Below are 58,419 nucleotides of genomic sequence, written 5' to 3' on the forward strand. Positions count from 1 at the left end.
TCTAATTATACATGTTTATTTTCAAATATATCCAGTTTAGTTAATTTTTTATTAAGAATTTTTTCTTTCTTTCTTTCCTTTTATGTAATAAAAATAAATAATTTTCCTTCATTTATATCACAATTATAATTGACAAACAAAATTCTCATTGGATTATAATTGTTTTTATTATTGTTCATATTATATTTGTTTTGTTTAAGGAAATTAATTCAAGTGAAAAAATTTAATCATATAAATCTGCCTTAATTTGATAATGGTAAAAAGGAATATATACCAAATTAATATCATTGAGTTTTATAGTTATTTCTTGTTATTGGGCTATCTAACATGGACACTTTATTTTCAAGTAAATTATTAAGTTTGTTTTGTTAGAAAAAAGTTATATAGTTCAATTTTAAGTATTGATTTTTTTAAATACTAAATTTAAATTTATTCTAATATTTAATTATTGATATTTTAGTGATTTAATTAATTTGAATCTTATTGTTAATACACGGTTTAATAAATTCAATTTGTGGTTAAGAAGTTTAATTAAAAAACATATACTTTAAATATTAGTTAATAAGTTAATACATAATTAAAAAAATATCTTAATTCTTATTAATATAATATTAATTTGAGATAAAAATAAAGAGAAAATATATATTATTTGATAAATGTAATTAATTTTAAATTTTATTTTACTTTAAAATATAAATTAATATTTATATATTATCTTTTAATTTATTTCAAATAATTATACAATTATTATAATTATAAAGTATCATCTGAACATAACCATATAAAACATGACAAACTTTTATTATATATATATATATATATTAATATATATATATATATAATTATATATAAATCCTTTTATTTTAGTACAAATATTATTTCTAAAGAATATATCAATATTTTATTTAATAGATAATTTATATTTTAATTAATATTAATATTTTGTTTTAAATAGAAAAAAAATTAAAATTATTATATGTCTATATATATAATTATAAATATAAATATAAAATAAGTATTTTAATAATGACCTTTTTTATAATATATAAGATTTAAATTATTTGAAAATTTTATATAGGAAAATAATAATCATATATATGAGAAAAAATTAAATTAGTATATTCATCTACAAAATTATAATTAATAATATTAGTCAAACATAAGACAATGGTTGAAATTTGTCAACTTTAAATTTTAAAAAATTACATAAATGATAAATATTTAAGTGGAAAATTTTGTATAGAAAAATTATATCATATATAATAGAAAATTTAAATTTAATATATTCATTCTCACAATTATAAATTAATATTCATGAGACTAAATTTTAAATTATTTTTTTTATATAAATTTTGAATGTTTTTATTTTATTTAAATTAACTTGGTTTATTAACCATACATATTTAAATTGTTTTTTATTAACACATAATGACATATTTTAATTATTTTTGTTATGTTATTAAAAATATTATTATTTGAATTCATGTTCTCTATTTTTTTATTCAAATTATGATCCTTTATTAACAATCATAATGTCATATTTTTATTATTTTGTTAAAATATTATTATTTAATTTATTATTAAACTCAATTCTAAGTTATAATATTTAATCATTTTTAATTTATACTATATTAAATTATACAACTAAGGTTAAAATTTGTTAAATTTAAATATGAGAGTAACAAAATATTAGCTGTAACATTGATTTATTAACAATTATAGTGACATATTTTAATTGTTTTTTATTAACAATGACAATGATATATTTTTAATTATTTTTGTTATCTTATTAAAAAAATATATTTATTTTATTATTTTAATTAAATTTTAAGTTATAATAAGTAATTATTCTTAAAATATTAACTTGTTTAATATGATTTTAGAAAATAATTTAATTAGTTTTAACCATATACTCATATATAGCTATATTAACCAAAATAAGTTGGTTTATAAAAGTTGACAATTTCATCAAATAACATTTTACAATATTGTATAATTTAAAAACATCTTATAACAATTTCACATTTTATTATAAGAATAAACTAAATCAAACAAACCTACAAGGTTAGGTGTATGGAAATGCAGACAATTAGAGACCTGTCACAATGATCTGTTTTAGGCCATTATTTGAATGTAATCATAATCTCATCATTATTTTATCAAAATGATTCAAATTATTAATTAAACATATATACTATTTATTTTTTAATTTAAATATTAAATAATACTGATTTTTTTATGTAAGATTATTCAAATAACCTTTTCTCTCGTTATTATTCATTTATCATTCAAATATTAACTAAAATATTTATTTTTATTTATTTTTTTTATAAAATTTTAATAATTAACTTAATAATCTAAAACCAAGTTTTCAATAAATAAATTTGATTTTATAAATAACCCTAAATCAAACAAGTTATAATGACAATTTAAATATTTAATATAAATATTTAGTTACTTAATTATTTTCATCACAAATTTGTGTCTTTAAATAAAATTAGATACAAACTCTCAAGATACAAGAAATTATATAATTGTTGTTATCAAAATAAATAATTATTAAACTTAACATTTGATAATTAAAAGTTTTGAAATACATACAAAAAAAACTATTTCCTTATAATTTCAAAATTTTAATTTAATTATAATAAACTATAAGTTAATTTATTGGACAACACTAATTTACACAAATAATTTCTCAGGTATTAATAAACAACACATTATTATATTATTTTAAATAATTATATAATTAATTTGAATATTAAATTAAAATAATATTTGGTACTCTACTTTATTTTTAATCATTTACAATTAATACAAATTATTATAATTAAATTGTTTAAACCAATTATTAAAAAATATTAATAATATATACTATTCAAAAAATAAATTATGTAAAATTTATAGTTTTGAAACCAGGTCCGGCCCGCATGTCGGACTGACAAACCCGGTAAACCGGTCAATCAAATCAGATTGAGTTGATGAAAAAATAGAAACTGTAATCAACCCAGTTAAACTCACGAAAATCCGGCAGCCCGGGTTAACCTAGCATGTTTATTCTATTTAAAAACAATCGTTTCTTTTCTTTCAATGAGTATTTGTTTGCTGCGATGCATAAAGCAAGAGAAGAGTTGGTAAGAAGATTCTAAAGGAAGAAAAAAAAGTGGTTGATCCCTACTTACATATAATTGATCGAAGATGAGATAAACAACTTTATAAAAGTCTTCATGTCGCTGTTTTTTGGTTTAATCCTATTCAATACAATCCTAATGAGATGGTGAAATATAGGGAAGCACAATTAGGTGTTTTGGATGTGATTTAGAGGTATTCGTATGGTAATCCTGATCTAATGAACAAGTTAACTAAATAGCAGAAGTTGTTTCATTTTGCAGAAGGAGATTTTGGTAGGACATCTTCTATAAGAGATCATGATGTGATGCTAAGTATATTTTTTTCATGTTCTTTTGTAGATTACATAGCAATATGTTTAGCTATAATTTATTATATATTTTATTTAAATATGGTAGCAGTGCACATAATTTACAAAAGTTAACTATACGTGTTAAGTCAAACAAATAGTTCTTCTGGTTGGGAAAGGAATTGGAGCATATTTGAACATATTCATTCAAAAAAGAGGAACATGCTAGAGCATCAAAGACCGAATGATTTAGTTTATGTGCATTACAACTTGAGATTACAATAAAGGCACATTGTGCATGTTTCTTATATCAAATTAATGAAGATATACATGCCATCAGGATACGACTCAAGAATCAACTATTATCTATCTTCCATTTACCTTTGTCTGACCACAATTGACTCTTTTAATGATTATATTTGATATATTTTTTATATATTGTTGGTAGAAATGCAAGTGTTCGAAATTACGATCCAATTGATTTTGAGGAATTTAGTTCAACTCAAGATTGAATTTTGGAAGATGAGCCTCCAATTTTAACCATAAATGAATTGGAGACATTCAAAAAAGAGCTAGCAGAATGTAACATTGAAGTCTCTTAACATAATGGTGATTAATTTTTTTTTATTGTATTACTTATTAGTTTATTAATATAAGTTCCTAAAATTTCATTTTGTAAAATTTTTTTTTTAGATGCAAATTTTGAGATTATAAATATGGATGAACTAGATATTGGAGAAGAAGATGAAGAGAACAATATTGTTGTCCATGTTGAAGACAATGAAGTGATTGATGATGTTGGTGATGATTTTGGTGAATGATGTGAGTCTTTTACGAATAATTAATAGTTGATATTTATTTTAATTGTGTTAATCTATTATTTAAAAGTTTGTGTTTATTTTAATTGTGTTGTCTTTAATATAGACAATAAACAGATTATAATTGCAAAGTAAAATTTTGAATTTTAATCTCTACTTTAACTATTTTATTGTATAAACAATTTGATGAATTTTTATTAATTTTATATTATTTTATTGTTATATGAAACCCACTAATTGAACCTGTTGATTCACCGATTGAACCAATAACCCTAGTGACCTAGTCTCTTCACCGGATTAATGACCGAACGGGTTTCAAAACTATGATTATAAGCGACAATGAAAATTATTCTTACACACTGGTTGGTAAGCAATGTTTAACCAAATTCTAAATAGTGAGAAACTTATAAAAATCATTGTCTATAACTATTAAAATTTTGAAGCGTAATACCCCATAGATAGTTCAAACTCTATAGCAACAATAATCTATTTTAGCACGAAAGAGTTTGGTATTGCCAAGCTTGAAGGGACAGAATGCTAACGAATCTGAGCTACAACACCTTTTTATTCCGAATCCCCTTTTCAGATGTGGGGTCAATGGGAGGACCTTGTGGACTATAGAAATGCCCGATTGACTATTGGTAAAGCGATTATACATTATTCATCCAAACTCAAACTTAATTTAACAGTTCTTTCTAAAAGACGTGAATGTGAATGTAAGTAAAAAATGAAAATAATAAAAGACTCTCTAAAAGAATCAATTCAAATAACTCATTATTTCATCATATATCACCAGAATAATAGGCAGGTGATCAACAAACAACTTACGAAAATATTTTTCAATATATAATAATTCGAAACGAAAAATTCAATCCGATTAAACATAATTTCATATCGAATCAAATACAAGACCTAACTCTATTTAAATTTGAATGATTGAAAAAGAAACTAATAATAACATTTTTTTTATTTTAACTTAATGTTTACATAATAAATAAATTTTAGTTAAAGTTTATAGACCTTGGTTATACACCGGTGGCGGTGACCGGATTCTGGAGAAGCAAGAGAGGGGAATTTTATTCCTCCGGCGGTCTCTTTCCCGTCCTCCTCCAAACAGGTTCTCTATTTCGTTGTACCTTGTTTATACGACCTAGATTTGATTTGGATCACGAAAACGATTGATTATGAAATCTTCAGAAAGGTCTATCTTAATTTTTTCCCACATATAATTTTCAATAGGTTGACTTTGGGCATGAACCGATCGAAGCTTCAAGGAAATTACAATGAATAGATGCTGAGAGTGATCGGAAAACCATAGACTTGACTTTTTTTCTTCATTATGTGCATTTATTTATGAAAGTAATGAATGAGTCATTAGATTTATTGTTTTTTGTTTGTTGCCCATTTCCCTACAACTGCCCTATCTAAGTTCTATCCATGCTGACAAGTATTATTCCTCCTACTAGAAGTGTAGGGCAAGAAACTACTAATTGAATTTGAATGGAACCTGGAAATCCCAATTTCTTAGTCAGATATTGAGATTAGGTTGAATAGTTTTTTGCATTGACTTTGTAGAGGTTTTTTCCATTTAAAAACATCTGGCATTTGCTTACTATTATGGGATGAACAGACAGATTCATACAAATCATCTAACCATAGATTACACAATCATGTCATTTTCATTAAGTAATATATAATCATAAGATACTCTCTACTTTGTGAATATTATAATCAATTGAAGGCTAGAGACTTGCTTAAAAAGCCAAGGTCCATTTCTGGTGAAAGTCAAGCTCCACAAAGAAATGAGATCCTCAAACAACTTTAGTGTTGTCCTGTTGGTTCTTTATTTGTGTTTTTCAGGATCTGAATCTCAAAGAGATGTTAATAATAGCACTATTTCATTTAACGTGGGCGTGGTTCTTGATACGACCACATTTGTAGGTAATATTGGACTAACCTATTTAGAAATGGCTCACTCTGACTTCTATTCAGCTCATAGTAGTTACAGAACCAGGTTGGTTTTGCATGTGAGGGATTCAAATGATCAAATTATTGATGCTGCTGCTGCTGGTAATATCTCATTCCCAATCTCTTAACTGTTTCTCACTTCCTTGTTTAGGTTATGATGAATAAGCATTGTTTCCATTTTAAGACACCATTACTTTTTGGTTTTGCTTTTGATGCTAATTTAGTTCATCTCTGGCCAATTGACTGATGATTGGTGACCTTTTGCAATCTAATTGTTCCTTGCCTTTTGTAATTAATATGGAGTTGCAATTAATGTTTATATTTTTGTATCTTGATCTGTTTCCAGATATAATGGAAATATCTGAAAATGAATTTTAAGTGCTTGATATAAAAGTTGATTTGATCAAATATAGAACTAATGTCAGAAGGTTTCCCGCCCCCTTCTTTTTCTATGAATTGCAATGAAAAGGTCGCATTCGCGACAACTTTATTTATACAAACTTTAACTTTTCAATACATATATTTCACACAACCTTTCTTTTACCTTTAGTTCTCATTCCTTTTTATTATGAAAACCAGCGGTGGATTTGTTAAAGAATGTCAAGGCAGATGCAATAATTGGTCCTCAGAAATCTTCACAAGCGAACATTGTCATGGATCTAGGAGACAGAGCACACGTTCCCATCATTTCCTTCTCTGCAACAAGCCCTTCTCTTCTTCGCCGTACTCCATATTTCATTCAAACAGCTCAAAGTGATGATACCCAAGTCGGGGCTATTGCTGCCATTGTTAAATACTTCCAGTGGAGGGGAGTAGTCATAATACACGAAGACACAGAGTATGGAACCGGAGTTGTTCCACACTTGTCAAACGCATTACAAGATTTTGACGTACGAATAATGTATAGAAGTATAATCCCTCTTTCAGCTACAGATGATTTTATACTCAAAGAATTGTACAAGATGATGACTCAACAGACAAGGGTATTTGTGGTACACATGTCGTCAAATATTGGCGCTCGTCTCTTTCTAAAAGCTAAGGAGATAGGGATGATGAATGAGGGATATGCATGGATCATTACTAATGATATGACAGATTTGCTTTACAGTTTGGATTCTCATGTTATCGAAGCCATGCAAGGAGTCTTGGGCGTGAAGCCTCTTATTCCCATGTCAGAGTTAAACACGAGCATGTTTGGGCTATGGGCCTACGACACTCTATGGGCACTTGCCATGTCAGCAGAACGAATCGGAGAACCTAAACAACCTGCAGAGATTTCTAATTCTGGTAACCAAACGGGACCAGAGCTTCTGACTCTTCCAGTTTCTCAAACGGGGCCAGAGCTCCTGAAATCAATATTGGAGGCGAGTTTTCAAGGAGTTGGCGGGAATTTCAAACTCGATAAGGGGCAGTTGCAGCCATCAGCATATAAGATATTGAATGTACTAGGAAACAAGGAGAAGGAGGTGGGCATGTGGGCACCGGGTACAAAAGATGTGAATGATGTCAGTTTGCACGATATCGTTTGGCCTGGAATGTCTACTGTCATCCCCAAAGGATGGGAATTTCCAGTGAGTGGTAAAAGGCTGAAAATTGCTGTTCCTTTTAAAGATGGTTTTACAGAATTTGTGAATGTGGTAGTGGACCCGATAACAAACCGGAAAATAGTAAGTGGCTACTCTATTGATATTTTCGATTCTGTAATGAGCGCTTTACCTTATGCTGTTCCATATGATTATTATCCTTACGAAAGCATGACTGGGGTAAAAGCCGGGTCTAGTTACTACAACGATTTGGTAAATCAAGTGTATCTCCAGGTTAGTTTGAAACTTGTTAAATCTCTGATCTATTGTTATTATTATTATTACCTTCTGTTTATACAAAGAAATTGACAATTCTCTCCCTATAGAACTTTGACGCTGCCGTTGGGGACATCACAATCACAGCAAACCGATCAAAATATGTGGATTTCACATTTCCTTACGCAGAAGGTGGTATTTCAATGATAGTTCCGATTACATATGAGGACATGAATAATAAATGGATATTCTTGAAGCCTTTAACGAAGGAATTATGGTTGACAAGTATAGCTTTCGCCATTGGAACTGGATTTGTTGTTTGGTTACTTGAACATAGAATCAACGCTGCTTTCAGAGGCCCCCCTTCACATCATGTTGGCATGATCCTTTACTTCCCATGTACAAGCCTAGTATTTGCAAATAGTTAAGTGTGTATTTTTTATTTATATATCTTTTAAATTTTCTTTGTGAAAAGGTTCTAATTTCATGTATGTTATCTGCAGGAGAAAGAATAGTAAGTAACTTAGCTAGGCTGGTTGTGGCAATTTGGTTGTTTGTTGTCCTTATATGGAGCTCAAGCTATACTGCAAGTTTATCATCTCGGCTAACACTGCAAAACCTTAAACCGATAGTGTCGGATGTGGAAGAGCTTAAAAGAAATGGGGATTATGTTGGATATGAGTATGGGTCGTTCATTGCTAACGTGCTTAAGGATATGAAAATTTCGGAGTCTAAGCTCAAAGACTACAAATCTCGGGGTGAATGTCATGAAGCTCTATCGATGGGAACCAACAATGGAGGTATATCTGCCTTCTTTGACGTCGTCCCTTACAACAAGTATTTTCTTTCCAAGTATTGTGACAAGTTCACGACTATTGGCCCTGTATATCACACCGACGGGTTTGGCTTTGTAAGTATTTTTTCATATGCTATTGACAAGTATTTGATTAATTTACAGGGTTGAAATTGTCTTTCATATGCTAGGTAAATCACGAACTTTATTACAGGTTTTTCCAAAGGGGAGTCCTCTTGTTGCCGATGTCTCTCGATCACTTATCAACATTATAGAAGGAAATCAACTTCTCGATCTTCAAAATAAATGGTTCGGAAGTTCGACTTGTGTTGGTTCTAGCAATGGTACACCCTCATCGGGTAGCCTAACACTCAACAGTTTCAAAGGGCTTTTCATCATAACTGGAACTATCACAGGACTATGTCTTGTGGTTTATCTAGGGAATTACATATTTCAGAACAGGAGTTTTTTGGTCGAGAGAATATCCGACAGAGGCTCTACATTATGGTCGAAATTCCGAGCTTTGGGTAAGCATTTCGATGGGAGGGACTTGAAATCATATCCGTTCCGAACTGATAGAGTTGCTCCATCCTTGATTGAGATTACTAGTGACGATCAGTTTTCACATGTTAGTTTTAATTCACCAAGAAACTCAAACTTAAATGAAGTTATCATTTCTTTATCACACGATGATGCCATAGATGCTAGAGAAGCAGTAGACCCCAACTCGCAAGATATGGTTGTGCTCGACCTGTCAACTTAACAACATTTTGTTATTTAGTTAGTTTTGTATAGTTTTATATTGTTATTCAGTTAGTTAGTTTTGTATAATTTTATAGTTTTCACCAAAGTAGCTCACTTAAAAAAATCTACGTTTTCATGTTCAATTTTCACTAAAAACCCCTAGTTTTTCTTGAGAATAAACTGATTTTAAAAATAAAAATTATGATGTATATCTGTATAGGTTGTTCATATTTCTATGATTTATAAGAACATTTAGTAGTTTAATTTAATTAGGAGTGTTATTTTAAGTGCTATTTTTTTACAACTTAAATAAAAATGAGACTCATAACTTTGGGATTGTTAGCTTCTCAAATCTAAATAAATAAATAATAATATCTTAAAAAATTGTATATACACATATTCTTTAACCCGTAATTGTCATGTTTCCTTCTTTGTGAATAAACGCATTGAATCCACTTGTGTTGGAGTCATCAACTTTGTTTAGGCAAACGAGAGAGTTAGTGATAACCGCATTGTACGTTGATCGAATATATATGGCTGGTCTTCCAGATGTTGAAAAACTAATTATTGAGATGAAAAATTAAGAGAAATTTGATATGGGTGTCGTGCAGACTGAAGAAGGATTAAATGACTTGAGTCAGATTTTTGTGAGGTTGAGATAGAGTATCTGTCTTAATAACTTTCGTGATACGGTGTCACATCGGATATCAAAAAAGGGGAGTTTGAGCAAGTGGTGGAGTATCAAAATATGATGGCATCAACCCCATTATATTTCGGATTTGCCGTCCGAATAAGAAACGATTGATCAGGTAAAAAAGAGATGTTGATCACTTGTGGAAGACATAATCCAAGCAACCTCAATTAAAATCTTTTATCCTGAAATTAAAAATAATAAATAGTTTTTATTCACGATGTGTCCAATAAAAAACCGGTAGATTCTGAGTCAAATTATAATGTCAATGAGAATTATCTGAATAGAATTTTCGACACATAATATGACGTTTAGTGAAAACAACTCTCTCTTGAGGGAGGTCATTGAATTAGAGATTAAAGTGTGGTCCAATATGCGTGAGATTTCACCCTTTCCGTATACTTTCCACACAAACCCTTCTTCATCGAACAACTATCAATGTTGTCGGCTGAAGAAACTAAATGATCTATAACAGAGTTATATGCAAGAAGAAATGCATGTCTCGAAACCGAGAAAAAGTTATTCTGATTAGATTTTATCAATAACTAGCATTTAGCCCGTGCATTTGCACGAGTAATATTAATATAAAACCGTGAAAAAAAATTACGGATAACATTTTTTATTTTTTTTTAACCGTTTTAAGTTTATGGGTGGGTCAACCCACAATTCGACCCAAGTATCCATTTACTCAACACCTATATAGATTAGTTAGTTAAAAAGTTGAACTTATATTAATATTAAAACGTCCCGCGTTTATCAAATTTGGTGTTGAATTTAAAATATAAAGTCTTTGTAGCCTAGTTGGTTAAAGAGTTGTACTTGTTTTGTTAGGTTGCAAGTTCGAAACATACCTCTAGCATTTTTAATTTTATTTTTAACCGTTTTAAATTTAAAAACGGGTCAACCCACAATCCGACCCAAGTATCCAAATTAACCACAGCTCTCGACCCGCCAATCCGGACACTTTAAAAATTAAGCATCATTATATATATATAGATTAGTTAGTTAAAAAGTTGAACTTATATTAATATTAAAACGTCCCGCGTTTATCAAATTTGGTGTTGAATTTAAAATATAAAGTCTTTGTAGCCTAGTTGGTTAAAGAGTTGTACTTGTTTTGTTAGGTTGCAAGTTCGAAACATACCTCTAGCATTTTTAATTTTATTTTTAACCGTTTTAAATTTAAAAACGGGTCAACCCACAATCCGACCCAAGTATCCAAATTAACCACAGCTCTCGACCCGCCAATCCGGACACTTTAAAAATTAAGCATCATTATATATATATAGATTGGAAAGATTATTGCTAGGAACGTTTGTGAAATCGATGGTGTGAAGAGAGACTATCATCAAGTCAATATTGAGAACTCTTGGTAGTGAGATTAAAATTCGAAAGGTGTAACCCCAACAAGGTAGCTCAGTGGTAAAAGTCGATTTAAGAGACCAAAATATCACGAGTTCGATTTTATTTGAAAGCGTAAATAGATGTCGTATGCGTCATAAGTATGTGGAATCGAAAACTCACTTATTTTTGCATTGTTAAGGGTGACTAGTATATGAAGTCTGTTGTGGAGTATTATTGAGATTTAGGTGATGTCTATGGATGACAATTATAATATGTCCCGTGGTTACCAATTCGAATTGCCCCGTTATGGGCGATTTTTCCTCAATTTGACCGATAGTTGACTGCGGATGAAGTGGGGATGATATTTGTCGTTGTGTTTAAACGATTTTTATCATCCCAATTATTTATGGTGAACTATCTAGTTTGAGAGAAATCGTTGAATCTTCAATGATCTTAATCGCCTGATTCGTATCATTCATAATATCATTATCATAACATTTTTTTATATTCATTCTGAAAAGTCGGAGGAGTAGGTCGGAGAATTATTCGTTCTTTTTAAGGATCTATGAGCTTAATAATATGTTGAGTAACGTGTCTGTATTTTTTTATTTTTTTAAAGATATGTTTTGTCGTTATGCTTAAAATATTTTTATTGTCCCAATTATTTTATTATAGACTATCTAATTGGAAAGAAATCGTCGATTCTTCAATTATCGTAATCATCCAATTCGTATCAAACATAATGTTATTATTATTACATTTTCTGATATTCATTCTGAAATGTCGGTGAAGTAGGTTGGAGAATTATTCGTTCTTTTTAAAGATCTATGAGCTTAATAATCTGTTGGGTAATGTGTTTGTATTTTTATTTATATTTTTTTTCAAATGTTATGCTTAAACTATTTTTATTATCCCGATTATTTTATGGTGAACTATCTAGTTAGACAGAAATCATTGAATTTTCAATAATCGTAGTTGTCCGATGCGTATCATTAATAATGTTATTATTATTACATTTTCTGATATTTATTCTAAAAAATCGATAGAGTAGGCCGGAGAATTATTCGTTATTTTAAAGCATCTATTAGCTTAATAATCTTGTTGGTAATGTGTTTGTATTTGTGTTTAAACAAATTTTATATAATACTTAAAAACTTTTTAAAAAAATGCATATACAATAATAAAATAAAAAAATTCAATACTGCTTTTTTACATTTCTTACTCTTAATGATAAAATAATTTAACACACATTTGAAGGATAAACTTTATCCATTAAAAACATTATATAATAAAATAATATCAATTGATTAGAATTAATTATATTTTTTGTTTTGCATATACAATCCACATACAACTAAACATAACACTCTGCAATACTAAAAGATTAACCATAATTAATTGGTTCCATTATAATAACTTTAGTTTAGTGGGGGATAAGTCATGCTATAAATCTATACAAATTACACTAAAACCAACCCTCTTTAGAAGAGAATGAGATTAAGCTGCTTAACTATCTTATAAAACTATACAAGAGAACTAATTACATAAGAAAGTGTTGTTAGGTAGACAGGTCAATCACAACCATATCTTGCGAGTTTGGGTTGACATCATCTATGGAATCATCGTGCGATAGAGAAACAATAACATTGCTTAAATTGGAGTTTCTGCGCGAACTACCTGAATTATAACTATGATTTGAAGACTGATCATGGCTAGTAATCTCAATCAAAGATGAAGTGACTCTATTGGTAGGAAAGTCCTTCCCATCGAAATTCACATGCAATGATCGGATTTTCGACCATAATGTAGAGCCTCTATCCGATATTCTCTCGACCAAAATGATCCTGTTCTGAATTATGTATTTGGCTAGATAGATCACAAGGCATAGTCCAGATATAGTTCCGGTTATGATGAAAAGCCCTTCGAAACTTTTAAGCGACAAGTTACTAGACGAGGGCGTACCGTTGCTTGAACCAACACACGTGGCACTTCCAAACCATTTTCTTTGCAGGTCAAGAATTTTATCGCCTTCTATAACCTTGATGAGTGCACGAGAGACATCAGCAACAAGAGGACTCCCCTTGGGGAAAACCTGTAAAGTTGACATCAACATTTTGGCAAGTAAGAACAATCTCATTTTGTATATTGGCTTATCAAAACACGAGATTCTAAGAGAATGTTAAAATCTTGTTTCATTGAAAAAGTATATTATTAGGACCCCTAATGTTTTTTTACCCATAATACCTAATGGTTATCCAAATAGCCCAAAATTATGAAAATATCCTTTGTTTTTAATAGCTTAAAGTATTATAAAAAGTAAAGTAATGTTATTTTAGTATTTTAATTAATTTTAGAACAAGATCATCTCCATATCATGTCCGCTCAATTCAATCAAAGCGATTTCAATGAGAATCGAGACGCTTTCCACTTGAATTACTTTGAGTGAGTTTCATTTAACTATTTTACTATCAAATAAAACAGAGAAGACTTACAAAAGCATTCCCATCTGTGTGATATATGGGGCCGATAGTCGCGAACTTGTCACAATACTTGGAAACAAAATATTTGTTGTACGGGATGACGCCAAAGAAGGCAGATATACCTCCATTGTTGGTTCCCATAGATAGAGCTTCATGACATTCACCCCGAGATTTGTAGACTTTGAGCTTAGAATCCGAAAAATTCATATCCTTAAGCACGTTAGCAACAAAAGATCCATACTCATATCCAACAAAATCCCCATTTCTTTTAAGCTCTTCCACATCCGACACTATAGGCTTAAGATTTTGCAGTGTTAGCCGAGACGATAAGCTTGCAGAATAGATTGAGCTCCATAAAAGGACAACAATAAACCATACTGCCACTACCAGCCTAGCTAAGTTGCTTACTATTTTTTCACCTGCAGACAAGTTTACATAAAATCAGGAGCTTATTGTAAAACAATTATAAAAAAAAAAAAATACTTCACACTTAACTGTTTGCAAATACTAAGCTTGTACATGGGAAGTAAAGGATCATGCCAGCATGATGTGAAGGGGGGCCTCTGAAAGCAGTGTTGATTCTATGTTCAAGTAACCAAACAACAAACCCAGTTCCAATGGCTAAAGCTATGCTTGTCAACCATAATTCCTTCTTTAAAGGCTTAAAAAATATCCATTTATTATTCATGTCCTCATATGTAATCGGAACTATCATTGAAATACCTCCTTCTGCGTAAGGCAATGTGAAATCCACATATTTTGATCGGTTTGCTGTGATCGTTATGTCCCCAACAGCAGCGTCAAAGTTCTATAGGGAGAGCATTGTCAATTTTTTTTGTATAAACAGAAGGTAATAATAATAATAATAATAATAACAATAACAATAGATCAGAGATTTAACAAGTTTCAAACTAACCTGGAGATACACTTGATAAACCAAATCGTTGTAGTAACTAGACCCGGCATTTACCCCAGTCATGTTTTCGAAAGGATAATAATCATATGGAACAGCATAAGGTAAAGCTCTCATTGCAGAATCGAAAATATCAATGGAGTAGCCACTTACTATTTTCCGGTTTGTTTTCGGGTCCACTACCACCTTCACGAATTCTGTAAAACCATTTTTAAAAGGAACTGCAATTTTCAGCCTTTTACCACTCACTGGAAATTCCCATCCTTTGGGCACGACAGTAGACTTTCCAGGCCATACGATATCGTGAAAACTGACATCATTTGTATCTATTGAACCCGGTACCCATATGCCCACCTCCTTCTCCTTGTTTCCTATTACATTCAATATCTTATACGCTGATGGCTGCAACTGCCCCTTATCGAGTTTAAAATTCCCACCATTTTCTACGAAACTCGTCTCCAACATTGCTTTCAGAAGCTCGGGCCCCGTTTGAGAAACTGGAAGAACCAGAAGCTCTGGTCCGGTTTGGTTGCCAGAATTAGAAATCTCTGCAGGTTGCTTAGGTGCTCCGATTCGTTCTGCTGACATGGCGAGTGCCCATAGAGTGTTGTAGGCCCATATCCCAAACATGCTCATGTTTAACTCTGACATGGGAATAAGAGGCTTCACGCCCAAGACTCCTTGCATGGCTTCAATAACATGAGAATCCAAACTGTAAAGCGAATCCGTCATATCATTAGTAACTATCCATGCATATCCCTCATTCATCATCCCTATCTCCTTAGCTTTTAGAAAGAGACGAGCGCCAATATTTGACAACATGTGTACCACAAATACCCTTGTCTGTTGAGTCATCATCTTGTACAATTCTTTGAGTATAAAGTCATCTGTAGCTGAAAGAGGGATTATACTTCTATACATTATTCGTACGTCAAAATCTTGTAATGCGTTTGACAAGTGTGGAACGACTCCTGTTCCATACTCCGTGTCTTCGTGTATTATGACAACTCCCCTCCACTGGAAGTATTTAACAACGGCAGCAATAGCCCCGACTTGGGCATCATCACTTTGAGCTGTTTGAATGAAATATGGAGTACGACGAAGAAGAGAAGGGCTTGTTGCAGAGAAGGAAATGATGGGGACGTGTGCTCTGTCTCCTAGATCCATGACAATGTTCGCTTGTGAAGATTTCTGAGGACCAATTATTGCATCTGTCTTGACATTCTTTAACAAATCGACCGCTGTTTTACATAAAACTAAATGTAAAAGAAAGGTTGTGTGAAATATATGTATTGAAAAGTTACACTTTGTATAAATATAGTTGAACCTTTCAATACAATTCGTAGAAAAAGAAGAGGGCGGGAAACCTCCAATGATGGAGGCAATGATCAAAAAGACAATGAAATACATAAACTACTTAGACAAGGTCATAATGACGAACTTCATAGACCATGAATGACTTAACTTGGTAATACAATTAAGTGCTTATTTGAATTAAGTTCATTTGTTGATTGTTATCTAAAAATTCGGTAAGTTGTGGATGGTGTAACTCAGTAATACCGTAGCATACAAAAGACAATTGTACCCCTATAAATTAATTAAATTACGTTACTATCAGAGTAGAATAGTCTTGAAGTATTTTATGACATTAGTTCCATATTTGATAAAAAAAAAAAAATCAACTTATATATCAAGTACTTAAAATTCATTTTCAGACATTTTCATTATATCTGGAAAAGGAACAAGATACAAAAATATTAACATTAATTGCAACTCTACTAATTACAGAAGGCAAGGAACAATTATATTGCAAAAGGTCATCACTCATCAGTCAATTGGACAAAGATGAACTAGATTAGCATAAAAAGTAATGGTATTTTAAAATGGAAACAATGTTTATTCACCATAACCAAAACAAGGAAGTGAGAAACAGTTAAGAGAACCTGAATGAGATATTACCAGCTGCAGCAGCGTCAATAATTTGATCATTTGAATCCCTCACATGAAGAACCAACCTGGTTCTGTAACTAGTATGAGTTGAATAGAAATCAGAGTGAGCCATTTCTAAATAGGTTAATCCAATATTACCTACAAATGTGGTCGTATCAAGAATCACGCCCACGTTAAATAAAACAGTGCTATTATTAACATCTCTTTGAGATTCAGATCCTGAAAAACTCAAATAAAGAACCAAGAGGTAAACACTGAAGTTGTTTGAGGACCTCATTTCTTTGTGGAGCTTGATTTTCACCATACATGGGACCTTTGCTATTTAAGGAAGTCTCTAGCCTTGAATTAATTATAATATTTACCAAGAAAAGAGTATCTTATGACTATTTATTATGTTATGTGAGAAATCATATATTTCATAATGAAAATGACATGAATGTGTAATCTGTGTGAATCTGTCTGCTCATTGCAAAATAGTAAGCCAATGTCACTATCTGTTAAATGGAATAAACCTCTACCAGTCCATGAATGAATGCACAAATCCAAAAAAACTTGTCATTTTTTAATAATATTCTTATGAATCAAGTCTATGGAAAAAACTGTTGCATCACTTTGATAAAGAAATGCACAGAATGAAGAAAAAAAAGTCCAGTCTATGGTTTTCTGATCACTCTCAGCCACCAAATCATTGTAATTTCCTTGAAGCTTCGATGATCGATTCATGCCCAAATTCAACCTATTGAATAAAGACAAATTCATAATAATCAATCGTTTTCGTGATCCAAATTCAACCTTTCCGAAGATTTCATAATCAATTGTTTTCGTGATCCAAATCAAAATCTAGGGCAATAACGAACCTGTTCGGAGGAGGAATCGACGGCCTGAATCCAGACTCCGGTCAGTCGGTCACTGCTATCTAAAGAAAGCAAAATTTGGATGAATTCACTGTCCCACATCGCACTACACTGTGTATCTTTTTAGTAGATAAGTCACCACCTTCAAACCCAACTCAAGAAAGCAAAATATGAGGAGTGGCGGTTCATGATGATGTCTTCCAAAGTCAAAATGACATATTAAACATCAAGGAGACGATGCAGCTCATGTGGCGACAAAGGCCATAGAGAATATGTTAAACAATATGTTCTTTAAAATTAGTTAGATGCTAGAGAAGCAGTAGACCTGAACTAGCAAGGTATGGTTGTGCTCAACCTGTCAACTTAACAACATTTGGTTATGCAGTTAGTTAGTTTTGTAAAGTTTTATATTGTTATTCAGTTAGTTTAGTTTTGTATAGTTTTATAGTTTTCACCAAAATAACTCAGTGAAAAAAATCTTGTATGTTTTCACTTTAAAACATTTTTCAGATTTAATTCTACTAAAATCTACTAGTTTTTATTAGGAATAAACTGATTTTAAAAATAAAAATTATGATGTATAGTTGTATAAGTTGTTCATATTCTATGATTTATAAGAAGTAGTTTAATTTAATTATGAGATTCACGTTTTAAATGAAAATAAACTTATAACTTTGGAATTGTTAGCTTCTCAAATCTAAAAAAATAATATCTTAAAAAATTACATATACACATATTTGTTATCCATAATCCATTTGTGTTGACATAGTAATTTGCCTAAATTGATCAAAAATATATTTAAGTACAATTAACCACCACAAAATAATATAGACTAAAATATTACATAAATATAAATGTTTTAAAAAAAATTCATGCCTTAAATCCTATAATATTTTAAAAAAAAATTATTTATATGAATTCTTTTACAAATAAATCAATAAAATGTTTTTTTTTATGTAAATTGAATAAAACTAATGGAATAATTTTTAGAATTTTAATTAATAAATTAAATAATTTAATAGTTTAGAATAATGATCAAAATAATTTTATTTTATTTTTAATACACAAAAAGATCCCGTGAAATTTTATTTTATTTTCACTTGTTGTAAGAAGTCTAACCAATTTTTTCATAGTTAACTTTATCTAAATAACTAAGTAAATTTAATTCAAATTAATATATATATTTTTAATTAAGATCAATTTTCTTATAAACGAATTGCTCAAAAAACTATTTTGTGAGTAGACAAGACTTATGATTCATATATTTGAAAACATAATTTTCCAATTTTGTTTTAGATTTTTCTATACATTTAACGGGATGACTATTGCAGAGTTAATAGTGTTTTGAATATTCAATCATACCCCCTCCAATAATTTATATACATATTAAATTAATTTTAATTTAATAGAGAAAAGATTAAGTTGGTATATCAATAAAAAAATTCAGATATTTTTCAATTTGAATTGAATAAGTACGGCAATAATTCTAACCCTAATGATTCAAGCATCCAGAAAATCTAAAGAAACAGACCTAAAACTTTAAGAACAATATGAAGAAATTCAATACAACAATCATGTTATTGCCCTAATTATTTCGAATCAATCAACAATCAGTCCATATAACATTCAATGCAAATATACATTTGCACACATGAAAGAACAAAAACAACTCTTGTCCAAATTCATCAATGCACCAAATTACATAGTCTCTCCTATATCACATGAACATGACAGAATTTTATGTTGTTGACTAAAAGATCGATACAGAGAAAAGGAGAAATTGCAACAAACGCCAACAACTAATGAGGGACAAGAAAAAGAAAAAGGGACCTATAAATACAAGATGGAGAAGGTGATTCAGATTCAATATACATCGATCATATGGGGAAGAAGATGGGGGAAATCGAATTAACCACTCCCATGAGATCTGATAGACGAAACTGATTGTGCAGATATGGAGGCAGTTGGGCTATTGGGATCTCTTTCGCCATTGATACCTTTTGGTTTACCACTTAATCTCTCGGCTGCTTCTATGCAGATCTCATTAAACCATTCATCTTCTGGGAGTACACTGTTACACGCCATTAACAATCATCAGCAATAGAGATAAAGGCCCAAATGGTTATGGTCGAGAGTGTGAACAAAAAAACAAATCTCTTCAAAAACTTGTTTAGAAAGGGTTTAATAATTTAAGGGCGGAATTCCAAATTGACATACTTTAACGCTATGTTTGGATTGGTATAAATTGGAATTGAAAATATGATAATAAACAGATTTGGACCTTCAAATTCTAATTCCAATTACAAATCCTTCATAACAAAACATAGCTTAAGGGTTTATTTTCCAATTACAAATCCTTCATAAAAAAACATAGCTTAAGGGTTTTATGGGTTTAATAGATATAGAACAATTTTAGTCCCGACAATTAGAGCTTGTATGATCTTGGGTTATTTCAAAAAATCTCTTTATCACGTCACCTATCCTTTCAACTAAAATATAAAAAGGTTTTGATTTCATAACCTAGCCATGATTGATAAAACTGCAAAAAAAAATACTGAATTTTAAGTTCTGAATATCTGGAGATAAAATAAAAACTGAATTAACAAAATAGAAACATCTAAACTAAACTTTAAGTACTCAATATTTAAATTCGTTTGATAAAGTATTTTCTTTTTAAACTTAATTTATAATTTATTCTAAATGGTGTTCGAAATAATCTTGTAACATGAAGAATCTAGTGCACATAATCATGACCTGCACTTCAACTTAAGGCATTCTAAGTGAGAATCGAACCCGTGACATTTGGCCATCGACTCTTGTCACTTGAGCTACGTTAGTGGGTTACAACTTTTTATATACTAGTAATTTTATTAAATTTAGAGGATAAATTGGTCTTTTGGTGATTCTTTTTATAGTATCGTATTTAACTTTCTTTCCTCTTTTAAAATAAACTAGACATTTTAGCTTTTTACTTTTAACATATTTTCACTTAAGTCTACAAAAATAAGTAATTATAAATATGAGTTATCAAATAAGTCATTTTATCAAACACTGTCCTAGAATTTTTTTTCCAAATAACCCTACATCAAATCGATGACCATCATCAAAAGTTGAATAAAAAAAGAATCTTGAGTACCTGTATGGATCCAATCCTGTTGCAGCAAATGCAGCCATTGCTCTGTTTATGATTTCATTGATGACTCGTTGGAGAATCCTTGACATGAAACGTCCTTGTGATGCAAAGCAAAGGACAAACTTCATATCCAAGTAGAACTACAAAACAAAAATAAGCAAAGACAAAAGATTTCAGTTTCAATGGCTGCATATCTGTCAATTAGGTAACAACTTTACAAACCTGTTGAAGACCAAGAGGACCTAAAGGTCTTGGCCCTTCCTCAATATCATCCCAAAAACTCTGGTCATCAGAAAGCCATAAGATGACTGTTTCTGTGAGCCTCATGAAGAGCAACAAAGCAAACCTTTCCCTTCCCACAAACATATCTGCAGCAATGCTACCTATCCTATTAAGTTTTATATTAAGTTCCTGACAAACCCCAACAAAAAATTATGTGAGGATCTAAATTGGCAATGATGGTCAACAATGAACTAGAGAACCAACTTAAACCACACATTAGTGAGTGAAAAATATCATCTGTGAACATATTAACGGGCTCATATTGATCAATAAAATAGTCTATTGGAGGAAAAAATATATTTACCAAATGAAACAGAAAATTATACTATAATTTAGACCATGATATTGAAAATGATTTCTATACCAAATGAAGCAACAAAATCACACATTAATATGGATCATGATGCAGAAAATCTTATACCTAACCCAAAAAAAACACTTTCAATCTTAGTTTTGGCGATTTCCAATGAGATCGTGAATTCTTGATTGTGATTTGTGACTGAGATTGTGACAAGTAGGCTCATTGAGTGGACATATTTGGCTTGTTAGTTGAAGAAAGACTTGGATTGGCAGTCATCTAAGAATACAAGTACACTCCTAGTTAAGCATTAAACAGCAAATTCATTGGTTGTTTAAATGGTCAAAGTTTTTGTAGTAACCATTTATCAAAATCTCTGAGAAGCACAAGAGACTGGATTTTTAATAACTAATGACTATGATTGTGTTTGATAACACAGGTTATCATTTAATCTAATTAAGTGCTTGATTGAATTAAAATTATTTGAGAATTTTTATTTTAATTAATTATTTAGATTCAACTTAAATTATGCTAAAAATCTAACATAATTCAATAAACTAGGAATGAATTAACAAAATAATGTAGTAACAACATCCAAAAGACAACTCTAACCCTTGAAAAATACTCAAATTAAGTCATTATATGGGTCATATAGTCTTTTAAGTACTTTCCCAACATTAGTTATACATTTTATCAAATCAAGTACTTCGAAATTAGATATTTTCATTTGGTTTATTCAACATTTATTTTCTAATTTTCAATTTTATCCAACGCACCATGTATAAATAAAAAATGGATTTCATGGTCCAGCTAGATGGAAAGAAATACAGCATATAGGTGTTGCCAATTTAATGGGTTAACAAGAATTAGACTTAAATTTAGTGAAGATTCGCATTTAACTTATGCACATGAAAGGTAGCCAGCAAAGCGCAACAGATGGAGGAGGAAGCTTCATGTTAAGAATGTCATGTTTTGAGTCAAATGTCAACCCAAAGAGACCAAATTATAAAATCTAAGACTACGTTGAAAGATTCTGAATCCGTTTAATTTGTCAAAAAGAATCCTCAAAAGGTGGAGAAAGAATTGACATAGATACTTGATGCCAAAATATTCTATCCAAACTAGTATTAAAGCTGTGCAGACATCCTGAACTAAAAAAATATATTTAGATTTACTCCCAAAAGAAATAGTAGATTGTACAAACCAACTCCACTACACAGAACCTAAAAAATATACAGAAAGCAAAGAGCATAAGATTGTTGATGAGACACATACCTGGAAAATAGCCGAAGGAAACCAGTCTATTTCATCTGCATTCCCATCCAAATTTATATACATGTCTGCATTAAGGCTACTATCACCTTCCTCGGTAAAAATAAGATCCAGAGCATGTTGTCTACAGAAAGTATCCTTGAGTTTATCAACTGAACTCACTAGACGCCTCTTCCATTCTCTTTGCTCAGGATGGCGATTTTGCCGATCAGAGGGTCTTCTACGGATATCATCATTGTAATTTCCCTGATTCAATGGGGCAAGTTTCATCGCTGCACGCGGTAGTAGTTCTTCTGCTAACAGTGACGCATTTGCAAGCAATGCAACTTGTTGTGCTTCAGTTTCAGCTACTCCAACAATTTTATTTCCAGAACCGTCAAGATATGAGTCTTCCTCCACGGAACTAGGCAATGCTCTTATAAGAAGGTTAATGTAGGAATCAAACACATGGAATAAACCTTCCAATGTTTTACCACCCAGCTGCAGGCTGAGAAGTGGACCCACGTCCTCGAAGAAATCCTATAACACAGTTTGGAAGAATGAACAAGAGATATTGCAGGATGAAAGCAATAATGCAAGAAGAATTAGCATTAAAAGAAATAGAATACGTAAAAGGAAAAACAGCCAGCTGATACATAAAATATCCATGTGATTAATCAAGTATTTTACACTAGCCAGTAACTCATTGCTAGATATTCAATACATATTCCAAGTATATTATGAAATAAAACCCAATTCAAGACAGCAATAATAGAACATTCCTTGCTGCACAGAAGTGGAGGCATGTTTTTATTAACTAAGATCCATAAAACTATGAAAAGAATAAAAATGATTGGAAAGTGATAACCTATTTCACAAGATCAATACTAAACTACTCATGATCAACAATATGGTGAAGAAAAAATTTGTATGCATTCCACATCACTAACCAAAGCTCTTCATTGAGAATTCTGAACAATTTCCTTGTGGTAATGGTATCTCCACCACAACTGGAATACAAAATAATGCCAATGACAAATAAGCATAGCTTAGTCTAGTTTGTAGACAGCCTGTCCTTTGCTGAGAGCAAAGCAATGATGCTTACCTTCACTCAGGAAAGAGGATGCTTGGGGAACCAATATAAGCAAAAAAAAAGCCCAAAACACTAAATCTTGTAAATCAGCAGAAGTCTAACCAAATGCTTGTGTAGCAATATCAGACATCTTTTGATGGAGGCTTTAAAAGCTCGGTTAAATATTTCATCCACAGTAGATTACAGTACAACGAAACATGAAAAAGGGGTTATTCACCTGGACCATCAAATTGAATCGGTGAGCACTAGTAGACAGTTTATGTTGATATGACCCAGTAGCACCAACGGATGTAGCTGAATATCTTCCATGTTGACGTGTGACAGCTGGAGGATAAGTAAGTTCCCAATCATCAGCAGCAGCCAATGCAGCAGTGCTCTCTTCTATACGTTTTAAATTAGCTTCGAGAGCTTGTTCAACACTGGGTCTAAAGTGCTTCAAAAGCACAGGACAAAGTGACAAGCCACGGCTTTCAAGTAAAGATGAATGTCCTAAAGCTATTTGCACGCATTCTGCTGCCGCCCTTAAACCTCCAGCAGCTGCACATGAAGCCAATGCATGTCTTTTGACAAGAAGTGCAAATGCCTCAGTTTGTTTTGTAGCCCACATCACAAGCTCAGAAGCATAAGCTGGATCCTTACCAAAAATAAGTAGGGAATCACTAGCTGCCTGAGCAATGGCAGAGAATACATGTTGCGACAGCGCGGCTGTGTATGCTCCTCCGTAAGAGGTGCTTGATGGACGAAGACTTTGCATGTTATACTGATACCTTTGATAATGCGCATTGAGTAATAAACTGTGAGCGCGAGGGCCATCACCTAGCTTTTTTAGAGCTGAAATAGCTGCACGAAGCTCATTACCCCTGGTGGAAGGTTGGCAGGCCACTTCAGCTAGTTGATCAGCTAGCTTTTGTCTCCTTCCTATAATTGCTGTTTCTAGTGTCATGAGCACTTTTGGGGTTAGAATTTTCTTTTGTCTTGCTTCAGAAATAATATTGTCTCCTTCACTAAGAGTTTGTAGAGCTTCAACCACTCTTCTCTCAGCCAATAGGACATCAAGTAGATCAGGCAATTCTATGAGGTAATTCTCCATCTCACTGGATTCTTTTCCGTCGTGATCTAATGGTTCATTTATAGAATACTCCAAAGGAATGGTGTCTGACAATGAATCTATATGAACTCCATCGGCTAAACTATGAATTAAAGTTGCCTGAGTAGATAGTAAGTTTCTGATAGATGAAAGTTCCCCTTCTAAATCAGATATCTCCTTTGATGTACTGCAAAAGATAATACAAACGACAATTGAGAAGGCTAAAGAAAGAAACATAATAAATACTTAAATTCCTCGAGCATTTGATGCGGAATAATATTCTAGGGTTCCCAAGTTACGGTTTTGTTATTTTCATACATAGGAGATTAAATCCTTCAAACATTACATAAATCAAAATTGCAATTGGACGACGAGTATCCGAGCAAACACTTGCAAAGCACTCACCGGATGAAGGAAGTATAATTCGCATACACACTTCTGCGCATTTCCTCAGCGGAAGCCTTCTTTAAATCCACAAGATAGGTACATAGTTGCCTTATTTCCTGGGATTTTATCGTTATTAGTAACCGAATCACACGAAAAGTAACTCAAGACTCCAACCATAACATAACTTCACTTGCTTATATACACACTGCTAAGCAATAAAAGAAAAGAACTCTAAACATATTTGCATTATAGGTACGTCTATAGAAATTGATATCAATGGAGTCTGTTATCAACAATTAGAAATCGTGATAACGTTGTTTTATCTATCAACAATATTTCATATTCACCTGAATGTTAATGAGGAAAACCTAAGTTATGCTAAAAAAAGCATGTTATCTTTTTCAATAGTAACTAATATTCACAGTAGATGTGCTGCAGATGCAATGAAAAGTATGATTTACCTTCTCGTTCAACGTATGACATTTAGCCTGGACGAAGGCATCTGCATCGAAATTATCAGACTTAAAGACGTTGAGGTTTTCCTCAAGCTTTGAACCGGATTCCTTGGTGCCTTTTGCCGGAGTAACCGCTAATGACCTCGGACGAGACGTTTTAGCAGAAGCCATTAACAGGATACCTTTTCTTCCCTCAGCTTAGATCCGATTCACAAATCAACAGGATTCAAGCGCGAAATTGAGAAGAAATAACAGGATTCACAATCAGAATCTAAAGAACATACTAACTTAGATCGAGGATTGAGATACGAATCTGATGCAGTTAATCAAAGACCAATTCGCAAGCATTAGTGAAGATGAAAACGTGTTTGCGTGAGTATAGAGAGAGAGAGAAGGTTGTTTTGGTGGCTCGCCAGCGCGTCTTCGGTGTTCTCTACCATCCAAAATCCAAATGCGGTCGCTGATTTGGACTCTCTCTCTCTTTATCTGTAATTATAAAATATTTTTTTACCAAAAACATATATAAAATAAATTACATAACTTATTTTTAAAATGGTATTATAGTTACTCATTTAATTATATTTTTTACATTTTAAATTTGGGTGAAGATTTAAAATATTTTCTATAGTACATTGAAAATATACTAAACTACCCGCGCAATTAAACGTTTTCTGTGTGATCTCTTTTTTATAACGTATTATCTTGAATTCTCGTTAACCGTTATCATTAAAATAAAAATAAAAAAAACATAAATGAATAAATTGTAATACATAATTGATGAGATTTCTTATTATATCTTATATTTATACTGTATTTTTTTAAAAGAAATTATATTTTAGGAAAACTAATAATATTGTTTTCTTTATTTTTGGTGTTCATCCAAATCAAATTACTTAATATACCCGTTCGAATAAACAAAGAAATATTTAATTTGTCGAATCCATTATACAGCAAGATATAAGACTTCTTCATATAATCAAAGAAAACTAATGATAAGAACGGTAATTTAGTGTCATGAATCACTCCCGACATATCAAATATTCAGACTCGAAATATGATATTATTGTATTTAGAATATTAAATTTATAAGTATTGTTTTTAAGTAACTTTATTATTTATTCTAATTGAATATTAACTTTATTATTTGTTTAGAATGATAAAACAAATATATGTAAATGAATAAAATAAAAGTATTGAACTGTTGTTAGATGTAATATTTAAAAAAATATAATTATTCTTGTCTATTTATGGTCAGATATATTTACTACATACAGATTATTTGTCTTTATTTAATAAAGAAAATGATATAAATTTTTAGAAGAATAGTATAAAAACAAAGCTAAAATGATTTATTTACTACATTTAAATTAATATTGAAAAAACAAAAAATACCAAAGCAGTGTATTATCAAATATTTTTAAGTCAATTTCCAAAACTCTTCAATATAAAAACATTATAAAAATTAAGCTAGAAATTAATGGGAAAAAGTAATTCTCAAATAAGCATGAATACTTTCCAAACTAGAAATAGAATATTCTTGCATATATCATTAACATGAAAATACATGTTTTTTCCATTTTCAGCAAGTCAAATCTTATTAAGCAAAACCCAATTCAAGATAATAATAACATGTCCTTCTAAAGTGTTTGTTTATGCCATTATTGACAAAGAAATGCATCATAACATCAAACTGATGAAACGGAAGAGACCGGCCATAGAATAAATTCTCGAAGATGAAAAACTCAGCTACATCTTCATGCATCATTCATGGAGTGTCCGATCGTGTGGCTGATGAACAAATAAACAATAGAAAGTAAGTCGAGAAAGACAATGAATTTTCATTCTATTAAATGTAATGTGACAAACAAGTATTCTTCCAACTATTTTGTTAATTAGCTAAAAATAGGGTTATATGCAGTTACAAGAGATCAGAAAAATGAAGAAAATAAATAAATATACAAACATAGAATTGTAATTCTAATCTACAATTTCAATCATCCAAACATAGCCAAATGGCGGGTTCATTTGGAAACACTTTCCGGAGCTGGAGCTGGAGCAGGGTTTGGACAAGAAGATGTCAACAAACTGAAATTCTAATTCGCAATTTCACTCATCAAAACATAGCCTAATAGAAGAGCAGGGAAATTTGACACAATTATGAAGGTGTTCATGTATTCATCAACCTTGTACTATTGAAATTCTATGTGAAACAATGAATTGGGAGTAACATACTCCAGACATGTTCTATATATCAATTTTATAGCTAATTTGAAATTACACTCATCCAAACATAGCCTAATGGAAGAGCGGGAAATTTCATTTGGAAACACTTTCTCGAGCTGGAGCTGGATCTGGGTTTGGATGAGTATGTCAACAAATTGAAATTCTACTTTGCAATTTCACTCATCCAAACATAGACTAATGAAAGAGAATAAATTCAACACAATTATGAAGGCAGCAAAGACAATAAACAAAGATATTTAATGTATTCATTCACCTTGTTACTATTCAAATTCTACGTGAAAAAATGAACAAGAGTAACATAATCCAAGAAGGTTCTATTTATCAATTTTATAACTAATTTGTAAATTTCACTCATCCAAACATAGCCTAATGGAAGAGCGGGTAAATTTGACACGGGTTCATTTGGAAACACTTTTTCAAGCTGAAGCTGGGTTTGGATGAGAAGATGTCGACAAATAGAAATTCAACTATGCAATTTCACTCATCTTAACATAACCTAATGGAATAAAAGGGAAATTCAACACAATTATGAAGGCAGCAAAGACATTAAACAAGGATATTCCATGTATTCATTCACCTTGTTACTATTCAAATTCTATGTGAAACAATGAATCAGGAGTTAACATAATCCAGACATGTTCTATTTATCAATTTCATAACCAATATAATTTCTTTCTGATTCATCCTATTTGTGATTAATTCAAACAATCTCAACATATGAAAAGCATAGAAACAGCAGTACATTGAGGATAAGAAAACTACGAAAAAGCTTCAGTTTCAAACAAAATCATTCATGGTTGTGGTTCAGCTCAGAATCAAAGATAGATGAATTGATATTAAAGTGGAAATTTATCACATAAATTGTGAGAAATCCCTGACATTTCCCTCAATCTGATGACAGACATTTCCATCTCAGAACATTAGATTATTCAAACCTAGCATCAAAGCTAAAACAAATGGAAGGGACATTCGAGTGCTAATCTATCATCAGAGTTACCCTACCATAGGATTTTGATATCAGATCCAAAATCAAAAATTTCTCTATGATTACCAATTTACATCATAACCTAGTATCAGAAAACATAGCCAATTTATATTCTCTACATTCGTCATTTCAACAGCAAATATAATCGTTCGCACAGTAGATCATACTCATTGAATCAGAACAGACAGATCACATTAATCGTAATCAGATAAACCAAGATATGCCTTGCGTAATTACCATAAACGAAGAACTAAGTTATCAGATCGGAATCAACAAAAGCAAAAAAGAGATGAAATTAGGACTTTACTTGGCTTCTGAGGCTTGCCATCGGCCCATTTGGAAACGGTGAAGTGAACCTTCTCACGAGTTAGGGCTTCGGTCTTGTAGGGCTCCTTAAGACAGTTCCTGACAAGATTAGCGCACAAGTTTGAATACGTTATGTATGTCATCCCTGCTGATCTCCAAAAAGGCACCGCCGCACTGGAAGCCATCTGTTCGTCGCTTTTCTCCTGTTCCGATACTCTCTCTCTATCTCTCTTTCGCCCTTTACACTGTTTCTCTCTCTATAAATTCCTCTCAAGAACAATCGTCTTTGACCTAGGTATAAGGCGAGGAAGAGAAGACGCTAATAATATATTAGCCCTCAAATTATTTGATAGCTTTCTTATTAATCCTTCAAGTATATACATATATATTTTCATATTAATCACTTTTAATTAATTATTGAGTTTGTTTTCAATGATATTATAATATTAGTTTTAAAAAATATTTATTTAAAAATTATTCAGTTTAAAATTTTATATATATAAATAATTGTAAAGGATAAATTTAAAATTTCAATGAATTTTTTTAAAAGTAAAATGAAAACAAAAATATGTGGAGTGAAAATAAAATAAATAAGAAAAAACAATGAGGTAGCCTATTTTATTTTTTGAAAAGGAATTAATATATTTTATGTAATTTAATAAAATTTTAAAATATATAATATTACAACATTTAAAATTATAAATAAAAAATTAACTAATTAGTTAATACTCCCATGAATTCCGTGCAATTGCACAATTAAAAATATATTAAAGATATTATTTATCTATAAATATTTTAAATAAAATTAATATTATTATTTAAAATTTCTTTTAGTTTGTAAAAATTAAGTTTAATCTTAAACTTAATGTTAACAAATATTTTATCCTCTTAGCACACCCACTTAACTCCTAAATTATCATCATCACTTTTTTTTAAATATTTTTTATCCTCTTGGTAAATTACTCATCAATCTTAGCCGACCTCAATTGATGACATATCTCTTATCTCTAGTCAAACTCAACCACTAATCTCTCAATTGACCATCATCTTGTGACTCACACTTTTTCATATGTATTTTTTATCCTTCGATAAACCATTCACTAACCATAATCTTGTGACTCACACTTTTTCATATGTCTTTTTATCCCTAGACAAACCACTCACCAATTTTAGTCGACATCTATTTTACTTTCACTTCAACAAATCAACAATCAATCCCAATTGATCACAGACCTCTTATCTAACGTCAAATCAACCACTAATTCCGACCTCACACTCGATAAATCACTCACTACCGACATACATCTCGTGACCTTACACTTTCAAATATTCGTCAAACCAACCACTAATTCCGACATCACATTTTTAAATGTCTTATATCATTTGTTTAGAAGTTGTGTCACCATATATTTTAGTTAAAAATGCATTCTTGAAAATCTAAATTTGCATGTTTTGGAATTTAAACTCGGGTCTTAAGTATAAATGTGAACACTTTAACCGTTAAACCACTTGATATTGTTGAAATAATTTTATTATTTTGTGTATGTATATATATTTTGTATTTAATATTTATTACCAATTAGTGAATTTTTATATTAATCAAAAAATTATTTATATTAATAAATAAAATATTATACATATATAATAATTAATGATAGAGGAAAATAATTAAGAAAAAATAATATAAGATAAAATATATTTATTGACAGAATTCATTTTAAATATATATATATATATATATAAATCTGAAAGAAGGATGGCTTTTTTATTTGTTTTTTTCATTCTTTCAAATACAAAATGAATAATGGACTAGATTCAACTATCAAACAATAGAATAATTGTTTTCACTAAGAGATGATGATTTAAAAAAATGATATCAAGCAGAAATAAAATTTTAATATAAACTCAAGTGAATTGTCACCCGGTACAAATGTTATTTTTTCTTAATTATAGACTATGAAATATATTAAGAGATTGATATAGTAGAAATAAATCTTTGAGTGAAAACTCAACCAGACTCCATTTATTTGATCAAGTAATGGTAATTTTAACGACAAGTATTTAGATATAAGATTATAAATTAAAAAAATATAGAAGGCAATAATTACATTTTTTTATGAATGTGAAATCTTTAATAATAACATTAAATATTTGAAATCATGCATTCAACTAACAATAAGTTATGAAAGTAGATAGATAATAGAAAAAAGTTTAAACTATAAGCAAAATTGAATACAATGTTGTTAATAAATTACAACCAGGAATTTAAAGGAATTTAAAGTCTTTTCTCAATTATCAATTGAAATAAAACAAAGATTCAAACAAAAAAAACCGCGCTACTACACCAACAGAACTGCGTTAATACACCCATCATTTTCGGGATTATTTGTTACTTGAGCATACTTCCCTGCATCATTAAATAAACATAATATGTTAATAATGGTAATACAAACATTCATCATAATCATCATCAGAAAAGAATCATATAATCTTACCCCATACAACTTTTCCAGCAGGAGTGACCAAACCCAATTCACTTACATTCACCTGCAAGATTAAACAGAAATTATGGAATCTAGTTAAAAAAACAAAGTAACTGCAAACAAATTACCTCAATTATTGTTCCTTTGGTAATAACCCCAAGAGAAGTATACATGGGACCATTAGGATTTTTCTTAACACCAATGATTTGAAGATTGAAAGTGCATTTCAGTTCGGGATGTGTGACGTGAGCTTTATTGAATCGCAAGCCTGAAGGACGAATAAACCTCTCGTACTTTGGAGGTTTTCTTGTAAAACCTTCTCCAACAAATGTCACTTTTGTAATCATCCTCTTCCACTGCTTGGCTGTCAAGAAACATGAGTTGTTTTAATAATCTATGGAATATTATTCTTATATATATATTTAATGATAGATCAAACTATAAAAGGCAAAAATACTTACTTTTTCGTTTACCAGTCCTTATAACCCTAAACATTTCATCTTCAGCCACGGGTCTCACCTGAATAAGAAACAAATAATTGCTTTAGCACATTGGTTATCAATCAAAAAATTATTCATCCCATTCCAAATATAAAGATACAACAAGAAGACCATTCAAGAAATTTTAATGTCATTTCTTCGCTTCTACTTGACATAGTATTCATTTTCCTTAGGTTTTACAATAAAACATGTTTAGCAGCCAACAGGAGAAAACAATTGTCCATTTAGAAACACTTTCTGTAGCTGGTTCTGAATCTTGTATCCACATGAAAAACTGCCAATAAATTTACAAATTTGACTCTAAGTTCTGCTTTCATACGTGAATCCAAATCAACATAAGATATCGACAAGTAAAAGCATTTCCAAATGGGCCCCTATGACCAGACACATATTTACATTAAAGTAAACATGATCAAATTTACAGTTGACATCACGAGGTCTACCACAACTAGTGATAAATTTACTTCTTACCCAACCAAGCATCGTTATTAGACACTTATGTGTTAGAGTTCAAGGATAAGCTAGGTTATGGATATTGACATATCAGAAACAATACATCTAAATTTTGAGGGTAAATCTACCACTATTAGTGATAAATTACATCTTACCCAATCATCGATATTAGACACTTATGTGTAGTTCAAGGATAAGCTAGGTTATGGATATTGACATATCAGAAACAATACATCTAAATTTTGAGGGTAAATCTACCACTACTAGTGATAAATTACATCTTACCCAACCAAGCAACAATATTAGACACTTGTGTGTTATGTTTCAAGGAGATGCTAGGTTATGGATATTGACATATCAGAAACAATACATCTAAATTTTGAGGGAAAATCTACCACTACTAGTGAAATTACATCTTACCCAACCAAGCATCAATATTAGACACTTATGTGTTAGAGTTCAAGGACAAGCTAGGTTATGGATATTGACATGTCAAAAACAATACACATAAATTTTGAGGGTAAATCTACCACTACTACTAGTGATAAATTACATCTTATCCAACCAAGCACCGATATTTGACACTTATGTTAGGTGTTAGAGTTCAAGGACGAGCTAGGCTACGAATATTGACATATGAGAAACAACAAATCTAAATTTCGAGGATAAAATAGCAGATATGTTGTTAACATATATAAGAATTAAAATTAAAATTTCAAATCAGTCTACAAAATCATACCTTTGGTAGTGGAACATCCCATTTCCCAGCTTTTTCTTTCCTCTTTTGCTTAATGGTGTTGCTAAGAACCTGAAGAGAAAGAATCAACAATGTTGAAATTGCCCTAACCAGATTAAGAACAACAATCTCATATAGTAATATATACCTTAGCCCTTGCTGTTGTGTCACGATCAAGCAAATATGCAGGAACTGCTCCTTCTTGAACATTATCATCAACCTTCCTTCTATTTGATGATTCTTCATGCATAGCCAGTCTATAATTCATCATATAATAACATTAATAACATATTAGGTCAATAAATTCAATAAATTGAAATATCATATGAATGAAGCTTACGTTTTCTTCATTAAGGCCTTCTCAGCATAACGTTTCTTAGCAAGCAGTTTACCCTTGATACCAAGAGTCTGCTCATTGACGAACAAACCAATAATTAGAACTTCCAAAACAAAACAATAAGATATATATATAGATTAGGTAAAGTAGATGAAATGTGACCTTCTGAGCAATCTGCGAACGTTTGTGGACTTCACGAGCCTCCTTCTTACGTTTGCGTTCGAAGTGGTCATGGCGATAGCCATTCCTCTTCCTATGAAGCTCTATGTAATCTCCTTGAGGCTGAGAAACAAATCGATACGTGATTCAACAGTGAAGATGGCGAATATAACTAAGGATATACAAGATTAAGCAAAAGTGAATACACTAACCATGGCTGATGAGAATGAGAAAGAAAAAGTTGCAGGTTTAGGATGAGAGAATGCGGAAGAGTAAACCCTTCCGTTGAATGAATAGAGGAAGAAGATGCCACCGCTAATACAATGTCGGCATAGCAGGCCAGTTCCTCAATTTAAAAGCCCAATAAGATTATAAATTAAGCAATATAATAGGCCCATTTTAAAATATTTTTTTAATATATATATATATATTTTTTTTTAAATATCTCAATTAAAAAAAATTATTTATGTTAAATTAAAATGTTTTAATTGAAAAACAAGTTTAAATAAAAAAAAAATGTATGCACTTAATAATATTAATTTAATTGTGGTAATTTGAGTATCTATAAGTCGAGTATGGCACACGGAGTATGGTACTCGAATATGGTACTCGGCTTACACCCCTAGAGAGAACTACACAAGAATCTTATATATTAGGTATTATAAATAATATTTTATTTATACTAAATTTTATTTTAATTAATAATTAATAAATTAAATATTTGTAAAAAATAATTATTATTACTATTAATTCAAATCAAGAGTTAACTATAGAAAGTTAAATTACAAAATAATATCAATTAAATAAAAAATTAAGTGTTAAATAATATAAATTTTATAATAATTGAAATTCTAATAATAAATATACAACCATCTTGAAAATGTCTCCAAAATTCATATCAATAAGTAATGAAATAAAATAAGTCAGAAGAAAACAATTAAACAATGTAAGAAGATTTTTTACCTAATATTTTAAACAGTCTTGCCAAAAATATTTTGCACAAAATAATTAGAAGATACATGTATAAGGTTTCAAACTAAAAAAACTGTTTGAATGAATTTTTATTAAAAATATGAAATATATCTTCAGATCCTTTAATATTATTTCTTTGGACGACGAACATAAATTCGAGAAATGATCTTTAAAATAATTGTAATAATGAATAACAATCGACTCACCAATAAGACCAATAATTGAAAGTATTATTTGGATTATAAAGATTCAAAATGAAAAAATCCAATTCAACTAAATAAAATATCGCATTAAACAAAACACAATATCAACTCAAATATATTTGAGGAGTGATTTTTATAACTTTTATTTTGTGAGAAATGTTATAAATTAAATATTCAATTTCTATTATATAAAACTAGCACGAATCTCATTTATTTGCACGGATAAGAATATATATATAATATATATAAAATATTATTTATTTATAAATATTATAGATAAAATTAATATTATTCAAATATAATTAATTTTAAATTGGTTTTAGTTTGTAAAAATTAAGTTTAATCTAAACTTAATGTTAATATATATTTTATTCTTTTTACACCCACTTAACTCTTCAATTGATTCTCATTTTGTGACTCACATTTTTTTTATATATTTCTTAGTCGACCTTAATTGATGACATACCTCTTATCTCTCGTCAAACTCAACCACTAACTCCCCAATTGGTTTTCATCTTGTGACTCACACTTTTTCATGCGTCTCTTTATCCTTTGGGAAAACCACTGACTGACCATAATCTTGTGACTCACACTTTTTCATATGTCTCTTTATCTCTCGACAAAACACTCACCAATTTTAATCGACCTCTCTTTTACTCTCACTTCAACAAATTAACAACCAATCTCAATTGATCACACACCTCTTATCCATCATCAAAACCCAACCACTAACCCCCAAACCCTTATCTTGTGACTCACACTTTTTCATGTCTCTTTATGCGCTCATATGCTTCTTTATCCTTTTGGCAAACTACCCACTAGCCCTAATCTTATGACTGCCACTTTTTTCATATGCCTCTTTATCTCTCGACAAATCACTCACCAATCTTAATCGACCTCTCTTTTACTCTCACTTCAACAAATCAATAACAAATCAACAAAAAATCAACAACCAATCTTAATTGATCACAGACCTTTTAGCCAATGTCAAACAAACCACTAACCCCAATTGACAATCATCTTGTGACTCACATTTTTTTATATGCCTCTTTATTTCTTCGGCCGACAAACCACCCATCACCCGACCTCCATCTCGTGACCTCACACTTTCAAATGTTCGTCAAATCAACCTCTAATTCTGACCTCATACTTGACAAACCACCCACAACCCGACCTCCATCTCGTGACCTCACACTTTCAAATACTCGTCAAACCAACCACTAATTCTGACCTCATACTTTCAAATGTCTCGTATCTTTTGTTTAAAAATTGCGCCACCATATATTATAGTCCCCATTATTAAAAATATAAATTTGCATATTTTGGGATTCGGACCCTAGTTTTAAATATGAAATATGAACACTTTAACTGCTAGATCACTTGAGATTGTTGAAATAATTTTATTATTTTGTGTATGTATATATATTTTGTATTTAATATTATTACTAATTAATTAATTTTTATATTAACGAAAAAATTATTTATACTCATAAAGAAAATATTATATATTTATATATATATTATATAATAAAATAATAAATGTATGATAAAAGATAAAAGGTATTTATATAAAATTAATGATGAAAAATAATATAATATATATATAAGGTAAGTGCGTTTATATATATATATATATATATATATATATATATATATATATATATATATATTATTAATAAAAAAATATATTTTATATAATTAGTGAGAATATATTTATATAATTAATTAATGAGAGAGAATAATTAGAAAGAAAAATAGTTATTATTATTTTCCATTTATAAAATTATATATATATATATATAATTATTGATAAGACAATATATATTTTTATATGATCAAAGAAAAAAATATGAGATAAAATATATTTATATATGGTAAAGAGAAATATAAGAGAAAAGAATTATTAAGAAAAAGAATTTATTTTATTGAAGGGATGATTTTGTTGAGTTTAAATTTTAAACATGTTTGTTATGAGGTATATAATTGTAGATATAGTATAATCTATACCTCTATAGTAAATTATAATAGTTGTTTGGTGATTTAATATTTATACAACAGTGTTATTTAAGTATAGTTTATACCTTGAAAAATGTATTATATAATACCCACTCTTGCCTATTACAAGGATGTACAAAATTTTATAAAATTTAATATTCCTGTTTTATTCTTTAATTTTATAAAATTATTCAAATTTTTTTTTTTTGTATTATATTTAAAATACAATTAATAATAATAACTAAATATTAATTTATATTTAACTATATTTAATTTTCTAATTTAAATAATAATAACAATAAATAAACAATTATCAATATTATTTTATAAAATTATTATTATTAATATTTTATTTTATACAAACAATTAATATTTTTTTAAATATACAAATATTTATAATAATACATAAATTTTAAATATAATTATTAAATATTAATTTATATATATATAAGTTTTATTAATATAACTATATAAGTTAAATAATATGAAATTATATATAAAATAGTGTAAATCGTATAATATTAGTAATATTTATTTTTAAAATACATCTATATAATAATTAAATATTATTTTTATTAATTTTAATATAATTAATAATTAAAACTATCTTTAAAATAAATATTAGAATAATAATTCAAAATAATTTATATAAATATAAAGGTAAAATAGTCTTTTACATTTTTTACTACTTTCTTATATTACCCATCAAACAAAAAAGGAAAAAAGCTCACTTAGACGTATGTACTTGTACAACTAGCTCACTTAGACGTATGTACTAATAAAAGTTCATTTAAACGTACGTACTATCAAAAATTGACTCATTTAGCCTCTTTTAGTAACCATGGTTAACTTTTATTTTTAAATTTAAATATTTATTAATTAAATATTAATATATTTTCTCTCTCTTCCTTTTTCATTTATCATTTCATTTATTACTAATAAATGAATTCTCTATTTTTATTTTTATTTCTAATTTTTTATTATTTCTATATGAGTATTTATGATTGATTATTTTAATTTAATTTTATATATATATATATATATGAGCATTCATCATTAATTATTTGAACTCTATATTTCTTCTTCTTTTTTATATATTTTTTTTATATTCACATTAATTATTAATTATTTTAAAATTGTTTGATCTCAATAATTGAATATAACAATGAAAATTCTTTCAACAATAAAAATCCTTAAACACAAAAATAAATTAATTAATAATTAAGAATTGAATAATAATAAAAACTCATTCATCAAAGACCAAAAGAGTAATAATCAAATATTAGACAAAACAATTCTTTTACTACTAATATAAGTTGTGAATAAAAATTAAATAAAAAATTATTAATTTCATTTTTATTTTTATTAAACTAAATAAGAAAAAAAACTCTTTTTTATTTTTATTATATTAAATTAAATAAGAAAAAACCCTTCACAAAAAAAATTACAGAAAAACATAAAATTCATAAATAAGTTGTTAAATTGTTTAAAAAAAAATAAGAATTTAAGAAATATAAGAAATAAAAACTAATAAAACAAAAGATGAAATATAAAAGAGAAATTAATATTAAAATAATAAAAAAAATTAAGAATAAAATAAATTACTTAATGAAAAAGAAGGAGAGAGAAAATATATTAATATTTAATTAATAAATATATAAATTTAAAAATAAAAGTTAACCATGGTTATTAAAAGAGGCTAAATGAGCCAATTTTTGATAGTTCATATGTTTTAATGACCTTTTATTAGTACATACGTCTAAGTGAGCTAGTTGTACAAGTACATACGTCTAAATGAGCTTTTTTCCAACAAAAAATAATAAAATCTATATAACTTATACATATTTTATATTCTCAACCAAACACTAATAACCTATATAATTTATACATATTAATACTTCTTTATAATTTATACTCCTTACAACTTATATATAACTAATACCGTTTACCAAATGATACATATAATCGAAAAGTCAACCCTCAACCAAAATAAGAATTTGAAACTACCTTTCCACTATAACCATTAAGTCAAGGACGAAGTCAGTAATCAACTAGGGATTTCCTTCTATAAAGAAGTCACCTACAATTAGGAGTCAAATGAAAGAAGATGGATTTGTCCGCTATTTCATCAGCATTGACACTACTTGACTTGCTTTCACTGCTTTTAGTTTGAACATGGCACAAAATAACTTCCCATTCTCCAAGTTCAGAAGTGCCTCAAGACCATAGGACTATTGGCATAATGTTAATCTTTTCCCTCGACTTAATTTAACCCTAAGTCTGAGTGTACCCTTGCGAGCCACCACTAGACATAACAAAGTATACGAAAAAAACTTACTGTGGAGTTATTCTTAATACATTTTTTTCTCTAAAAACAATATTCAGAGAAGTTGAAAAAAAAAAATATTTTTTTTTGTGTGTTTTTTATGATTTTTTAACATCAAATGGTGTCTCGTTTCTGAGTTGGTGTTGTATTTGGTTCGGTCCGACATCCTCTTCAGTTAGATATTTATCGTCCCGAATTTTTATAATTTAAATAATATTCACAAGTTTTGATGGGTCGTTTGCTGCTCATATCCGCCGATTGTCATGGTAATTTTTTCCCGAGTCTTTGTCCATCATTTTTTTAGTAGTTAAAGAGATGAAATTGTTAAATCTAGAGTTGTTTCCATTTGTTTAATAAAAAATTATTGAAATTTATCTTTCATTTGGAAGTCCTCTTATATTTATCCTTCCTTGATTTATATATGTTTCTCATTATTTTGATCATACATATGATACATATATAGATGGTCAATTATCATTTGATATAATCTTTTTTGGTGTTGCATATTTGCATACAAACTTACAGGCAATGACAACTTTCACTACCGCTCATAATATTTGGTAAAAAAAAATCGACACCGCTTAATTATTTTTTTTCGGTTTGTCCAACTTTCTCATTAATCGTTATGGAACTCAAACGAGCTCGTATTTGGAGTCATCTAAAAATATTTTAAAATTGTTGGTTCCCTATTGAAAACTTAATTTTTATAAATTTGTCATATTATTTAATATTTAGGTTCTCATTCCGTTCCTTATAATATAAATGTTATTTTTTATTGTTTACAAATTAATTTTTTATATGAAACTCTTTATAAAAAAAAAAAAAAATATAAGAGTTAAAATGAGATATTATTACACATCTTAATGTTTAGTTTTCAAAGTGTCCAGATTGTCGGATCGAGAGTTATGGTTAATTTGAATATATATGTAAGAGTTAATGGATACTTAAGTATGTTTCAAACTTTCAACCTAACAAAAACAAGTACAACCATTTAACCAACTAAGTTAATAAAATTTTATATTTTTATTTCAACACCAAATGTGATGAACGCAGAACATTTTAACAATATAAATCCAACTTTTTAACTAACTAATCTATATTTTATTTTTCAAAGTGTTCGAATTGTCGGGTGGAGAAATGTGGTTAATTTGGATATATATCTGAGAGTAAATGGATACTTGGGTCAGATTGTATGTTGACCTGCCCATAAATTTACAAGTTTCGAACTTGCAACCTAACAAAACAAATACAACCATTTAACCAACTAGTCTAATAAAATTTTATATTTTTAATTTAACATCAAATTTGATGAATGCGGGACATTTTAACAATATAAGTTTAACTTTTTAATTAACTAATATATATATATATATATATATAATGATACTTAATTTTCAAAGTGTCCAGATTGTCGGGTCGAGAGCTTTGGTTAATTTAAATATATATATGAGAGAAAATAGATACTTGGGTCGAATTGCGGGTTGACCCGTAGATAAACTTAAAACGGTTAAAAATAAAATTAAAAATGTTATATGTATGTTTCGAACTTTCAACCTAACAAAATAAGTACAACGCTTTAACCAAACTTAAAACGGTTAAAAATAAAATTAAAAATATTATATGTATGTTTCGAATTTACAACTTATCAAAACAAGTACAACTCTTTAACCAACTAAGCTAATAAGATTTTATATTTTTAATTCAATACAAAATTTGAAGAACACGAGACATTTTAAACATATAAGTTCAACTTTTTAACTAACTAATATATATATATATTATGATGCTTAATTTTTTTAGTGTCCAGATGTGAGAGTAAATGGATATTTAGGTCGAATTGTGGTCGGATTATCGGTCGAGAGCTGTGGTTAATTTGGATATATATGAGAGTAAATGGATACTTGGGTCAGATTATGGGTGAACACGCACATAAACTTAAAATGGTTAAAAATAAAATTAAAAATGCTATATATATGTTTCGAATTTACAACCTAACAAAACAAGTACAACATTTTAACCAAATTTAAAACGTTTAAAAATAAAATTAAAAATATTATATTTATGTTTCAAATTTGCAACCTAACAAAAATAAGTACAACCATTTAACTAACCAACATAATAAAATTATATATATATATATATAATGATGCTTGATTTTCAAAGTGTTCGGATTGTCGAGTCGAGAGTTGTGTTTAATTTGGATATATATGTGAGAGTAATTGTGGGTTGACTCGCTCATAAACTTAAAATAGTTAAAAATAAAATTAAAAATGTTATATGTATGTTTCAAATTTGCAACATAACAAAACAAGTACAACATTTTAACCAACTAGACCAATAAGATTTTTTTATTTTTAATACTTAATTTTCAAAGTGTCTGGATTGTCGGGTCGATGTTGTGGTTAATTTGAATATATATGTGAGAGTAAATTGATACTTGTGTTAGATTGTGGGTTGACCCGTCCATAAACTTAAAAGGTTAAAAATAAAATTTAAAATGTTATATATATATGTTTTGAAATCGCAACATAATGAAACAAGTACAACCCTGTAACCAACTAAAATAATAATATTTTTTATTTTTAATTCAACCTCAAATTTGATGAACGCGGGATATTTTAACAATATAAGTTCAATTTTTTAATTAACTAATATATATATATATATGTAATGATGTTTTATTTTCAAAGTGTTTGGATTGCCGGGTGACCAGGTCGAGTAATGTGATTAATTTAGATATATATGTGTGTGAGAGTAAATTGATATTTTGGTTGGATTGTGGGTTGACCCGTCCATAAACTTAAAACAGTTAAAAATAAAATTAAAAATGTTATATGTATGTTTCGAACTTGCAACATAACAAAACAAGTACAACCTTTTTACCAACTAAGCTAATAAGATTTTATATTTAAAATTCAACACAAAATTTGATGAACGCGAGACATTTTAATAATATAAGTTCAACTTTTTAACTAACTAATCTATATATATAATGATGCTTGATTTTCAAAGTGTCTGGATTGTTGGGTCGAGAGCTGTGGTTAATTTGAATATATATGTGAGAGTAAATTGATACTTGAGTCGGATTGTGGGTTGACCTGCCCATAAATTTAAAACGGTTAAAAATAAAATTAAAAATGCTATTACATTTTTACCGTATTTTTTCACGATTTTTTATATCATTACTTGTGCAAATGCACGGACTACATGCTATATATATATATAATGATGCTTAATTTTCAAAGTGTCCGGATTGTCGGGTCGAGAGCTATGGTTAATTTGGATATATGTGAGAGTAAATGGATACTTGGGTCGGATTGTGGGTTGACTCACCCATAAATTTAAAACGGTTAAAAATAAAATTAAAAATGCTATAGGTATAGTTCGAACTTGCAACCTAACAAAACAAGTACAACATTTTAACCAACTAGGCTAATAATACTTTATATTTTAAATTCAACTCAAAATTTGATAAACGCGTGACATTTTAACAATATAAGTTCAACTTTTTAACTAACTAATCTATATATATATAATGATGCTTAATTTTTAAAGTGTCCGGATTGTCGGGTCTTAGTTTGAATATATGTGAGAGTAAATGAATACTTGGGTCGGATTGTGGGTTGACCCGCTCATAAAAATTTTATCGTAATATTTTTTCACGATTTTTTATATTATTATTACTCGTGCAAATGCACAGGATACATGCTAATTTTGCTTAATGATATTTGACCTAATGTTACTAGATTTCCAAAACAATTTCATCACCCATAACATTATTTGTAGGGTTATATTTAATATTCCATATACATTTAAATATGTTTGAAATATATATATATATATATATATATTATCTTGTTTTAAATTACTTTTTTATATTTATTTTTGTTTGAATGGTTCTTTATACATTTATTTTTGTTTGAATTTATATCAATAATATCTAAAATATTTAAAATGTTATAAAATTATTAATTTGTGTTAAAAATATGCACAAATTCTTTTTATACATGGTATATATATATATTTTAAAAGTCCCTACTACGGACAAAGCTTTCACATTCGTTTTGAAATGACTTTTTCAATTTCATTCTGAAACGACGACGCATATGATGTATAAACATTTCAAGACAACGATGTTGCAGACTAAGACAACGACAATTATTTAGATATTGTGTGTTTGTGTTGTGCATTTTAAAAACATCTCTAAAAAATAAAGAATATAGATGTTGAAGGAGAAGAAGATGTTTGATAATAATATAGTTAAAATGATAATAATATTATAGAGATTATGAAATATAAAATATGATAGATTATAATACAAAACTCGTAATATATTTGAATCGATCGGCTAGACAGAACTTAAAAAAAAAAAATGTGATTATCCCTTGGTGAGAATAAATATAATTTGATTTTAAAAGAAAATGAGTTTATTAATATATGTTTTAATCAAAATTTAAGAAACACATAATTGGAACATTAGGTGATCAATGATTTTATAACTTGAAGTTAGGTTCTTAATTTTGTAGTGTTTGAAAAATTTTAATTATTTCAAAAAAAAAAATAAATATAAAAATAACAATTTCAAACAAAATTATGTATATAAATATTTAAAACATAGCTAAATGTATATATAATATTATATCTATTACATATAATTTAACTCTAGATACATTAACTTCTATTGAAATCACAAATATTGTTTGTCAAAAACATGAAACTAAACATAGTCCTCTTTTGATAATTCAACCCATTGTCATTGTTGGTTCAATAACACTCATATGCAAGATCTCTGAGTGTTTTCAATAGCCAATTCAATCGACAATGAATACAATTTCTAATAATACAAAACTACCCAATCATCGTAATTCTTTGAATTTGTTGAAAATAAAAACCATATTTGAAAGATACGAATAACTAACAAATACAATAAATAAAAATAATATAATTTTATATATGTATCTATTCATTGATAACCCAATCAAACAGATATAATAGAGAACACATATATAAAAGTAATCACAATCTGAAAATGCTGACATGAATTTGCAATATTATTAAAAAGTTTGGTTAGAGCTCCCACTTGTTTCAACTATTGCGATAAAGAAGTTATCTTGTTCGAGCGCGTATGCATCTCTCGTATGGTTTCAAGAAAACCTTAATAAAAGGAGTCCTCGGTACTGGGATGAGTTTTCCAGCCAGTGCAAGCGGAAAACTGCACAAATCAGTATGATATTTAGTTTAGTTTAGAATTTAATCGAATTAAATCATTTTGCAAAACAAATTGGTCTAATATTACACACCTGACTAGACCGATAACCATGGATAAAATCCATTGCCCCAAACTAAGCCTGACTGTTGATGCAAAGTGTCCAAGAAACTCTATAATAACGATCTATTTGTTGGGCAGCGACGAAAAACAATTGTCAGATAAAAAGTGAACAAAAAAATTAAATGAATTTACTTCTAAAACTTGGTTATACTATACCTGAAGTATAAATGTTGTTCCAACTATTGCCATGAAGAGACGGTTTTGGGTAATTCCTTTGAACACATTGAACTGATCAGGCTTTCGCGCATTGAACTCGTTGCATATCTAGTGAAGAAGGCCCACAAATTTAGACAATAATAGAAAAGAAAAGAAAATGCAATGGAGCGCTACGAGATGTTAATAATACTTACTTGACATAGGACAAATGTATTGAAAATCAATGTATTTATCAATTTGTTAGAATGTTCATCACTATTTAAGTTAAGAATAGATCTCCCGGAGAAGTTCATAATAAGGAGGACGATAACTTGATATAAAGCCTGTAGAGATCACAATATTATCTAAGATTATTCAAATGTTGAAACTTGAAAATAACTGAAATTTCTTTAATAAGAGCATTAAGTTACCTGAATAAACAAATTTCTCCACATGATATTTGTGATTAGAGGTTCCCTGGTGATTTTTAAAACAAGCAAAAAAACATTTAAGACATGATTTTCAAAACTATACACATGCAGACACGTTTTGACAAATTTCAAACCTTCGACCAACTGGTGATCTTTTCATCAGACTATCGGTTGGTGGTTCAGTAGCCAATGCCAAAGCTCCAAGAGTGTCCATGATAAGATTAACCCACAAAAGCTGTGACAGATGTGTATAATCAGAAAGAAAGTAGGATACTAGCATAACATCTCAGTGAAGACACACTAGTTTTAGCCATTGGGCACAGAATTATTTGAAAAGAAGATGATAATAATAATGATAAACAACCTGGACTGCATTTAAAGGTACGTCACCAGCTGTAATTGCTGCCACAACATTAATGACAAGTGCTGCAACGTTCACGGTCAGCTGGAACTGGATAAATTTCTGAATATTTGCGTATACTGAACGACCCCACCTTACAACCTAAATAAAAAAGGATTCCTACTATGAGTTTGATAGGCATACCAAGATTATACTTCCTTTTTCTCTATAGAAGTGTTCCCAAACTGACAATTGTTAATCGTTTCTCATACCGACCTTTACAACAGAAGCAAAATTATCATCCAAGATGATGATGTCGGAACTCTCTTTTGCAACTTCAGTTCCTTGGATACCCATGGAAAGGCCAATGTCAGCCTGACAAAGAGAAAAAGGAGAAACGGGATCAACTAATTTCAACAAATTATGGCTAAAAACTGTTGAAAATTTTCAAAAAAAAAAAAAGAAGCAAACCTCGTGGAGGGCAGGAGCATCATTAGTTCCATCACCAGTTACAGCAACAACATCCCCTCCTTTACGCAATGCTTGGACAAGTAAAAGCTTATCAGTAGGAGAAGACCTTCCCATAACCTGCAGAACAATGCTATAATAAGAACTAAGTACTCAAGCTCTCAAAAACAACATAATGCTTCAAACTTTTTTTACCGATATTCTCTTTGCAATGTTTTCCCTTTCTTTTTCAGATAATTGGCGGAATGTCTTTCCTTCAATAACAACAGGTTCCGAGGTATCTGTATTCGGATCAAGTATTCCGCACTCGATGGCAATGGCTTTGGCTGTTTGAATGTTATCACCAGTGACCATGCGTACCTGTTGATTTAGAAGAAGCCCAAAATTGAAATTCATTATAGAAGATTCATATTTGATTCACAAACTCTTGTACCTTAACACCAGCATCTTTACATATCTTCACTGCTTCTTTGACACCAGGCCGGCAAGGGTCCTGTTAAAGTAAACGTATCAATGACTGGCTGCATCATCTAGAGAAACTTAATATTACAGATTATATATGTTATCTATTTATAAGTAAACCTTTATCCCAACAATAGCAAGCATAACCAGCTCATCTTCGGGCATTGCCCAATTCTGTAGTTCCTCAGCTTGGTTAGGAACTTTGTCATTTTCACATTTTCTGTATGCAATAGCGACACATCGTAAACTTTTTGCAGCCATGGCATCGATAGCATTCTTGAGGGAAGCCTACAAGAGCGAATTGAAATTAATAAAATCGTGTTAGAGTTCCACTTATAACAAAAATAAGGTGCTTTCCAAGTGAAAGGATTTCATTCAAACCTTCTCCTTATCAATGGACTGCAAGGAACCATTAATATCAAGGTATCCTGTACATGCGGCAAGGACCATTTCAGCAGCTCCTTTCCAATGTATATGAACTTCAGAGTTGGACTGCCAATTTCAAATTGTAAATTTAGATACTCATTTGAGCAACAACAGACAAAAAGTCCAAAACAGAAACAAAAAGCATCAACGAAGCACTGAGCTTCTCGAGATGAGTTCGTGTTTTTTAAATTACCTGCCTTAAAGCAACACCTCCTCTTTTTTTCTCAGAATTGAATGGGCTGACGTAAAGAATTTTGGATTTTGATCTGACAGAATCAAACTCCATCCCTATCTGCAATCATACAACTAGATAAGAGAAACAAACACAACACCAGTAATAGATGACAAGGGAATGTTTAAGAGAACGATATAACACCTTCACACCCCATTGAAGGATGGCTTTTTCTGTAGGCGACCCAGAAATATCTATTCCAGCACCATCCTGTCATAATAAATCAAGTAAGTATTTTGAAGAAAATAAACGAAAAATAAAGACAATCTAACCTTAGAGGGAAAAACACTTCCAGTTGTATTTTGTGCAATTCCATCTTTTAGTAGAGAGGAGACTGCAGCACTGATTTGAGAAATGTCATCGGGTGGATTAATCTTCTTTCCGCCAACATAAGCCTCAACAACAGTCATCTACCATGAACAAAATATATATGGTTAGTTACAGATGACAATTTGCCTATTAACAGCTATAATAATTTGAGAAATGGTACTAACAAGGAATGACTCAAAGTTTAAGAAGCAAAACGATTTTTTAGCTTTCACATTGGACAAAAGAGCACTTGGACTCTTGCCTTTTGTTTGGGATTTTGCAGTTGTTTAACTCAAATGGCTTATTTTACGTAATTACCTTTTTCCAAAAAAAAATGAACCCACCTGATTTAGAGTCAAAGTGCCTGTCTTATCGCTGCAAATAGTTGTTGCAGAGCCCATAGTTTCACAAGCTGAAAGCCTCCTTACCTGTGAGTCAAAATTTCATGAAGCAAACTTTTGAATAAGAAATATCTTCAAAGAATGCTCATTGTTTGTATTATCTCTAGATAAAAGGCTCTAACAACTATTGTGAAGAAATTGAGAAGGTACTTACCAAGGCCTTGTCTGCCATCATTTTCCTCATTGAATAGGCTAGCCTGTCACAAGAAAGAAAGAAAAAAAATATTAAAATGGAAAGAATTACTAAAAGGTTGACTGAAGAATGCATAAAAAAAAGGTCTAAAACACACTTACGTCAATGTAACAGCCAAAGGAAGTCCTTCTGGGACAGCAACAACCACAATGGTGACCTAAATGATTCTGCATTTAGTTAATAAACAAATAGGCATGATATATGGAAAATAGTAACACAAGATCAAACACACTTACTGCAATTGTAATTATCTTTATGGCACCATCAACTGCATCACCAATAGATGTCTTTCCACGGATAAATTCAACATTGCCATTATCATCTCTTGAATTTCCCGTGAAGAATCTAGAATAGTATAGAATAAGATCATATACCATGAAATCCATAACCATCCAAAATAAAAATAAATATACCCACCTAGCTAAGAGGACTACAAGTACAAAAAGAGCTACTGTCATCCCAACTATTCCGATAAAAGTTGCAACACCATTCAGACGCACCTGTGGTTATCAATCCAAAGAGAGACAAGTTGAGTCACGTCAAGAAGATCAATAAATAAATTGTCAATGTCACCTAATATTTATTCAAAGAACCTGTAATGGAGTCTCTTCACCGGTATCTTCAGAGATACTTGCCATAAGCAATCCCCACTCTGTATTGATCCCAACACCAGTGACCTATTGATAGAAAAAGGTCACACTATTGTGTCAAGGATGGAGCTTGAACTCCCTCCCTACTATTAAGAAAATAACTGTCCAGTAACAATCGTGTTTTACCAGCATAGTCCCCGCGCCATCTGCAACCTTGCAACCAGACATCAAGAACGGTGCCTTTTGATTTTTATTAACCTACAAGATGATGGTCATAATGGCATAGTACATTAAGTGAACTTAGTTTTAACCACTAATGCAAGTCATACAACAAAGCTATAACCAACTTACGAGATCACATTCTCCAGTCATGCAAGATTCATCTATGGCTAGAGAATGACCACTAATTAAGATTCCATCAGCAGGTACCTGAGAGAAAAAAATATTGAAGTTGCATAATGGGGCAGTTATCAAGGCAACAAATGGCACTCTCTTCGTTCCAAATTTAGTGAATTTTCTTATATATAATAAAAATTCAATGAGCTGTTTTACTTATTTCTTGAAAAACATATCATCTAGACAAAATACATCAGTTTTATATCACAATGGACTCACCTGATCACCAATCTTAAGTGGTATAATTTCACCAACAACGATATTGAATATTGAAATCTTTTCTCTCCTTCCACCTCTTATAACCTGCATTTATTTATTTATTCATATAAGTTCAAAGTTTAGTCATCTATGTGTAAACAAGTAAAAGCAAAATACTACTAGTTGGACAAACCTCGAGCTGTATATTTCGCTTCTCTTTATTCAAATTCTGAAATTGGAGGGATTGCTTATAATCACTAGTTGCTAACACAATGAACAATATTTTACAAGGACACACAGTTAGAAACTATTCATATCTCCACAAAATTCTTAGTCATGAAAAGTTGCTCATTCAGAAAGCTTGAGCTAACCTGTAACAAATATCACGAGAATAACAGCAAATGCAATGCTTCCACCGTCATACCAACCTTCCTTGAGACCCTATGGAAATCGCAATCATAAGGTGAGACATTGTCAAAATTTTAGAAGATGAAGAAGGAAACGGTCATGAGTTAATGGCTATATTCTATAAGGCCCACTAAGTAGAGTTAGTAGATAATATAGAGAATAGTTAGATTAAGTTATCATGTTGAATGTGTTATCTGAAAGGCAACTCTAATATCTCATCTTGTTCATATTTGACTATGGAGGTTTTCACCATTCCTTTTCCATCCCTTCGCATATTCTATTATCTCATCCTTTTCTAACTGTTAAAGAAACTGCATTTCATATTACAATTATTCTTTATTTTCTGAAGGCATATACTAAACAAAATAACAAAGAAACTGCTAAGCTCCTATAAGACATTTCCATTATTCTTTATTTTCTGAAGGCATATGTATTTCAGATGATGAGATCACGGTTCCACTGCTTTATATACCAGTTCTAAACTAATAATATAACAAAGAAACTGACATTAACTAAACAATTAAAAAAATTAACTGCTACTATTCTACATATAACTTTTTGAAAGGTTAAAACATTTCATTTAACCGCATTTTGAGAAGATCTCAAAGTTGCGGAGTAACATCAAATAGAAACAATACAATACAATACAAGTTATGCCATTGAGCAGAACAAGAAACTATATACAACTGCTAAGCTTCTATAAGACATTTATTCCATTAGCATTAATTAAACTTGTGAAACATTAAGGGAAAGAAAAACATAATCATAATAAGTGACCAAAACTCACCTCTGTTTTGATTCCGAGTGTCAATGATGCAGCAGCAGCTACCATCAGAATGATGAGAGTTAGATCTTGCCAAGCATCCCATAGGTAATTCTGCAGATCAAAATACGAACAAAGAATAAAGATAAATATCTTTATTTATAATTGTAGTTGTTAAATGATGTCGAAAACCACTTTACCCAAAATTTCCGCCCTTTCTTAGTTGGGTATGTATTAGATCCAAAAGCATTCTTTCGCCCTGTCAAATCACCTTCTTCACCAGTTATTCCAGCATCAAGATTTGTTTTCAACATCTCTGATAATCCATTAACCTGGAGAAAACAAGCAGATGAAAATGTATAATATATACATATCAAAATCAAACTGTTTCAAAAAATTTAAGTTGGACTTGGTGACTTACCCCTCCGTATTGTTGTAAAGCAGAAGAATTGTGATCCCTGCCCATTGAAGCTAGTTCCTCTAGCCCAATTCCATATTCCCCAGATGGAGTTGGAGGTGCTACAGCTGTACCTAACACTAAACCATTGCAAATCGAGAACTCAGCAGATTGAAGCTACTAAAATCAAGAGAAAGTTAAATATATATACCGATTGCTCGCTGTCCAGCCAATTTGAAAAGCAATGCTGCCTGAGAAGATTCAAGCAATGATTTCAAAAACAAACTTGCAAAAACTAAACATATTGTAGTTGAGAGAGTCATATTGTAGCTGTGTCATATTAATTATTACTCTGATGACTTGTGCATGAGCTCTAATCATTCGTCTTTGTTGTTCAGTTTCTTCTTCCTTTTTCAGGTCCAAGGTGTACCGGAATCTACGAGAGGCATTAAGCACCAGGGCTGCTTGCTGCAATAACGATAACAACAAAATCAGTGTATGAAATGGGTGATTAATGGGTATTTTTGAATGAATGAAAACTAACCCTCCATCGTTTGAGTGATTCTACGGGTGCATTCTTGGTGGTGGTGATATAAAAAGGATCCACAAACATCTCCTCTCCTCCTCCTCCTACTCCTGATGCAGCAGCACCATCAGTTTCAAGAGAAACAGAGATTCCAGCTTCCATGTCTTGATTACGGAGGAGATGAGCCGCTGCCAGTTGAGACGACTCATTATCGGACGAACTCCCACCCGTCATTATTATAACAGGTCTCCAAGAGAGATGGCTACCGCCACTCAGAACGGAGCCACCCCAAATTTAATAGTAGAAGAAAAACGCTTTATTTTTCCCCCGAAGGACCCTGAAAAAAATTTCCACAAAGGAGGAGAAAGGGGGGAAGTTAAGGGGAAATTTAAAAGTGAAGGTAGAAACAGAAGAATAAGCGATTGAAAGATCGGGAGAGAGAGAGAGAGGTGGTGAAGAAGAAGAAATGGGTATCATTCGTTTGTTTTCTCTTGCGCTTTTTGTTGATGGCTATTGTTAGCAAGAAATGAATATACGAATTAGGAGAAAATGAATGGTGTTTTCGTTGATGAGCTTATAGACGTTACGATGATTTCGGGTCTTGGAATAATTAGTAGAGGCGACGATGATGACATTTGCTCGTCTTCTCCGATCATATCTCCTCAAAATTCGCGGGTTTCGCCATGGAAATGGGATCGATCATGCATTTACATTCGCTGCGAGCTGGTTTCTTTTAGAAAGGGTCAATCTTCCCTCCATAAACTTCACTATTCTTCATTTTGCATGAACTACACTTTTTCTTTTATTAATTTTTTTTTATGTTAAACTTATTATTTTATAAATAAATAAAATATAAATGTCATTAATTTAACTAATTTTGAAACTCCATAATTAAATTAATAATATAAATTATTTATTTATAAATGAGAAGATAAAACTACATTTGTATTTAAAGAATTTAAATTATAAATTTTGAAATAAAAAAATTTTAAATCTCAATTAAATTTTCAGTAAGTAGACTCAATTTTAGACTTAGGTCATTTTTAAATACTGGACAGGAGAAACTAGTTGAGTTCGTCAGTGGCAATAAGATGCGGATATATCCTCGGTCTTTTAAAGGTTTTGAGTTCGAGTTTGCCAAAGTCGGCAAATTTTGCATATGATTAAATGGTTAAGTGTGTTTATAGGTTATGTGCTTAACTCGCGGGAATTAATTACACTTCAAAGGAGAAACCTAACCTAAATTAAAAAATAATAATAAACTATTTGATATTTTGTTGAAATTTTAATGCTTGTTTATTTGGACAATTTTGAATTAATATGAATCATTTGTGGATTATTTGAAAAAAAAAAAATTGTTAAATATAAAAGTTCACTAATAGATGAATCGATAAAATATATTTAGTATATAATACTTTTAAAATATATTTATAAATTAAAGTTAATATATTTTATATTTTAATTATTTAAAAAGTGTGTGTACGTATTGTATTGGTGTTCAAATTTAACAAAACCTAAAAATATTAGAGGAGAATGTTATAAATCAAAAATAAATTCCAAACGGGTCCTTATTCAAAATATTGGTTTAAGAAATATCTCGAAAATATAAAAAATATCATTTTCTGACCTTTTGGGATTATTTGAAAATGAGTTCAGATTCTAAAATTACAAAAATAATATTGGATTTTGAAAAGTGGAACCAAACAGGCATTAGGATCGGAGCCCTAAGGTCTGGGTTCGGTTTGGCCGATCTAAGCTCGGTCGGGCTCGGTCAAGACTAGGGTGGTCCAGACCATGGCTCGGTCGCATGGGTCAAGGGACTAGAGAGTTCGGTCCTAGGCTTGGGAGGCTCGGTCCCAAACTCTAATGGCTTAGTCGAAGACCGGGGAGGCTCAATCCTGGGTCAAGTCTATCGGTCTAGGTACTCAGTCATATGTCTAAGGTTATGGTTAAGTTTACCGGTCCTATGCTAAGTGAGGATTCGGTCCTAGGTTAAGGGAGGGATCAGTTTAGGATTAGAAAACTCGATCCTAATCTTCGGCCCTAAGGTTAGAAAGTTTGGTCCTAGTCCTCAGTCCTAGGGTTAGAAAGCTCGGTCCTAATCCTCGGTCTTAGCTTAAGAACATCGGTCATAGTCCTCGGTCCTAGTTGAAGAACACCGGTCCTGGGTTAGAAAACTCGAACATAGGATCCACGGTTTTATGTGCGTTTTCTCAGTCACGGGTTTTGACCTGGGGTTTGTTTTCTCTTCCTAGACTAAAACCTTAGGACCGAGTGTTCTTATTTTGGTCCAAAATTTCAGAAGTCCATAATTTTTGATTGGGATCATGAAATCATGATCCGTAAACTAAAGTAAGTTCATATGATCATGAAGAACAAAAGTCCTAACATAAATCACGATTTTGAAGCTTTTACAAGAATCAATTTTGAAACACCATTTCTAAGTCAAATTTTGGGATCTTTTAAATTAGGTTGTTTCAAGGTCTGATTTTTATTTCATTAGCTTTAAAATGATGAATATAGTTGATCTAAACGAAAACAAGTACATCATAGCATCATTAAAACAAATTTTGAAGATTAAATCAAATTCCAAAAAATTTAGAAAACTCAATTTGATCAAACATGATCAAAGTGATGAAACAATTGCTTAAAATTCATCATAACATGTTAACAAACAAACATGTATAACAACTAATTGGATCAAAAAATCTGGATTAAAAGCAAAAACACAGAATTTCAAAAATCCAATTTTCAAGTTTTATTTTTAAAATTTTAGTTTGATCAAACATGATAAAAAATGATTACAGTTGCTTGGAAATTATTCAGATATGTTAACAAACATGTATAGCAATTAACTGAATAAAAAATCAAGATTTAAACTAAGAACACAAAGATTTAAAAAAAATAATTTTCAAACTTGGATTTTCAAATTTTTTTATTCAAGTTGATTTGATCGATTCTTTTTCAACATAAAGTTCATAAGTGATATATGTAATGATTCTCAACAAAGAAATCACCTAATCAAGCTTAAGAACACGATCAAACTGATCAAACAATAAAATTTGAAAAAATTGAAATTTTACATTCACAAATCGTAATACAAACGATATGGATGCATACCAATAGTGGGAGAAGACTCCGGGGGTGTATTGGCAGCTATTCAAGGGCCTGGATCGAGGCTTGGATCGTCGGGAGAAGTTTTGACAAAAACCAGTTCACCGAAATCTTCAAAGCTTGGATTCAGGTGATGAAATCTAGTGATTGGTGGATGATTGTTTGATGGTTTGGTCTACAAACCATGGGGGAGTATTTATATTAGAGGAAGGTCAGTTGAGAAGGGGTAATTTGAGATGATTTTAACCTCCGACGAACTTATCCCTAATCTTATCTCCGACAGCTGGTAGTCTTATCCAGGGCAGGATAAGGGCGAAGTATAAGCGTCGATGAGAGGAGCACATGGCCGATATTTGGAGCGATATGGATGTCTGTAGCATGAGTTGTCCCTTCTGGAAGAATCGAGTCAGCGAGGTCGCGATTCCGGCGAGCCCTGCGTCCCAACGAAGAAGACAAATGAAACGACGCCATTTCGAATGACGGAACGCCGAGTTCCGTTTGGTTCTATCCACGGTCAGCCTGGTTGACTAACAGAGTTAGTCTGTCCCATTAGTTGATCTAGTGTGGGCGGTTGCGCACTGGATCCGTTGTAGCGAGGGTCTAGCGTGTTCTGGGCTGTTGGATGAGATTTGGACACTCATCTGATGATCCAGGATCCTGCTGCAAAGATTTAACAAATTTTTTGCTATACAAGATTATCCAATTTTATTTTTATTTTAAAGATTATTAAAAATACATTTTTATCTCTTTTAAATCCATTTTTCACCAAACATTTTACAAAATATATTTCTCGAATCATAATAACAATTATGATCATATTTTTTTTTTTTGTATTTTTGTATTTTTGGAAATTTTGGAGTATTTTATTTAAATGCTTTAATTAATGAATTAAACATAAATCATGATTAAATCACAATTAAATATTTTTAACCTCTTCTTTGGTCTAATTTAGGCAAAATAAATACAATATTTTATCCTCAAATTATTTTTAGAATTTTGAATAATTTCCTTAATTATGATTTAATTATCACAATAAGTAACCCTTAATTAGGTTTTAATCATTCTTTAAGTTATTTTGAATATAAAAATTCAAAATATTATTAAAAATAATAATATTATTTGAAAATAGGGTAAGTCAAAATTTCATGTTTACATAATGCCCCTCTAGAACCGAATTTGAATAAAATAAACTTAGTTTTTGGAAAATGTGGGTTCGAGGTTTGATTATAAAAATTTGTACCCTAACCTACAGTGAGGTAGAAGGATAAAACATGGATGGCAACAGTTGCTGGTGAGGATTCATAACAATGACTCATGGCTGGGGATATCGCATGATCTTCCTTTGCCGGTTGTCTTCTACCGGGGATAGACTATCATAATAGTCTTATCATGCGCTAGGAGGACGATAGGGTGCTGGTGGGGATGAGTTATGACAATGACTCATTCTCTTCTTTGGTTGAATCTTGTTGATGATAGACTGTTATAATAGTCTTACCATGCGGAGGAGTAAACGAGACTCTAATTGGGGATGAATTACTACAATAATTCTATCATAACAATGACCGATGGTGTCTATCCACGGATAGGACTCACTTGGGGATTAAAAAGAACTTTTTGTGGGGAAGAGTCTCATGCTAGTAAGACTACCTATCAAAAAGTAGGACATTCTTGAAGAATGCTCTCTTGGAAATAAAATCCCACGGGAATAGAGATAAAACTCTCAGGGTAGTGATAATAATCATACCATGTCCATCATCAGATGGAATCCACTACTGGAGACTAGTCATTACAATAACTCTCGAGGATGCTTGTAATGAGGTAGGACTTACTATAGGAGATGGTATCCACAACTAGAACTTTTCTAGGGAATGAAGAGAATTCTCTATTGAGGATGAAGGAATCTCTTTTAGGTGACATGACAACAATCACGTTGGGTGGTGATAACAATCACACTGTTTGGGAACGTAGTAACCACCGCTCTGTGGAGGTGACAACAATCATGCTTATGATATAGGTTATAACAATGACCATAAACAAGACAATTGATAACAATCATTTTGAAGGGACAAGTGATAACAATCACTCTATTGAGGATTGGCCATAACAATGACCGATATAGATACCTATCAAGAGATAGGGCTTACTCTAGAAGGGAATATGCGAAAACAATTACTCCGAGAGGATATGTTATAATAATAACCCTTATAGTCGCCAATCTGCTGGGATATGCTATAACAATAACTTATATAGATGCTTATCAGAATAAGGCTTTAACAATCATAACAATGATCTTCTATGCCTATTAAATAGAGCTTTTGAGAGGTCGTGTACAAAATGACCTTCACAACTGATTGAAACATTCTACTTCCGCTGGGGATTGTTCACGAGAAGAGTCGTCCTAATTGGACGCCTATCTTTTCTGGACTTGACAAAGTTTCCTTCATAACTAGGTTAAAACCGTTGAATTTGTGGAGATTTTAACACTCAGGAAACTTTCCTATAGAGTTTTTCTCTTGGTCTTGCAAAGTGTCCTTCACAGCTAGGTGAAGTTGTCTACGCTTTGGGGATTTATGAAATATTTCAACATAAACCCTTTCCCTTCGGCTTTACAAAGCGTTCTTCACAACTTGGTTAACACATCAACTAGTTACTTTATTACTTTGTAAGGTGGGGAGCTTTAACAAAAACTACTTGGGAAATAGTCTATTCCCCGTCTGTCTCAGACAACGTGTAGCCGAACTCTTCTTGGAGGAGTTGTCGAAGAGACATGGATTTTGTGAAGGGTTTGAGCCTTATGATGTTTTTGCTCTAGAACATCATTATGGTTTGAACTCTTCAATGATTGGACAAATTTGGCAATCCCTTAGCATAAAGATGTAGTGTACCGGATCTCATTTACGCTGAATCTCCATCATGAAGACATGATGGAGGCGGTGATTAATGTAGTTGAGAGCGGTGTTGAGCCCAAAGGCATCAAAATACCATTCTAACTCATGGAAGTGGTGAGTCCCAGACTCGCTAAATGAATGATGATGATTTCTAAATATGATATTACATATACGGTTCAGAAATTTGTTAAAGGAAGTATTGTTGCAGATTTCATGGCAGATCAACCCATCACGATTGAGCCTTCCTATGAACTCGATTTTCCCGATGGCAACATAATGTTTGTCACTTCAGACACATTGAAGTTGATGTTTGATGAAGCTTCATCCAAGCATGGTTATGTAATTAGAGTTCTATTAATAGATCTCAAAAGGGCATATATCCAATCTCTATTAAGTTAGAATATTATGTAATCAACAACGAGGCTGAGTATGAGGCATGCCTCTCAAGTTTCAAAACTGAATATGAATGAGGAGCAACTAAACTAGACGTAGTTGGCGACTTTAACCTAGTTATATACCATATTAACGGAACATGGCAAGTACAAGGGGAAAATATTAAACCATATCATACTTGCCTACTCCAATTTATCGACAAGTTCGATCACGTGTCTTTTGTGCACGCGCCAAGAAACCAAAATTGCTTTGCCTAGCTTTAGCTACATTAGGAGCTATGACCCAAATCCCTATTGAAATTAAGGTCAAACCTCTGAAAACCTGGTAGAAATAGAAGCCCAATTTCGAAATCGGAGTGGTAGACTCCATTCAAGTGCCCACCAAACCATGGTTCGATATTCTTCAAAAATACATTGAGTATGGAGAATATTCGTCCCATTTCTAAGCCAAGGAACAAAGAGCCCTACGCCAATATTTCACTAACTATGCTTGGATAGCTAACAAGTTGTATAGACGATCTTTTAATTGTCAAAACATGCTCAGCATTGATGGTCCTGAAACAC

At 30.7% G+C, this 58,419-nt stretch overlaps 6 protein-coding genes across 6 annotated transcripts; 1 reads left to right on the forward strand and 5 right to left on the reverse strand.

The window, feature by feature from the left end:
• Positions 1–5,322: 5,322 nt before the first annotated feature.
• Positions 5,323–9,654, forward strand: LOC124944619 (glutamate receptor 2.8-like). Its single transcript, XM_047484918.1, has 5 exons — positions 5,323–6,306; positions 6,784–8,021; positions 8,114–8,426; positions 8,507–8,913; positions 9,011–9,654. The coding sequence occupies exons 1-5, from the start codon at positions 6,039–6,041 to the stop codon at positions 9,557–9,559; spliced, it is 2,775 nt and encodes a 924-aa protein (XP_047340874.1). The 5' UTR covers positions 5,323–6,038; the 3' UTR covers positions 9,560–9,654.
• A 3,439-nt stretch (positions 9,655–13,093) lies between these two features.
• Positions 13,094–17,749, reverse strand: LOC124946223 (glutamate receptor 2.8-like). Its single transcript, XM_047486791.1, has 5 exons — positions 16,928–17,749; positions 14,972–16,209; positions 14,551–14,863; positions 14,068–14,474; positions 13,094–13,724 (listed from the first exon to the last, which is right to left on the reverse strand). The coding sequence occupies exons 1-5, from the start codon at positions 17,220–17,222 to the stop codon at positions 13,134–13,136; spliced, it is 2,844 nt and encodes a 947-aa protein (XP_047342747.1). The 5' UTR covers positions 17,223–17,749; the 3' UTR covers positions 13,094–13,133.
• A 1,587-nt stretch (positions 17,750–19,336) lies between these two features.
• LOC124944561 (exocyst complex component EXO84B) lies at positions 19,337–26,216 on the reverse strand. Its single transcript, XM_047484850.1, has 7 exons — positions 25,765–26,216; positions 25,322–25,419; positions 24,047–25,103; positions 22,761–23,276; positions 21,128–21,316; positions 20,909–21,045; positions 19,337–19,843 (listed from the first exon to the last, which is right to left on the reverse strand). The coding sequence occupies exons 1-7, from the start codon at positions 25,927–25,929 to the stop codon at positions 19,681–19,683; spliced, it is 2,325 nt and encodes a 774-aa protein (XP_047340806.1). The 5' UTR covers positions 25,930–26,216; the 3' UTR covers positions 19,337–19,680.
• A 1,049-nt stretch (positions 26,217–27,265) lies between these two features.
• LOC124945694 (ATP synthase subunit epsilon, mitochondrial) lies at positions 27,266–29,566 on the reverse strand. Its single transcript, XM_047486172.1, has 2 exons — positions 29,295–29,566; positions 27,266–27,546 (listed from the first exon to the last, which is right to left on the reverse strand). The coding sequence occupies exons 1-2, from the start codon at positions 29,476–29,478 to the stop codon at positions 27,524–27,526; spliced, it is 207 nt and encodes a 68-aa protein (XP_047342128.1). The 5' UTR covers positions 29,479–29,566; the 3' UTR covers positions 27,266–27,523.
• Positions 29,567–31,490: 1,924 nt separating this feature from the next.
• On the reverse strand, positions 31,491–34,298 carry LOC124945485 (ribosome biogenesis protein NSA2 homolog). Its single transcript, XM_047485930.1, has 9 exons — positions 34,174–34,298; positions 33,965–34,084; positions 33,806–33,873; positions 33,614–33,722; positions 33,469–33,537; positions 32,238–32,295; positions 31,905–32,140; positions 31,789–31,840; positions 31,491–31,700 (listed from the first exon to the last, which is right to left on the reverse strand). Exons 1-9 carry the CDS (start codon positions 34,174–34,176, stop codon positions 31,633–31,635), a joined length of 783 nt encoding a protein of 260 aa, XP_047341886.1. The 5' UTR covers positions 34,177–34,298; the 3' UTR covers positions 31,491–31,632.
• A 10,265-nt stretch (positions 34,299–44,563) lies between these two features.
• LOC124946224 (calcium-transporting ATPase 9, plasma membrane-type-like) lies at positions 44,564–52,052 on the reverse strand. Its single transcript, XM_047486792.1, has 32 exons — positions 51,480–52,052; positions 51,287–51,403; positions 51,147–51,186; positions 50,960–51,075; positions 50,739–50,870; positions 50,563–50,652; positions 49,739–49,808; positions 49,561–49,631; positions 49,389–49,472; positions 49,125–49,202; positions 48,960–49,031; positions 48,777–48,860; positions 48,420–48,683; positions 48,285–48,340; positions 48,145–48,187; positions 47,934–48,017; positions 47,553–47,690; positions 47,425–47,490; positions 47,242–47,340; positions 47,004–47,114; positions 46,743–46,910; positions 46,594–46,653; positions 46,356–46,520; positions 46,164–46,280; positions 45,969–46,067; positions 45,717–45,854; positions 45,487–45,587; positions 45,353–45,398; positions 45,137–45,265; positions 44,943–45,050; positions 44,758–44,849; positions 44,564–44,669 (listed from the first exon to the last, which is right to left on the reverse strand). The coding sequence occupies exons 1-32, from the start codon at positions 51,693–51,695 to the stop codon at positions 44,564–44,566; spliced, it is 3,360 nt and encodes a 1,119-aa protein (XP_047342748.1). The 5' UTR covers positions 51,696–52,052.
• Positions 52,053–58,419: the final 6,367 nt, after the last annotated feature.

This window comes from Impatiens glandulifera, chromosome 7, assembly GCF_907164915.1.
Source record: "Impatiens glandulifera chromosome 7, dImpGla2.1, whole genome shotgun sequence".
NCBI lineage: Eukaryota > Viridiplantae > Streptophyta > Magnoliopsida > Ericales > Balsaminaceae > Impatiens > Impatiens glandulifera.

Excerpts from the sequence above, each read along its gene's own strand:
- LOC124944619 (XM_047484918.1), top strand. The coding sequence starts at position 6,039 with ATGAGATCCTCAAACAACTTTAGTGTTGTCCTGTTGGTTCTTTATTTG. Across the intron at positions 6,307-6,783 it reads TATTGATGCTGCTGCTGCTG|CGGTGGATTTGTTAAAGAAT; the intron begins GTAATATCTCAT and ends TATGAAAACCAG. Across the intron at positions 8,427-8,506 it reads AAGCCTAGTATTTGCAAATA|GAGAAAGAATAGTAAGTAAC; the intron begins GTTAAGTGTGTA and ends TGTTATCTGCAG.
- LOC124946223 (XM_047486791.1), bottom strand. The coding sequence starts at position 17,222 with ATGGTGAAAATCAAGCTCCACAAAGAAATGAGGTCCTCAAACAACTTC. Across the intron at positions 14,864-14,971 it reads TTTATCAAGTGTATCTCCAG|AACTTTGACGCTGCTGTTGG; the intron begins GTTAGTTTGAAA and ends CTCTCCCTATAG. Across the intron at positions 13,725-14,067 it reads ACACAGATGGGAATGCTTTT|CCAATATACAAAATGAGATT; the intron begins GTAAGTCTTCTC and ends TGTTTTGATAAG.
- LOC124944561 (XM_047484850.1), bottom strand. The coding sequence starts at position 25,929 with ATGGCTTCTGCTAAAACGTCTCGTCCGAGGTCATTAGCGGTTACTCCG. Across the intron at positions 25,420-25,764 it reads GTCATACGTTGAACGAGAAG|GAAATAAGGCAACTATGTAC; the intron begins GTAAATCATACT and ends ATAAAATCCCAG. Across the intron at positions 25,104-25,321 it reads AATTATACTTCCTTCATCCG|TACATCAAAGGAGATATCTG; the intron begins GTGAGTGCTTTG and ends TATCTTTTGCAG.
- LOC124945694 (XM_047486172.1), bottom strand. The coding sequence starts at position 29,478 with ATGGCTTCCAGTGCGGCGGTGCCTTTTTGGAGATCAGCAGGGATGACA. Across the intron at positions 27,547-29,294 it reads TGGCAAGCCTCAGAAGCCAA|CCACACGATCGGACACTCCA; the intron begins GTAAAGTCCTAA and ends TTTGTTCATCAG.
- LOC124945485 (XM_047485930.1), bottom strand. Across the intron at positions 33,723-33,805 it reads AAGGCCTTAATGAAGAAAAC|ACTGGCTATGCATGAAGAAT; the intron begins GTAAGCTTCATT and ends GATGAATTATAG. Across the intron at positions 32,296-33,468 it reads GGGATGTTCCACTACCAAAG|GTGAGACCCGTGGCTGAAGA; the intron begins GTATGATTTTGT and ends TTTCTTATTCAG.
- LOC124946224 (XM_047486792.1), bottom strand. The coding sequence starts at position 51,695 with ATGACGGGTGGGAGTTCGTCCGATAATGAGTCGTCTCAACTGGCAGCG. Across the intron at positions 47,491-47,552 it reads GAAGTGTTTTTCCCTCTAAG|GATGGTGCTGGAATAGATAT; the intron begins GTTAGATTGTCT and ends TTATTATGACAG. Across the intron at positions 47,115-47,241 it reads GAGGTGTTGCTTTAAGGCAG|TCCAACTCTGAAGTTCATAT; the intron begins GTAATTTAAAAA and ends TGAAATTGGCAG.